The sequence below is a fragment of the Nicotiana tabacum genome, chromosome 1 (genome assembly GCF_000715075.1).
Source record: "Nicotiana tabacum cultivar K326 chromosome 1, ASM71507v2, whole genome shotgun sequence".
In the NCBI taxonomy this organism is placed as follows: domain Eukaryota; kingdom Viridiplantae; phylum Streptophyta; class Magnoliopsida; order Solanales; family Solanaceae; genus Nicotiana; species Nicotiana tabacum.
The window spans coordinates 204001572-204073660 of NC_134080.1; the positions used below are offsets into that span (position 1 = coordinate 204001572).

A 72089-nucleotide genomic window follows, 5' to 3' on the forward strand; every position below is an offset into this window, starting at 1 on the left:
AAGAACAGTATTGTATAAGGCCGAAATATACATGCCCCTACTGACAAACAACTACAGAGTTAAAATACAACAGGGTAAACTCAGTCAAATATCAATACATACTTTCGAACTGTTGAATCATAAACTAAATCAATTTTCACAGGCCTGTTAATGTACTATGAATATTACAACAAATACTTGAACTTCTTCAACCTTTTTTCATTTCATGCTTTCCAACTGTTTTAATTACATCAATATGGGACTTGAAATGTGTACCTGGAAATGCTGAAAATGCAAAGGAGAAGAAGAAGAAGATGTGGAAATCAGCAGCAGAAAGAAGCAGGACTAGTAATAGCAGCAGGACAAGGCAGCAACAATAGTGAGCAGAATAGCAACAGCAATCAGAACAGCACAAAAGAAAAGGATTCTGATGCGAGGTGGAACTAGAGTTGAAGGAAAAAACAGCCAAACGAAATAGCACACAGTGTGATGGCAACAATGCTCCAGACAATCCAATTCCGGAATATACCAAATGCCACAAAACACTAACAATAATCTCGATTGAATTTTAGGAGGAGCAACACTGCCTAATGTATTGACAATAGATGAAGTTCAGACAAACGAAACCAAATTTCTGATTTCCTAATCTATTTTATCTCTTTCTTGCTCTCTTTCTATTTCTGTCAACTCTCTCTTTTTCTTTTCTATCCTCACAGTGTATGTATCTCCCAATTCTGTCTCTCCCCTCAATTCTGTCTCTCCCCTCAATTATGTCTGTCTTTATCTCCCAGGTCCTCCTCTTTTTATAAGCCTCAACACCATCTCTTTTAACAGCCTGTTTTTCAAAATGTCACAGTATCCCTCCCATGTGTCTTTTACCTTTTCAGATCCCAATTAGTTATTTAAGTATATAACTTCCATCAACATTCCCTGGCAGACTTACTTTTAAAGGGTTTAATACTTTTTAAACTTAAAGCAGGGTATGGGCAGTAGAATATGTTGACAGCATATGCTGTCAAACCATTTTAAAATTAAACAAAGGACCTTTATGCAGGCCACAGGCTGTGCACAAAGCACATGAGATGCACCAATGCACATGCTGTGCACGAGTGCACATGCCTTCCAATTCAGAATCTAAACACAAACAATCCAACAGCTATAAGTGAACTAAACTGGCTCTTAATTGATTCAGGCAAATGTTCAATAGAAGCAAATCGATTTAACTTTGTTCAGACAGTTGAAACTAATTGACGACACATGTCGACTCGACTATATTAGCATTAACATACACAAACGTAGCCAAATCAGACATTCAAAAGCATGGGACACATGACTCGACTTATACTGATTAAGCAGGATTATACTTTGAGGAATCAGTTAGTCAGTACAAATTTGGAATACAACCAATACACATGTCTTATCAGAATAGGAGGGGTTCAAACAAAACACAGTGGTTCAGGCAAAGTGGTCAATCAGAAGGTGGTAAAATTTAAAGACACAAATTGAAACAAAACATGACCAGATATTTAAAACAAATCACACGGACTAAAACAAATAAAGGAAAGAAAACAAACTCACCTTAAAGCTTGCAAAGTTAAAAGTTTGAACTCGGATTTGGACAGACCTTTCTTAAGGCTGAACGGACTTTAATCGAAGTGTTTCTCAGATGAGAAACACTTCGATTAAGGTCCATTAGACCTTAATCTCTTTGGCTCGGACTGGCATGGGCCAGTGATGAAGGACACAAAACTTTCAAACTTAGATCTGGGATTCAGGCTTCCCTGATCAGATTCGGACCAAACCAAGTATGGTTTGGTCACGAGGGGGTCTGGGGAGTGTCTGGTATGAATTTGAAGCAGATCGGTGTAGATTAGGTTCCGACTCGAATCTTCAAATGAAGATTCGAGAAGGTGGGATAAGATTCGAAGCATGCGGTTGGTAGATTTGGGTTCAGGATGGCATGGGGGTTCTATGGTGTTCAGGGGAAGGTCACCGGCATCCATGCCGCCGGCTTTCATGGCGAAAGTACGCAGGGGCGGCTAGGGTTTTAGGGCTGTTTGTTTGGAGACGAAGGCTGGGGTTCAGATAGGGGGGCAGGGTAGGATTATGGCCTTATATAGTTAATAGATGGATTGTTCTTGACCGTTAGATCAATCTAGATCTACGGTCTGGATCTGATAGCTTAAGTGGAACGGTGTCGTTTCAAGGGTAAAGGGTTGGGGTCGGTCCGGGTGAGACGGGTCGGGTTTATTGGTGGGTTATGGGGAATTGATCTTGGCCGTTGATCAATCTGAGATCAACGGCCCAGATCACACTGGACCAAAACGTCGTCGTTTGGACGTCCTGGGCATCAGGTGGCCTGGACCGGGCAGGCCTGAGTCTTGGGCTGTTTGTTTGGGCCAATTTTGTTAAAATTGGCCCAAGTCCGGAAGGGATCCTTATATTATTTTTTTTATTATTATTTCTTTTTATTTATTTCCTTTTTCTTATTTATTTTAAAACAAAACTAAAAAAATCAAATTAAAATTAAATACACACTCAATACAATTATTTGCACACGCACTAAAATATTTCAAAACAAGTAAAATTAAACAAAACAAAATCACGGACAAAGGTGCCTGTTTTATGCTTTTCTATTTAAACCATGTTACGGTTCAGATTATGCATGACACGTCACACATTTTTTTTTTGAATTTTGTTTTAATAAAGTAAATAAATAAAAATGGGCCGAAGTCACAAATAAATCAACAAGGTGCCGCACAAAAATCCAAAAATTGTACAGTATGACCAATTTTATTCTTTTGGAGCGACTGTCGCGCAAAACAAAAATCACGTGCTCACAGCTGCCCCTCTTTGTTCGGAAACACGAAGGGTTTTGGTGCAAAGATAAAGTGAGCGTGTATGAGCGATTTTTGCCTATAGACCACTCTGTATGAAGCATGTTTTTTTTTTGAAAGATCTGACCGAATCTTGCTTCAAAGATTTCCTACATATCCTGGGCTAAACAGGAATCAGGTCAATGTAGTTCGGGAAGTTTTGGTAGCTGGGACTACCATGGGATTGCAATGCTTGCTGCTACTGCTGCTGCTGTTGTCACTGCTACGTTACTGACCGCCTTATTACAACCAAATGGAAATTGGAAACTGAGCTAACTACTTATGTGTATGTCAACTGCTAGTTACAAGATTCCTATCTATGATTCTTTTACGACTTGATCTTGGGTCTTAGCTGATTCTGCTTGTAGACTCCGATCTGAATCTTGATGCTTGCGAGTTGCGGTGACCTGTTTAATCTCTGGGATACTGAGTGAGGCGCGATTGCCAGGGTTCAAGACCTCAATTAAATGCTGGAGTCAATCCACCTTCCATTTACTCCGAATCTTGGGACATCTCTTTTTCTTCTTTGATTCTGAGTTGAGACTCATCTCGTGGGTCATTTCGATCCGTGTGGATCGAGGTTAGACCTACGGGGGAAAAAAAAACAAACAAACGAACGAAATTTTCTGCCCCAGTTTCACTAGGAAAATTTCGTTAATTATTCACCAGGAAGTTCATAAAATTGATGAAAGAGGATATGCATGCTCAGTTCAGGGTTGGAGCCCTAACACCGGCTAGCTGGGGAGAGGTTCGGTTTGGGGTTTAAAACCCTAACGCCGAACAAAAGAAGAATTCAGTTTAGGGTTTAAAACCCTAATGCTGATTGCATGGAAAAGCTCAGTTTAGGGTTTAAAACCCTAATGCTGGCTGGAAGGAAAAGTTCAGTTTAGGGTTTAAAACCCTAATGCTGACTAAAAGGAAAATTCAGTTTAGGGTTTAAAACCCTAATGCTGACTAAAAGGAAAATTCAGTTTAGGGTTTAAAACCCTAATGCTGATTGCATGGAAAAGCTCAGTTTAGAGTTTAAAACTCTAATGCTGGCTGAAAGGACAAAGTTCAGTTTAGGGTTTAAAACCCTAATGCTGACTAAAAGGAAAATTCAGTTTAGGGTTTAAAACCCTAATGCTGATTGCATGGAAAAGCTCAGTTTAGAGTTTAAAACTCTAATGCTGGCTGAAAAGGAAAAAGTTCAGTTTAGGGTTTAAAACCCTAATGCTGACTAAAAGGAAAATTCAGTTTAGGGTTTAAAACCCTAATGCTGATTGCATGGAAAAGCTCAGTTTAGAGTTTAAAACTCTAATGCTGGCTGGAAGGAAAAGTTCAGTTTAGGGTTTAAAACCCTAATGCTGACTAAAAGGAAAATTCAGTTTAGGGTTTAAAACCCTAATGCTGATTGCATGGAAAAGCTCAGTTTAGAGTTTAAAACTCTAATGCTGGCTGAAAGGACAAAGTTCAGTTTAGGGTTTAAAACCCTAATGCTGACTAAAAGGAAAATTCAGTTTAGGGTTTAAAACCCTAATGCTGATTGCATGGAAAAGCTCAGTTTAGAGTTTAAAACTCTAATGCTGGCTGAAAAGGAAAAAGTTCAGTTTAGGGTTTAAAACCCTAATGCTGACTAAAAGGAAAATTCAGTTTAGGGTTTAAAACCCTAATGCTGATTGCATGGAAAAGCTCAGTTTAGAGTTTAAAACTCTAATGCTGGCTGGAAGGAAAAGTTCAGTTTAGGGTTTAAAACCCTAATGCTGACTAAAAGGAAAATTCAATTTAGGGTTTAAAACCCTAATGCTGATTGCATGGAAAAGCTCAGTTTAGAGTTTAAAATTCTAATGCCGGCTAAAAGGAAAAAGTTCAGTTTAGGGTTTAAAACCCTAATGCTGACTAAAAGGAAAATTCAGTTTAGGGTTTAAAACCCTAATGCTGATTGGATGGAAGAGCTCAGTTTAGAGTTTAAAACTCTAATGCTGGCTGAAAGGAAAAAGTTCAGTTTAGGGTTTAAAACCCTAATGCTGACTAAAAGGAAAATTCAGTTTAGGGTTTAAAACCCTAATGCTGATTGCACGGGAAAAAGCTCAGTTTAGAGTTTAAAACTCTAATGCTGGCTGAAAGGTAAAAGTTCAGTTTAGGGTTTAAAACCCTAATGCTGACTAAAAGGAAAATTCAGTTTAGGGTTTAAAACCCTAATGCTGATTGCATGGAAAAGCTCAGTTTAGAGTTTAAAACTCTAATGCTGGCTGAAAAGGAAAAAGTTCAGTTTAGGGTTTAAAACCCTAATGCTGACTAAAAGGAAAATTCAGTTTAGGGTTTAAAACCCTAATGCTGATTGCATGGAAAAGCTCAGTTTAGAGTTTAAAACTCTAATGCTGGCTGGAAGGAAAAGTTCAGTTTAGGGTTTAAAACCCTAATGCTGACTAAAAGGAAAATTTAGTTTAGGGTTTAAAACCCTAATGCTGATTGGATGGAAGAGCTCAGTTTAGAGTTTAAAACTCTAATGCTGGCTGAAAGGAAAAAGTTCAGTTTAGGGTTTAAAACCCTAATGCTGACTAAAAGGAAAATTCAGTTTAGGGTTTAAAACCCTAATGCTGATTGCATGGAAGAGCTCAGTTTAGAGTTTAAAACTCTAATGCTGGCTGAAAGGACAAAGTTCAGTTTAGAGTTTAAAACCCTAATGCTGACTAAAAGGAAAATTCAGTTTAGGGTTTAAAACCCTAATGCTGATTGCATGGAAGAGCTCAGATTAGAGTTTAAAACTCTAATGCTGGCTGAAAGGAAAAAGTTCAGTTTAGGGTTTAAAACCCTAATGCTGACTAAAAGGAAAATTCAGTTTAAGGTTTAAAACCCTAATGCTGATTGGCTGGAGATAAAGCTCGAGAATACTACACGATCTATTTTTGAGTTTTCTTGTTTCAATAGAAGATAAAAGAGAGTTTTGCGGGAACTTACCTTTTGAGTGAATTCCTTATTGCCAAAATGTTTCTTGTACCCGTGTACCTTCTTCTTTGGGCGACACCCGCTTCTTGCATGGTTGTCTTGGATCATTCCTGTTTCAACTTTTCAGACAAAGAAAAAAAAATTGTTAGTTCGGAAACGATGGTTTGTTCGGTGACCTTGATCGTTCCCAATTGCTTTGTTGCGTCTCTATTTCTGTTGCGAAGTCCCGCCATTGATTTGATTCGAATGGCGAAACCTTTAGACTGCTCAGGCTTGTATTTCCGGATTCTGTGATGATTTGCCTCGTAAGGCCTCTTTTTTTTTTTGGTTGTGTCCCGTTTTGATTGAAGGTTCTCAACGGGGATTTTATTGGAGGTGTTCTGTGGGAACTTGTACAAAAGGAAGCTATGTGGGGGGAATATTTACAAAGTGGATTCTTTGTGCGGATTCTATACAATGGGGTGTGCTGGGTTTTTGTTTCAAAACGGGTTTCCCAGGGTTTGTTGGGGTAAGCTTGTTGGGGAATATTTACAAAAGGACTCGCTGGGGATGTGCTGATGAAATTCCAACGGGGATTTTTTTTTTATACTGGGGAGACTTTGTGGGAGATTGTACAAAAGAGAAACTCTGTGGGGTTCTATACAGGGGGAGACTCTGTGGGGATTTGTCCGAAGGTGGACTTGCTGGGGGAAGATTTCAAGATTCCTCTCTTTCTTCTTTACTCCGGAACACCATCAAACGTCATGATTCATCATGCTTGGGTAATCATATCAACGAGATGAGGTGCTTTCCTTCATGAGACGGGATTCCGTGCAAACAAACCTGCCACCTGTCCTTTCCGGTGTGTCCTGAACTCGGGGTTAAAATGCAAAAGGGATTCGAAAAGAAACAAAGAAAGGGGAAAACAAATCAGAAAAGAAATACCCTTTTCGGGATGAGAAAGACTTATCTGAGGAAGATAACGCTGGCTTTAAATGACATGACATGCTTTTTGGACTGGATGTCTGACCTTCTAAGAGCTTGCGTTTTCCTGAACCAGAACGGATCTGTGATTCCAAACTGGCGGCACTCTGCCGAAACTTTCTTGGGATGGCGTCATTCTTTTTCGGTCAAACAGCGCCCTTTGCGAGTTTTCGCTGGCTGACCTCTCTCATTTCTCTTCCTGTCATCGCTTGATAGCACTCTTTGCGAGTTTTTACTAAACAAGCTCTCTCATTTTGGTTTCTCTTCTCCCGTCGCCTCGTGGTGCCCGAAGGTTTTCACCGCCGAGACTCTCTCATTTTATCTCTCTCAATTCAGAGTGTGATGGTCTTCGTTTGTGACGCTTATTGATTCCCCACCATATTTGGTAATTGATTTGAAGGCTTGTGCTTGGTAAAGAGAGGTAGTGATACTAACTTCTCAACTGCTCGACGTGCCCCGGTTTTCAATTTCAGGGTGGATGGGATTTTATTGTTGGTGTGACTGAACCTCAGGGAGAGGCTGCCTACGTATCCTTTCGGAATCAAGTCAAACGTAGTTCAGGCCTCAATCAATGTTTTTTTTTTCTTTTCGTTTTGTTTTCTTCTTTTTTTTTTGTTTTGTAAGCGGCTCAAAAGTTGGTAGAGAGAATTGGGTAGTTTTTTGGGGAGTAGTGGGGAATAAACACCTTCGCCATTTTCAACGTGTCAGGACCACTGGAGTATGATTTAGACGTAATACCTCTTGACTGCATCTGCATTTACTGCTGTGTCGGGGTCATTTCCTTCGATATCACCTAAATACAATGCTCCTCTTGGCAATATTTTCCTTACGATGTATGGGCCTTTCCAATTTGGGGCAAACTTTCCTTTTGCTTCTTCATGATGCGGCAGAATACGCCTCAGTACCAGCTGACCTACTTCGAAATTCCGGGGTCGGACTTTCTTGTTGTAAGCACAGGCCATCCTTCGTTGGTATAACTGTCCGTGACAAACTGCAGTCATCCGCTTTTCATCAATCAACGTCAATTGCTCTAACCGAGTCATAACCCACTCGCTGTCCTCGATTTCTGCTTCGACAATGATTCGAAGCGAAGGAATTTCTACCTCTACCGGTATTACAGCCTCGGTCCCATAAACCAAAAGATAAGGAGTCGCTCCCACCGATGTGCGTACCGTAGTGCGGTACCCCAATAATGCAAAAGGTAACTGCTCATGCCATTGTCGGGAACTTTGTATTATCTTCCTCAAAATCTTTTTGATGTTTTTATTTGCAGCTTCCATAGCACCATTGGCTTTTGGCCGATAAGGAGTGGAATTCCTGTGTGTTATCTTGAATTGCTCGCACACATCTCCCATCAAGTGACTATTCAAGTTTGCCGCATTATCTGTAATGATAGTCGCAGGAATACCGAAGCGACAGATAATATTTGAGTGTACAAAATCCACTACAGCTTTCTTGGTGACCGACTTGAGAGTGACAGCCTCTACCCATTTCGTAAAGTAGTCTATGGCAACTAGTATAAACCTGTGTCCGTTTGAGGCCTTTGGTTCAATTGGTCCAATGACGTCCATGCCCCAGGCGACAAATGGCCATGGTGCGGACATGGGATGCAGTTCCGTGGGAGGTGTATGAATCAAATCACCGTGCACCTGACACTGATGACACTTCCGAACGAAACTAAAGCAATCCTTTTCCATGGTCATCCAGTAATAACCTGCTCGGAGGATTTTCTTCGCTAAGACATAACCGTTCATGTGAGGTCCGCACACACCTGCGTGTACTTCGTGCATGATCTTTCTCGATTCCTCGATATCGACACATCTTAGGAGATTGAGGTCCGGGGTCCTCTTATATAACAATTCACCGCTTAGAAAGAAACCACTTGCATGTCGCCTAATGGTCCTCTTCTGATCTCCAGTAGCATGCTCTAGGTATTCTTGCGTCTTCAGGAATTTCCTGATGTCATGGTACCAAGGCTGCGTACTTGATCCTGCCTCGATTACACTGCAGTAACCGTGTCTTTCCTTGATTTGGATTTCCAAAGGATCGACGTGGGCGTTGCCCGGGTAGGGCAGCATTGAAGCCAAAGTAGCAAGTGCATCTGCCAGTTCATTGTGACACCTCGGAATGTACCTGAATTCTATTGATGTAAAGCGCTTGCTGAGGTCTTCCACATGTTGTCGGTACGGGATAAGTTTGACATCCCGAGTTTCCCATTCGCCTTGAGCCTGCCGGATGATCAGGTCAGAATCTCCCATAATCAGTAAGTCTTCGTCATCCAGATCGATTGCCATATGCATGCCCATAATGCAGGCTTCATACTCAGCTGTATTATTTGTGCAAAAGATAAGGAGTCGCTTCGACAATGATTCGAAGCGAAGGAATTTCTACCTCTACCGGTATTACAGCCTCGGTCCCATAAACCAAAAGATAAGGAGTCGCTCCCACCGATGTGCGTACCGTAGTGCGGTACCCCAATAATGCAAAAGGTAACTGCTCATGCCATTGTCGGGAACTTTGTATTATCTTCCTCAAAATCTTTTTGATGTTTTTATTTGCAGCTTCCATAGCACCATTGGCTTTTGGCCGATAAGGAGTGGAATTCCTGTGTGTTATCTTGAATTGCTCGCACACATCTCCCATCAAGTGACTATTCAAGTTTGCCGCATTATCTGTAATGATAGTCGCAGGAATACCGAAGCGACAGATAATATTTGAGTGTACAAAATCCACTACAGCTTTCTTGGTGACCGACTTGAGAGTGACAGCCTCTACCCATTTCGTAAAGTAGTCTATGGCAACTAGTATAAACCTGTGTCCGTTTGAGGCCTTTGGTTCAATTGGTCCAATGACGTCCATGCCCCAGGCGACAAATGGCCATGGTGCGGACATGGGATGCAGTTCCGTGGGAGGTGTATGAATCAAATCACCGTGCACCTGACACTGATGACACTTCCGAACGAAACTAAAGCAATCCTTTTCCATGGTCATCCAGTAATAACCTGCTCGGAGGATTTTCTTCGCTAAGACATAACCGTTCATGTGAGGTCCGCACACACCTGCGTGTACTTCGTGCATGATCTTTCTCGATTCCTCGATATCGACACATCTTAGGAGATTGAGGTCCGGGGTCCTCTTATATAACAATTCACCGCTTAGAAAGAAACCACTTGCATGTCGCCTAATGGTCCTCTTCTGATCTCCAGTAGCATGCTCTAGGTATTCTTGCGTCTTCAGGAATTTCCTGATGTCATGGTACCAAGGCTGCGTACTTGATCCTGCCTCGATTACACTGCAGTAACCGTGTCTTTCCTTGATTTGGATTTCCAAAGGATCGACGTGGGCGTTGCCCGGGTAGGGCAGCATTGAAGCCAAAGTAGCAAGTGCATCTGCCAGTTCATTGTGACACCTCGGAATGTACCTGAATTCTATTGATGTAAAGCGCTTGCTGAGGTCTTCCACATGTTGTCGGTACGGGATAAGTTTGACATCCCGAGTTTCCCATTCGCCTTGAGCCTGCCGGATGATCAGGTCAGAATCTCCCATAATCAGTAAGTCTTCGTCATCCAGATCGATTGCCATATGCATGCCCATAATGCAGGCTTCATACTCAGCTGTATTATTTGTGCAAAAGAAACGAAGTCTAGCTGTGGCGGGATAATGCTGACCGGAATGCGAGATCAATATTGCCCCAATCCCTACACCCTTGGTGTTCACGGCTCCGTCAAAGAACATCTTCCAAACATGAACTTCTTCCGAGATTACTTCTACGGTGTTTACCTCTTCATCTGGAAAGTAAGTATCCAATGGCTGGTATTCCTCATCAACCGGATTTTCGGCCAAATGATCTGCTAACGCCTGGGCTTTCATGGCCGTGCGAGTGACATAAACTATGTCGAATTCCGTAAGCAAGATTTGCCATTTAGCCAGTCTCCCAGTAGGCATTGGTTTCTGAAATATATACTTCAAAGGATCCAACCTGCTTATGAGGAATGTAGTGTGGGCTTGGAGATAATGTCTCAGCTTTTGAGCAACCCATGTGAGAGCGCAGCATGTCCTTTCCAGCAGAGTGTATTTGGCCTCGTAGCCGGTGAATTTCTTGCTCAAGTAGTAGATTGCTTGCTCCTTCTTTCCGGTTATGTCGTGTTGCCCGAGGATGCAACCGAAAGAGTTCTCCAAGACTGTTAGATACAAGAAAAGTGGCCTTCCCGGTTCTGGAGGGACCAAGACCGGGGGATTCGAAAGGTACTCTTTGACTTTATCAAAGGCTTCTTGACATTCGACTGTCCATTTGATCGCCGCGTCTTTCCTTAACAGCTTGAAGATGGGCTCGCACGTGCTCGTCAGCTGGGCAATGAACCGACTGATGTAATTCAACCTGCCCAACAAACTCATCACGTCCTTCTTTGTTCTTGGGGGAGGTAAATCTCTGATGGATTTTATCTTAGTTGGATCTAGCTCGATTCCTCTCCTGCTTACGATGAAGCCCAAAAGTTTGCCCGACGGAACTCCGAAAGCGCATTTGGCTGGGTTTAGCTTCAAGTCATACTTCCTTAGCCTCTCGAAGAACTTCCTCGAGTCTTGGATGTGATTATCCTGCGTCCTAGACTTGACTATCACGTCATCCACGTACACCTCTATTTCCTGGTGCATCATGTCATGGAAAATGGCAGTCATGGCCCTCATGTAAGTAGCCCCAGCATTCTTCAGACCAAATGGCATGACCCGGTAACAGTAGGTGCCCCAAGGCGTGGTGAAGGCAGTTTTCTCGGCGTCCTCTTCATCCATCAGTACCTGATGATACCCAGCATAACAATCTACAAAAGACTGTATCTCGTGTTTGGCACAATTGTCAACGAGGATGTGGATGCTGGGCAGCGGGAAGTTATCTTTGGGACTTGCTCTGTTCAGATCTCGGTAATCTACACATACCCAAGTTTTCCCGTCCTTTTTTGGTACTGGAACCACATTTGCCAACCATGTTGTATATTGGACTACCCGGATCACTCCCGTTTTCAGTTGTTTGGTGATCTCCTCTTTAATCTTGTCGCTGACCTCAGTTTTGAACTTTCGTTGCTTTTGTTGAACCGGAGGACAATCAGGATGAATCGGCAATTTATGAACCACCAGATCAACACCTAGTCCCGGCATGTCATCATATGACCAAGCAAACACATCTTTGAATTCAAAAAGAAGTTGAATTATCGCCTCTCGCGTTTTCTTGTCCGTGTGAATGCTTATCTTGGTCTCCCGGATTTCTTCCGGGGTTCCCAAATTTACCGGTTCAGTGTCATTCAGATTTGGCTTAGGTTTATTCTCGAAATATTCCAACTCTCGGTTTATCTCCCTAAAAGCCTCTTCCGCATCGTATTCTGGTTCTGGGTTCATTAATTCGCAGTTAAATAGCTCATTGTGATCTGGGCGTGAAGTCCGCAAGCATGTCATATTTAAAGCCGCATTATTAGGACTGAAAAGGAAGATGAAAGGAAAACTAATAAAAATCAGAACAAAGAAAGAATAGGAAAGCAATGATGATTTTTTTGTATATTTTCTTTGGAAAGTTGGAAGACAACAATGTTTACAACTAGGAATTCAAAACAACAATTGAAAAGAAGAAAACGTTCAAGTTATGTCCCGGAGACAACTTGTGATACAGGAAAGGTGGCAGGACAGGTCTACCCGGACTTCTGTCTAGTTGGGAATGGCGTGATCTCCCAGTTTTGGAGTTTGGCGTTTGGCCCCATGTACATCATCTCAGCAGTGCTCGTGCCTTCGCCTGGTTGAACCATGTGGACCTCGTAGAGCATTTCCCTCATTGCCCCACATATTTCCTCGATTTCCTCAGCTGTGAAGACCTCATCATCTTCTTCTTCAGCGTACCTTGGCCTGACGAAAGTCGCATATAAATCCAGCAATGGTTGAGGCAACTTCCAGCCCTCATTTCTCCTTTTCTTTGCCCATTTTTCGTCTGCTGGAGTAGGTTTGAAACCTAGTCCAAAAGGTTTCTTGATGACTGGCAAAGTAATGGGTTCTGTTATTCCCTGAAGGGTTCGTCCAAGTCCCTTCCCTGGCCTAAATCCGTGCCGGATCATCTCTTTGGCCACCATGACCGAGGCGTTAGACAAGAAAGGCTGGGGGCAAGGCATTCCCTCTTCGTGCTGCTCTGCCAGCACAACCTCGAAAGCTTGATAGACCGTATGTTCGCTCCCTTCTCTTGGTTCAAGATACGGGATGGATGGGTCCCGATAAATGGCATGTTCGTCTTCCCCATGGACCACGATCTCTTGGTCTTCGTACTCGAACTTCACCATCTGGTGAAGAGTGGAAGGCACGGCTCCTGCCGCATGGATCCAAGGTCTGCCGAGGAGAAAATTGTAGGATGTGTCCATGTTGATCACCTGGAAGGTTACTCGAAATTCGACTGGTCCTATGACCAACAATAGGTCTATTTCTCCCATGGTATCTCTCTTGATGCCGTCGAAAGCTCTCACACAGACATTGTTGGGTCGGATTCTTCCTGCCCCAATTTCCATTCTTTGTAGCGTGGAGAGCGGGCAAATGTCAACACCTGATCCCCCATCCAACATTACCCGCTTGACATAGTAGTCCTCGCATTTAACTGTTAAGTGCAAGGCCTTGTTGTGTGCTGCTCCTTCCGGGGGTAAATCATTCTTGCTGAAAGAGATTTGGTTGACGGCGAAGAATCTTTCTGTCATCTGCTCTAGTTGCTCCGCCGAGGTTTCGACCGGTACATATGCTTCATTCAGGGTTTTCAGCAGGATCTTTTGATGCTCGGTTGACCTCATTAATAATGACAGCATGGATACTTGCTCAGGGTGCTTGCGCAGCTGATCTATCACTTCGTAATCCGGCATCTTCATTTGTTGGAAGAACACTTCCGCTTCTTCAACACTCACGGGCTTCTTTGGAGGGAAGCGCCTTTGCGTGGTGTTGTTCAGTTCTTGGGTATTTGAGTACCCTCCAACGAAAGTATTTTCTGGAAGTTCTTCCATGACCTCCTTACCTTTGTACATTACCAAAGTCTTTTGATAATTCCACGGCACTGTGGACGGGTTGGTCATTGGCTTTTGTGGCACGCGTCCGATAACCACTGGCTCATTCAGCCGAGGTGGTTGAATCGTCCCCCGGACCACATAGGCCCCTTTTGGTACGTACATAGGTTTTGTCTTTTTGATCCCGAAGTTCTGTGTCTTCTCAGCTCGACCTCGTGGTATGTAAAGAACTTCATTTTTTACAGGTACCACTTTCTTCTCTACCTTCTTTTCAGGCTTGTTCTTTATAGCCTTGACCCCTTCCCCTTTTTCTGGTTTCTGGTCCATTTCGGGCCTCTTCCCCGTGTCGACAATGGCGATTATAGCTTTCAAAGCAGGATCGAACTCTTTGTCTTCACAAATCATGCCGATCAACGGCCCATTATTGTGAGCGGGCAATGAATTGTTAGTCACATTCGGGATCTCTTCGTCCCTTAGCACTATTTTCCCCTGCTCTATCAAATTTTCGACCACTCTTTTCAATGACCAGCAGTCGTTTGTATCATGTCCCTCGGCCCCTGAATGATAGGCGCATCTGACTCCGACTTTGTAAGAAGGAGATGTCGGGTTTTGCCTCGTTTGGGGAATTGGTTGCAAGAAACCCAACTGGACTAGCTTAGGGAACAATGTAGAGTATTGTTCACCGATGGGCGTGAAAGTCCGCCGTCGAGGTGGCTCCTGGGGGCGGTAGTTATTCTGCGGGGGTTGTGGGTTATAGTAGTTGCGGTAAGGAGGCTGATTTCTGGGAGGTGGAGCTGGGCCTCGGTTGGTTTGTTGTGGTGGATGGTTATAAGGTTGGGCATTCATGACCATGTAAGGTTGATGAGCATATGCCAAATTTGAGTGGGGGTAGTAGTGGCGTGGGGCTCTTTCCGGAAAATGGGTCCTGGGATGACGATACTCCCTTGCTTCAGAGGCTGCCATAGTCGTTTCTTCTTTCTTCTTCCCCCTTGTTGTTCCTCCAGACCCGCTTTGGACGGCCTGAGAGGTTGCCCTTATGGCTGCTTGACTCAAAATCATTCCCGTCTTCAAACTATTTTCCACCATCTCTCCAATCTTGATCGCTTCCGCGAATGGCTTACCCATGGCCGACATCATGTTTTGGAAATAGTCAGACTCTTGAGCCTGGAGAAAGGTAGTGACCATTTCCACTTCATCCATGGGAGGTTTTACTCTCGACGCCTGTTCACGCCACTTAATAGCATACTCTCTAAAGCTTTCTGAAGGCTTCTTCTTCAAATTTGACAGAGAGTTTCGGTCTGGCGCAATGTCGATGTTATACTGGAATTATTTTACAAAATCTCTGGCGAGATCATCCCATATATGCCATCAGGACATTTCCTGATCCATATACCATTCCGAAGCTATTCCTACCAGACTTTCCCCAAAATACGCCATCAGCAGTTCTTCTTTTCCGCCGGCTCCCCGTAATTGGTTGCAGTATTTCTTAAGATGTGCAATGGGGTCGCCGTGCCCATCGTATTTCTCGAACTTGGGGGTCTTGAAACCCGTTGGCAGGTGCACGTGAGGGAACATGCACAGGTCGGCGTAAGAGACGCTCTTTTGTCCGCTCAATCCTTGCATATTCTTCAAACTTTGTTCAAGGCTTCTCATTCTCTTGGCAATCTCATTTTGTTCTACAACTCTGGGGTTCTGATCCTGTCCTGGTGCGAGCTCGCATAGAGGCGGTAGAGGATTAGTACTGGTAGCGAACCTAGTTGGTTCCATTGAGAACGATGGTGCTTGGAATGTAAAAGAGGATGAGTCAAAGCTTGGCTTGTACGTGGCAGGCTGCACCGTAACTGGGCAAGGCGATGCAGTAAAGATGTTCATGCTTGCGTCAGTGGCCGAAATTCGGGGATGAGGCTCAGAAGGCGATCCAGCAGAGAAGGCTGAGGTGGCTGGGTACCCGAATGGGGTAGCAGGATAATTTATGGGGACATTAGAGGTCCCACTTGACCTGGAGAATAATTCAGGGAATCCAGGGACGACACTTGGCGGCTCTTTCCCATTGTTCCAGTCGTCCAGCATTTCCAACATGCGGAGCCGTAGGATTCTATTTTCCTCCGCAGTTGCGGATTCAGGTGTGAGGACGGCTGAGATTGAGCTTTCCTCAGAAACAGGGATCGTTTGTAATGGAATTTCTGAAGACATTTCCACACTTCCTTTTGACCTGGTGAAGTAAGTGTGAGTACTGCTTCTGGCTCTAACAACAGGTAGTTGAACACTTCTCCTTGACCTCGTGAAATATGAGTGCGAGGCCAGACTTTCACCAAACCAACCGTCTTTTCAAAAAACCCTGGAAATGCTCAATGACAAACGCACGGTTAATTTGCAGCAAATAACAGATAGTTAATCTCACGTTGGGCATGATGCACCTATACAGTTAAGTGGATTACTATATGTTTGCTACGAGAGCATGCGTCATTCCGGCATTTTTTCCTCTTATTAGTTTTTCCCCTTTTTTCTTTTCTTTTCTTTTCTCTTTTGTTTTCCTTTTATTATTATTATTATTATTTTTTATTTATTTTCGTAGTAAAAGAAATGCGACCGGATCCGATGAGGATTGCCTACGTATCACGATGCCTACGTGAATCAGATCATTACGTAGTTCGAAAAACACAAATGAGCGTAAAAGAAACAACCTCTTTATTGTTGAAACGTTCTATTACAAGCTAGATTTTGCAAAAGAAAGAGCAAACTTCGAAAATAAACCTAGACTCAAAATAGACTGAAAATCACCTTGATGAAAAAACAGGCAGAAGATGCTAAAATACAGATTTGACCTACGAATGCGTTATGGTTTTAAAAATTGGTTTCCGCGGGGCATCGTTCGGCCTCGCCGCGGTCCTAGGCGTGAGATCCCTCTCAAGTTGCTCCAGTTCGTGCATAGTCTGCTTGACATAAACCATTACTGCCGAGGGGAAGGTAACACTGGACATGTTCTCACATCGCAGACATCGTCTGGTGATGGCATGGGCAATGGCTTTGATCCTATCTCTGGTTTGCTTCTTTTTTATGAGTAGGCGTTTTATCTGATCGCTGCATATCTCGAATACTTGAATATCCTGTATATGCTGATGCTCCAATCGCCGTACTTCCAACTTCATCTGGGCTATTGAGTCATACCAGTATCTGCTCTCAATTTGGAAATCCTTGGCCTGACTAGCTGCTTTGATCTCGAGTGCTGCCATCTCTCTCTTTATCTTAGCAACAGTCTTCTCGTGGTCGCCTTCCAATTGATACAGGTATCTGCGATGCTTATCTGTTCTTGTATCCCACTGTGCTTTGAGCTCTGCTATGACGTTTTCAGATTTCTCCAAACCATCTCGCCACTCTCTGATCTCGCTTTTTAGCCTTTTTATCAGGTGCTCGTCTGATCGACGCCTTGGCTGTTTATCTGCATCCAACCTTATCTGTTTGATCTGGGCTCTGAGCTTTTCATTTTCTTGAATCAACCTGTTCCGCTCTCCCAGATCGGTAGCAACTTACACGTTGTGTTCATATTTCAAGTTTTCCACTTGTTGCTTTAACCTGCTGATTTCGGCGCAATAGCCTCTTTCTTTCGCTAACCAATCCCACTGCTTTTGTGATGATTCGGTAAAATTCCGGATGTGGGGTCTCTTAGCTGGCCTTTCATGCTCGAGTTCCCTTCTGTACCATGCAAGGTAACCTGGCGCCGTTTCTCCTTTGGCTTGATCCCTCACACAAGTATCTGATTTCAAATATTGACCCTCATTCCAGATTTGGCGAATCTTTGCTTCTGGGAACTGTCCGTTAGGACTTATCTCAACTGCTTGAGTGCTTAGATCTTCCTCATGAGGTACTGTCTGGCATCTTCCGAACTGTCTTAAAACTCGGCAGGGTGCGTAAGGTTGAATGCTCTTAAGCCCCATCAGTAAGAAATGAGTTTTAGCTGCAGACATATATAAGATCTCATCAACAGGCAACCATCCCAACGTCCATTGTATTTGGCTGGCAGTAAGAGTTTGCAAGAACGAGGTCCATGCCAGAACTCCTTTGGGCCAAATGATCTCTTTGGTTCTCGTGTAAGATTCTTCTATGCGGGTCTTTTCCGGGGAACCATGGCTCAAAATCTCGGAATGATGGCAGAGGTGCTCGGTCATCCATATCTGTAAGAGCAAATTACAACCTTCGAAGAAACTTCCCCCAGCTTTACAAGCTGTGAGAGCTCGACAGATGTCGGATACCACCATAGGCGCGAGAGTACTGTCACTTTGCGTGAGTAAAGTGCTGACGACCCCAGATATCTTCAAATCAATGTTTCCATCTTTCCTCGGAAATACCAGAAGACCCAGGAACATTATCATGAACGCTACCCGTCTGTGCTTGTCCCACTTCTGACGAACTCCTTTGCTGCACAGTTTGTTGATTGGATTATTGAATCCCCCCTCGTGACCGTACCTATCATATATGAAGCATGGAGTACAGAATCCGGCTGCTAGATCCGGGTTGTGGACTGTTCTAGGTATTTTTAATGAATCCAGGAACCGATGTACCGTGACGACTCTTGGGGCGACCAAGTATTTTTCCCTCAAGGGAAACTCAGTATTCCCGATGTATCCGGCCATTTCTTCCAAAGTCGGGGTGAGTTCAAAATCAGAGAAATGGAAAACATTGTGCGCCGATTCCCAATAGGTAATCAAAGCTCTTATGATATCTCCCCGGGGCTGGACTTCCAACAGACCCACAAGACCTTTCAGATATTTCTTAACCTCATTTTGTCCTTCCACACCTAGATCATTCCACCATAGCCGTAACTTGACAGGGATTTTGGTCATTATTGAAAAATGTTCATTTTGCATCGTGCTCATCCTGCACATTTATTAAGGTGATTTTAACAAAACGACTTGACTCAAAATATTTTAAACAGAGGGGATCAAGTTTTGAACACGGCCTTTAAACACTTCGGGGATGAAGAGTTTATGGCTGTGCGGGTCAACTGGACAAAAATGCTAAACAAGACCCAAAGGTGGCTATTTATGCAAAGTCAGCCTTCCGGCGTCCCTTTCGGGAACATTCGGCTATTTATGATAAAACAACGTCACCTGACTTATTTACGACTCTTTTAAAAATTTGACACATCTTTTATTTATTTATTTACTGATTTTTGGCTATTTAGAAAAATGGGGTTGAACCCGACGAGGGTTGCCTATGTATCTCACATCCGGTGAGAATCAAACCGGCGTAGTTCGGGATATCGTAAAATAGGAAAAAAATAGAATAAACCTAGAAATCAGGAATGTGTATTTTTTTACATTTTTTTTGAAAAGAGATAAAGATTAAAGAAACTATTTATTTATTTTTTTAGGAAAAATTTGGACTATTAGTCTGAATTCATAAAAGGGGTACTACGAAAGAAACAACACATTTTTTTTTATGAATTTTCGATTTTTTTTTAAATAAATACCCCTTTTTTTTGAAAGTGATAAAAGAAAATTTTTATATATATTTTTTAATAACTCTCAATAAATAAGACAGTTTTGTTTTTTTAGAAAAATTCCGGCGAGGTTTTGACACTACTTGGACATCGGTTTTATTTTCCAAAAATAAGTAATTATCTCCCCTACGCTGTTATTTTCCCCTTTTTTTAGGAACCGGTCGACATGCGGAACCGAAGCAAATAAATGCACAAAACAGATAGGAATGCAGCATGATGGTCTTTTCCATTTCAGGTTGCCTGTCCTAGACGGACCCAACCCCTGTGTTGAGTCCCCTAAGTCAAATGCAATATGATGCAAATAAGCGTTCCTACTAGGGATCCGACATGAAGTTTCGTTATACTAGGTTTAAACCCTGGTATTTGTTCTAGACTGTGTACCCGAGCGGACAGCTCGAGTCGAGGAGGGGGCTACGTACCGGGGACCCGCGAGATCGTCCGGCTTTGTAACTTGTCCGACCTCTTTCTTATTTCAGGTATTGACACTAACAGAAAAGGGAGTCTCGACCAGCGAGCTTCTCCCCGGAGGTAAGAAGAGAAGGGTTTCGGCACAGTTTATATACAGTTCAGATAATATCATAGCGGTAAAAGACAACATTTAGCACGTTATGCAAAAACATGTAATAAAGATCAGATAATAAAGCCAAATATAACAATTATTCTAAGCTCGAATTCTTGAACCCTGAACCCGTGGTTCTGGGTCTTACCTCCCCAGCAGAGTCGCCAGAGCTGTCACACCTCCTTTTTGCGCGCCCCGCCTCGAAGGGTTAGATGCGCGGGTGGAGTTTTTCCAATTTAAGTGACAATATTCGAAATGGGATTATTTATTTAATTCAGAGTCGCCACTTGGGAAAGGTTTGGCTTTTGGTGTCCCAAGTCACCGGTTTATCTTGAATCCCAAATCGAGGAAATTTGCGACTTTTCCAAATGAAGTCTGCGAACCAGAAATTCTAAGTAAGGAATTCTGTTGACCCGAGGGAAGGTGTTAGGCACCCTCGAATCCCGTGGTTCTAGCACGGTCACTTAAATTGTTATAATGGCTAAATATCTGATTTAAATACAGGTTGTGACTTATGTGCTTTTATTAAGTTTAAACCGCTTTTATTATTATCATTTATTTTATAGAATTACAACGTCGTGAAAATGCATCTCGAACCACGTCACAATCAATGCACCCGTAGTTGTTAACACATTTTGACTCCGTTGGGACTTGGACTTGGGTCACATCAATGTGCACCTGATTTTTAAGAATATAATTTACTAAAGTCGCGCCTAAAGAATCTAAACGCGTTATTATCTTTGTAGAAGGCCATGAAATTTATTAAATGGCCTATCTTGAATTCTAAATAATTATCATGGTTATTTATTGAGGGCCCCGCAATTTTGCATCTTTATTTGGCGAGGCTCATCTCTATTTTAGAAAAGGATATCCTAAAATGGCTACATTTCTAATGCATTTGTCTCTAAAACTAGAAGAAAAGGTACATGCTAATTCAATTATAGGCTTTTGCCTAATCCGGATTTTTGTCAGTTTCTGATTAACTACTTATAAAGTAAAAACGTCATGCCTTGCGAGGATGTTTCAGTCGAACAAAAAGACTACATATGAGATTGATGAAATGCAATACCTAATCCGAACATTTCTTGAGTTGAACTTAACTGAACTTATTTGGCCTAGATTAAAGGATAACTGGCAAAGTAAAATACTTTAGTTTGGCAAGGAATCATGTACGAGCTAAACGAAATACAACACTTAATCTGAACACTTCTCGAGTTGAACTTAACTAAACTTGTGTGGACTAGTCTTAACTAAACAAAAACTAAATGAAACAAGAACAGTATTGTATAAGGCCGAAATATACATGCCCCTACTGACAAACAACTACAGAGTTAAAATACAACAGGGTAAACTCAGTCAAATATCAATACATACTTTCGAACTGTTGAATCATAAACTAAATCAATTTTCACAGGCCTGTTAATGTACTATGAATATTACAACAAATACTTGAACTTCTTCAACCTTTTTTTCATTTCATGCTTTCCAACTGTTTTAATTACATCAATATGGGACTTGAAATGTGTACCTGGAAATGCTGAAAATGCAAAGGAGAAGAAGAAGAAGATGTGGAAATCAGCAGCAGAAAGAAGCAGGACTAGTAATAGCAGCAGGACAGGGCAGCAACAATAGTGAGCAGAATAGCAACAGCAATCAGAACAGCACAAAAGAAAAGGATTCTGATGCGAGGTGGAACTAGAGTTGAAGGAAAAAACAGCCAAACGAAATAGCACACAGTGTGATGGCAACAATGCTCCAGACAATCCAATTCCGGAATATACCAAATGCCACAAAACACTAACAATAATCTCGATTGAATTTTAGGAGGAGCAACACTGCCTAATGTATTGACAATAGATGAAGTTCAGACAAACGAAACCAAATTTCTGATTTCCTAATCTGTTTTATCTCTTTTTTGCTCTCTTTCTATTTCTGTCAACTCTCTCTTTTTCTTTTCTATCCTCACAGTGTATGTATCTCCCAATTCTGTCTCTCCCCTCAATTCTGTCTCTCCCCTCAATTCTGTCTGTCTTTATCTCCCAAGTCCTCCTCTTTTTATAAGCCTCAACACCATCTCTTTTAACAGCCTGTTTTTCAAAATGTCACAGTACCCCTCCCATGTGTCTTTTACCTTTTCAGATCCCAATTAGTTATTTAAGTATATAACTTCCATCAACATTCCCTAGCAGACTTACTTTTAAAGGGTTTAATACTTTTTAAACTTAAAGCAGGGTATGGGCAGTAGAATATGTTGACAGCATATGCTGTCAAACCATTTTAAAATTAAACAAAGGACCTTTATGCAGGCCACAGGCTGTGCACAAAGCACATGAGATGCACCAATGCACATGTTGTGCACGAGTGCACATGCCTTCCAATTCAGAATCTAAACACAAACAATCCAACAGCTATAAGTGAACTAAACTGGCTCTTAATTGATTCAGGCAAATGTTCAATAGAAGCAAATCGATTTAACTTTGTTCAGACAGTTGAAACTAATTGACGACACATGTCGACTCGACTATATTAGCATTAACATACACAAACGTAGCCAAATCAGACATTCAAAAGCATGGGACACATGACTCGACTTATACTGATTAAGCAGGATTATACTTTGAGGAATCAGTTAGTCAGTACAAATTTGGAATACAACCAATACACATGTCTTATCAGAATAGGAGGGGTTCAAACAAAACACAGTGGTTCAGGCAAAGTGGTCAATCAGAAGGTGGTAAAATTTAAAAACACAAATTGAAACAAAACATGACCAGATATTTAAAACAAATCACACGGACTAAAACAAATAAAGGAAAGAAAACAAACTCACCTTAAAGCTTGCAAAGTTAAAAGTTTGAACTCGGATTTGGACAGACCTTTCTTAAGGCTGAACGGACTTTAATCGAAGTGTTTCTCAGATGAGAAACACTTCGATTAAGGTCCATTAGACCTTAATCTCTTTGGCTCGGACTAGCATGGGCCAGTGATGAAGGACACAAAACTTTCAAACTTAGATCTGGGATTCAGGCTTCCCTGATCAGATTCGGACCAAACCAAGTATGGTTTGGTCACGAGGGGGGTCTAGGGAGTGTTTGGTATGAATTTGAAGCAGATCGGTGTAGATTAGGTTCCGACTCGAATCTTCAAATGAAGATTCGAGAAGGTGGGATAAGATTCGAAGCATGGGGTTGGTAGATTTGGGTTCAGGATGGCATGGGGGTTCTATGGTGTTCAGGGGAAGGTCACCGGCATCCATGCCGCCGGCTTTCATGGCGAAAGTACGCAGGGGCGGCTAGGGTTTTAGGGCTGTTTGTTTGGAGACGAAGGCTGGGGTTCAGATAGGGGGGCAGGGTAGGATTATGGCCTTATATAGTTAATAGATGGATTGTTCTTGACCGTTAGATCAATCTAGATCTACGGTCTGGATCTGATAGCTTAAGTGGAACGGTGTCGTTTCAAAGGTAAAGGGTTGGGGTCGGTCCGGGTGAGACGGGTCGGGTTTATTGGTGGGTTATGGGGAATTGATCTTGGCCGTTGATCAATCTGAGATCAACGGCCCAGATCACACTGGACCAAAACGTCGTCGTTTGGACGTCCTGGGCATCAGGTGGCCTGGACCGGGCAGGCCTGGGTCTTGGGCTGTTTGTTTGGGCCAATTTTGTTAAAATTGGCCCAAGTCCGGAAGGGATCCTTATATTATTTTTTTTATTATTATTTCTTTTTATTTATTTCCTTTTTCTTATTTATTTTAAAACAAAACTAAAAAAAATCAAATTAAAATTAAATACACACTCAATACAATTATTTGCACACGCACTAAAATATTTCAAAACAAGTAAAATTAAACAAAACAAAATCACGGACAAAGGTGCCTGTTTTATGCTTTTCTATTTAAACCATGTTACGGTTCAGATTATGCATGACACGTCACACATTTTTTTTTTTGAATTTTGTTTTAATAAAGTAAATAAATAGAAATGGGCCGAAGTCACAAATAAATCAACAAGGTGCCGCACAGAAATCCAAAAATTGTACAGCATGACCAATTTTATTCTTTTGGAGCGACTGTCGCGCAAAACAAAAATCACGTGCTCACATTAGTGACAAATTAATGTTAGATATAATTTTATAAAAAAGTAAGGATGATTCATTTCTTACGTCAAATTAACATGAACCTTGACACATTTTAAGAAGAAATTAGGTTGTATTCAAAGAAAAAAATATAACAACAACAACAATAACCACCATCCTGTATAATCCCACAAGTAAGATTTGGGGAGGGTATGATGTACGCAACCTTATCCCTACCCTAGAAAGGCAGAGAATCTGTTTCCGATAGACTCTCGACTAAAGAAGGTGAAGAAAGCCCTAATAGCAAGTAAAAAAAAAAATATAATATCTTAAAAATTTAAAACGTAAATACAAAAGGGTTAAGAAAAGACTCATAAGTTTTTGTTTGATTATAAGGAGCAATGTTCTCACAAATTCCCATAACAAAAGTAGTTAATTAGAATTTCTTTTTTAATAAATTATTTTACTCTTTATTTACAATTCGATTACTTGTCAAAAACATATATATATTTCTTTATTTAGCTTCAATTTTAGGAATTGAACAAAATCTAATTATTTTTTGAAAACATATTTTTCTCATTTATTTATGTATGAATTTTTGGAATGCATGTTTTTATTTTTCTTTTATTTACGTTAGTAATTTAGGAGCGTGTTATTTTTCTTTTACCTTGTTTGGATTTTTTTTACTCGGAGTAGGTATATTTCATATTATACAAAATTATAATTACACTCAGTATATGTTTTTTTATTTAAATTAAAAATTGCTAAATACTTTGAGGATAATTCATTCCCTTCTTGAAAAGATAAATTTTTATTTATGTTTAGGATATTTTTATTTTTGCCATCTTTTGGTAAGCAGAAAGGAAGAGAAGTTTTAAAGGATCTTTTTTTCTTTTATTGCTTGATAAGCAACCAAATTAAAGTTTCTCACAACAAAAATAGATATTTTCCTTCTTAAGCAAATTTGAGAATTAAAGTTGGAATACAAATGCCTAACTATTAGTTTAGTCTAAGATACAATTTTCTTCGTTAAAAGATGTAGAAAAAGTCAAAGTTGGATAATTATAGTAAACCTCAAATGTTCTAAATATATTAGGACATCTTAAATCAAATAATTCAAATAAGAAAATATTTAACAACTTAAATTTTAGTTGATTTCAAATCAAATGACTAATTTATTTAACGTGAACTCTACTTTAAAAGGGTAAAAAAGGCGGATGACAGTTCGCTAAGGGCCTTCATGCTTTTAATAAGGACAATTGTTTACCTGAACCAATGAAAATTGTCAAAACTTTGGGTAGATTCAACGACGCCAATTGTCAAGGGCTATTCTTTAAGAACACAATTTTAAAATTGTGATATGTATACTATAGTCAATTAGAAGAGGTAATAAATTTAATTTTGTGAGAAAATATGAGCAACTTCAGTTGGCATAACAATTAGTAATTAAAATTATATATCAACCATAGAATGTGACATAATAATTAGTAAGTAAAATTTCAATTAGACGAGGTAATAAATTTGATTTTGTGAGATAATATGAGCAACTTCAGCTAGCAAAACAATTAGTAATTAAAATTATATATCGACCATAGAGTGTGGCATAATAATTAGTAATTAAAATTATATATCAACTATAGAGTGATAAAAAATTTAAATTAATAAAATATTAAGTTGATATAAGTTAGAATAAATAACCAAATTTATGTGATGAATACAACAATCCAAACAACCTGTACAACATTTATAAGTGACTTTAAACCAATGATCATACATGAGACATAAACCAATGTCATATATGAGACATATAGTTGAATTATTACATAACTTCAAGAATATAGTACAAGATAGAAATTTACCGAAGTGACAAGCAAATACACAATGGGGACGTCAGTTTATGACAAAGAATGTAGAATAATATTTTCTATTATAGTTGTAAAATTCTAGAAACCTAAATTGATTCTAAAACAAAGAGTAAAAACGGAAAGGATAATCGTAATACGATATTGATTCCAATCTGAAGAACGAAAGGAGAAGCCTAATTCGGTCAGTAAGCTTTGAAGAATTTGAGTCCTAAACTAAGACCAAATAAACAATGGAATTTGAATCCCAAATTGATCCAAAGGGACGTGTCCTAAACTAAGACCAAATAGATAATGGGATTTGAATTAGCCGATAATTAGTTTTTTTTTTTTATTTATTTTGAAAGAAACGAAAGGATAAGCCTAATTCGATCAGTAAACATTGAAGAATTTGAGTCCTAAACTAAGATGGATTTGAATCCCAAATTGATCAAAAGGGGCGTGTCCTAAACTAAGACCAAATAGATAATGGAATTTGAATTAGCCGATAATTAGTTTTTTTATTTATTTTGAAGAAAATAGTTATTACATTTACAATTATATCCAACATATAATACACTTACGAAGGGTAAAAAAGGTGAACGACATTTCGATAGGGCCTTCGTGCTTTTAATATATACTGATCTTAGGATACGCGCGTTGCGCGTGTACCCATATTCATGTATGTGAAAAATTATATAACTATTATAAAATATATACTTGAGTTATAAAATAAAAAAATGAAAGAAAAAAGTGTAAGTTTCTGAAAGTGAAAAATGTTGATCCTTCAGTTAAACGGATAAAAATCTCGTGTATCTATCTAGCACAATATTTGCTTTGTCATGAAATGAGAAACTCAAATTTATTGATTATCTTAGTTGCTTAATTTGGTATAAAAAATTATTGTACTTTTTAATTTTGTCTGAAGACAATTAAGAGAATGTTGAGCCTATATTTTCTAATGATTTTTCTATATAAAAAAAGTTGTTTAATTTGGCTTACTACATTTTTGGAAAGAATTATAGTTATGTTACCGCTAATTCATTAAATGAATGATTTATATAAGCTAAAACCTTAGATTTTAAAATCCTACTCTCTCTCTCATGAATTTATGTGTCATACTTTCTTTTCTAATATGTCCCAAAAATAAAATTCATACTTCTTTATTTAAAAATAATTTAATGTTAGACTTTTTAATTTACTCTTAAAAAGATGATTTATGCCTGCATAAATATTTGTGGCTTGTTTAGATAATAAATTTTAAAAAAATTCGTCTTTTTTAAACTTCGTGCTCAGTTAAATACTGCCAATAATTTAGGTTAAAAAGAGTAAATATTAGTGTTTCCTACATAGCTAAAATAAAAAAAAGATTTAATAAGCAAAAGTTTAGTTGATATCAAAGTAATTAAATGATAATTTTGTCTAAGGTAAAATATATGTTTAGAGGATAAAAAAATCGATCAATATTTTGTATTGAATTTTCATTCAAAATTAATTTCACACAATTTTAATCGACTTTTTTACTCTTTAAAAATAAATTTTATACTGGATAAAATTCTATCAATATTCTAAAGAGTAACATATAAGGTATTATAATTATATTAATTAATTCTAAAATTTTAAATATTAAGACATCCTACATTATTAAATAAGGAAATCTGTAGGAAGATTTACTTAAAACTAACTTAAAATTTCTTATAAATTACAGTATAATTTATTGCTGTTAATTTCAATTTATAAATTAGAGTATCATATATATGCTTTACTTATCCAATATTGTAATTGAGCTTTTGATTTGATATAACTATATATTACAACATGTAAAAAAACTTAAAGTATATTGTAATATTTATTATTACAATAAATTATTATTATTTTCAAATGTAGGCATGTTGTTTGATACTTACTTAAAGATACTTTTTTACTAATGTGTCTCTATATGTTTCGTTTAGATTGTATATATAGTCAACTTCAATATTTAAAGACTTAAAATAGATCTATTATGATAAGTAAATATATAATGTACATGTAAGGAGAAGCTATTAATTTACACGAGTAAAATAAGAAAAAGATTTATGTAATCTAAATGTTAGGAATTTATTCAAAGTTCAAATAAGGAAAATTTACAACAACAACAACCCAGTATAATCCCACTTAGTGGGATCTGGGGAGGGTAGTGTGTACGCAGATCTTACCCCTACCCTAGGGTAGAGAGACTGTTTCCAAATAGACCCCCGACATCCTTCCCTCCAAGAACTTCCCACCTTGCTCTTAGGGAGACTCGAACTCACAACCTCTCGGTTGGAAGTGGGGGTTGCTTACCATCAGAGCAACCCCTGCTTACCATCAGAGCAACCCCTCTTGTCTAAAATAAGGAAAATTTAATAATAAAAATTTTAGTTGATTTTGAAGTCCTAAATAATAGGAAATTAACTTAAATTACAGTATTGTCCAATATAAAATCTATTCTTGAAGGGTAAAAAAGGCGAACGATATTTCGCTAAGAGCCTTCGTGCTTTTAATATAGTATAGATATAGATTCATAATTTTGAATTGAAAAAAGTACAAAGACCCTCTTCAAAAGCTTATTGTATCATTGCTACCAAAACTTTTTTTAATATATTGTGCTAATGACCTTTTAGACTATAAAGATTTTTTTTTTGGCAAATAAAATTTTTTATAAGAAAAGGTTAAATAAAAATATAAATATTTTCTTCTCTCTTTGGGCTGTACTAACCAGTTTTGGTAATAAAATTAATTACTTACAGGGAAAAAAATCTATTTTTTTTTATAAATTATTGCAAACATCAGATCACAATTTATTATTTCGTGAACAAACTGAAAATTATATTAGCAAACACTATACCCAAGTCTCACATTGCTCAAAAAAGATAATCTTATATTTACACAAATTTTTAAAAGGGGAGGCAAAATTTAAACGGTAACCTAAAAAGATGACATTTGAGTAAATCCAACCTTTCTTTCGGGTGAAATACACGATTAGCCTTCAAAGTGAATAGTCTTGAATTTTTATTTCCACTTATCCCATGGGCAGAACTTCAAGTTTAACAAGTGTTGCCCCTCGCTTACTCCATGGGCAACACTTTTAATTTTTGACTTTAAAATTCTGTCCATGGGACACGCGGGGTTAAAAGTTAAAAATCACCCCATATTTTTTGTAATTTTTTATTGGAATTTTTACACCCTATAGAAAACCTTAGTACCCTATTTATTTTAAATAAATACCATTTTAAAATATTACATCCTATAATACCTTTTATCCTTTATTGCAAAAAATCTAAATATAGTTACATCCTACAATTAAGGCACCATATATGCTAAATATTATTTTTCTCTCTCCCTTTTTGTATTTTCTCTCACATAATTACCGCGTATCTGCAAACCCCAATACAATCTCTCTCTATTTGCATACAACCAGATTCTCTTCTCCCACAAACCCTAGTTTCTTAATTCTTCTCCCACCCAAATTCTCAATTTTCTGCTCCGCGTCACCAACGTTATCTATGTGCATATTCGATAAGAAATACAGATTGGAATTACTAACCGTATTTGTGGAGGTTTTGAGCGGAGACCCAATTCACTGCTGGAGTCAAGAAAGAACGTAACCAAAACCCCATTTGTAATTGGAGTAGCTATTGATTTATTCTTCTCACCATAGCTTCTGTTGGCTTCGTTCCACTTCTTGACTGGAATTGGCAGCAACTTTCTCGTTGAGTTCAAGCTTGAGGATTGAGTTTTTACTTGTAAGTGTAATATGAAAAGGAAAAAAAATAAGGAATTTGCCTCATGGCTGACCAGCCGGAATTAATGGCTGGCCGCCGGCCGGCGAAGCCATAGGGCTGTTTCTCTATCTAGATCGCCCAAATCGCCTATTTGTATTCAGTGTATTCGAATGTATTCTTCAGCTGTATTCACTTGTATTCAGGTTTAACCAGTTGTATTTAACTATTTTATTCAGCAGAAGTTAGTTGTATTTTGTTGCATTCAAGAGTTTATTCAGCTGTATTCAATTGTATTTTTGTTGTATTCAAGTGTTTTATTCAGATGAATTAAGGTGTATTTTGTTGTATTCAACTGTATTATTCATATGTATTTCTCTTTATTCAGCTATAATCTTTATTATGTATCTTTCAAATACAGATTAATGAGGGATCGTTTTAGTTCGTTGAGTTAAATTACGAGAATATCATGTGATTTTATTTTCTTCCGTTCTTAGCGCAGATAGGTTACTGTATTTAATGTTAATGTCGCTTGAATACAGCTAAATACATGTCAAACTTAGCTGGAATTCCAGATTTTACGCCTATATTTTTGATTGTATTAATGAATACAACAGCTTAAATACATGAAATACATTGTATAAAAATATAAAAGGTATTTATAACATATAATATAGCAAAGGGTATCTATAAATGGCTAATTAGACCAAAAAGATGGTGTTTTATGAAAAATTCCCTTTTTTATTTCTTTTTCTCGTTTCGTTTCACGAAAAATGGCTAACCGGCTAATTTAGCCCGTGTTTTGGACTGAGAGATGATTGGGTATCCGCTTCCTCTTGAAATGAGAGTGTTGTATCCGTTAAAATTAAGGAATATTTTTACCATACATGTAAAATGATCAACTTAATTACCTTATTAATTATGTCCTCATTTAATTACTTGACATAACTATATTTACCAATTACACTCAAAGTAATATATTAAGCTCCAATCTTTTTTTTTCTCTCCCTTTCTCTTTCTTACCAAGCACAACCGTATATTACTAGTGATAAATTTTTAGTACTCAAAATCATACTTGAGCGCAAAAAAGTTCCGATCCTAAGCCTTTAAATTTGAAGCAAGACCAAAACGATTGGCTACACATGCACATGATATGTATAATCGAACTTTTATAGTAGATTCAAAGAAATTCTTATTTAGTTAAGCAATTACAATTTTTTCATTTTTTATAAATGGCTCTAAAACTATAATAAAGATGTAAACTCCACTAAAACTTTATTTGCAGTCATTAAAAGCTTTGAAGCTTTAAATTCGAAAATTGGGTTATGTGAAATTGTTATTTGCATGTACTTTGGATTGGGTGGTGTTGTTGCGAACGATTAGAAATATCATTTGGAGTTTATATCTCGTTTTTTAAGGAGTTAGATGAAAATTAAAGTTAGTTTTGGTTGAAATTTCATATTAAAACTCGAAGAGGAAAAGGAATAATGTTATTTTTTAAGATCCAAATGTATAAATAAATTGTATGTATTTTATCGGGTATATGCCATTTGTATGTCCAAAATGTATCACTAGACATACTGTCACGTATACACGACATATATAAATACATATGAATGATATGCAAAATATTGGCTCGCTTCTAATTCTCCTACAAATACTAATATTTGGATGATTTTTAGTTATTTGTGCATTTTTATTTACATTCCTTTATTAAAAATACCAAAAATATTTTTTTACCTTTTATTTGTGTATTTTAGTTTGCATCTTTAAATTATATATCCCAAAAAGATTTTCTTTCTACTTATATATTTTCCTTAGGACTAAATAAGATAGTTAGGGGTTAAGGGATTGAGCAGTGTATTTTAATTGAAATTGAGCCAAAATTAGAAGCCCAAAGATCCCAGATCCGGTCCAAATGGGGCTGCCATAGGAGGGTCGAAACGATGTAGTTTTATATCGAAACAACGTCCTTTTGGTTAAGTATTCAAGATTAAACCTCAGCCTTCTATTATCCATGATCCAATGGCCTGCAATCAATTTTATCTGTCATATAAAAGGCCCAATAATCAAATTTTTGGCTTCATTTCACTCTCCCACCCCTTCTCCTCTCTTCTTCTTCCTCCACCGCAGCTGCCCGTCCCCCACGGCGGTGCCGCCGTCCTCCGGTGGCCAAACATCCTCCAACCAACGCCAATCTCTTCTTCTCCTCTTCCTCTTCATGAATCCACGAACCAAATCCCTTGAATCCCTCCCAAACTCTACAAATAAACCAAAATCCGAAACCTAGCTCACTTTATTTTGAAAATTCGTCGAGTTTTAGACCTCTCCTTCATAAAATACTTACATAGGCGTGTAGAGCTCCACATGATCTATCATCCTATGCTGGTTTTTACCCCAAAACTCCAACAGAAACCCGACGCCGTCGTCCACCGTCGCCACTACCGGCTACCACCACCAAGCTGCCACGCCTTCCTCCAGTTTTCCTCCCCGACTCTTAAGCGTTCTTTTCTTTGTGATACGATGATGGCGCTAAGGCTGTGATTTCAAGGATGGCCGAACCATCATCTATCATCAAGAAAAGGGTGCTCAAAGATGGGAATCGTCGCCTCGAGCAGTGGTAAATACCAAATCTCATCCTTTTGTTTTAGTTTTTTTTCTTACTCTCGGCCAGTATACCATGCTTTGGTTTTCAATTCATCTTTTGTAATTTTGTCATTCAATTATTAGTCTTTACTGATTATTAGTGCTCGAATGTGATCGTTCTATGTGTTAGTATAGTTATATATGGAATTCTTGTTGTTCGAACTAGCCGGTTGAGTGGTTCGTTATTGTCTATTAGTCCCGATTTTTGGTCCTTCGACCTAGCCGGTCGACTATTTTGTGTGAATTTGTTAAGTTTGAATTTTCAGTTTTCCGACCTAGCCGGTTGATAGTTAAGTGTTTTATGCTAGTTTCATGAAAAAATCAAAAAGATTAGTTGAATCGTTTATTTAGTTAGTCGTTTGTTAAGTTGTTATTAGTCATGTTTGATAATTTATTAATGCTCGTTTAGTTTCTGTTCCGCACGATAGTTTGTAATCTCAATCGCTTCATGTTAGTTTGCACAAATCAAATTGATTTGAATCTAGTTTGTTTGAATACTTAGTTCGGTTACCTTTTAAGTCTTGTTTTTGCTGTATCAATCCATAGTTTGGTTAGTTTGAAGGTTTGAGTGTTAAATTCAGCTATTTGTTGATAAAGATAGAGAGTACTTGAGTGTAGGACCTTTATCTGTTTGCTTTTCAATGTTGCGAACTGTTTTGGAGTACAATACTCCAAAATTCTATCCACAGTTGGTAAAGCAAACTGATCATCGGACAGATTTCTGGTTTTGGACAGATTTTTGGTCAAAAATCTATCATTTAGGACAGATTTTTGGCTAAAATAAAATCTGTCCCAAAAGTCCTCTCCTATAAAGGGAGGTCTTTCCATATCATCTGGGAGTAGTCTGGACATCCTGGACACTCAAAAGAAGAACAAAAAATAATAGAGAGTTTGAGAGCCTTTTTGAGTATCTAGGAGAAAGGAATATCTTAAAAATACAAAGGTCTGTGACGCGAGTCTCTTGTTTCTTCTTTCCTTGAAAGTCTGTTTGAGTTTTTCTGTTGAAATTTTTGCATAGGCTCGGTTTCATTTGCTGGATACTGCTGCTGCTGCTTAAAGTGTGTTGCCGTTGGTTTGCTCGTGAGTTTATTCTGCTCCTAGTAGGTATTCCTTTCACCTTTTAGTGTAGCTATGGTTGTTACAAGAAATAAAATATAATCTTGGGATGTTTATGATCATTTAGTGCTTTATGAGTATGAGTTCATGCTTACAAAAGGAATATGAATAGCTTATTCCATGTATCAATATTTAAAGCTGTAATATCTTAGCTTTCAATGACCATGCTGCTAGTTTATCTTGAATCCTTTTAATTGTGTGTTTGTGTATAATTGTGATCTTGTTTGGATATCTTTATGTTGTTGGTATAAATAGTGATTTAAAATCTGGAATTCATGGCAATACATCAAGAATTAAAACAAGTAGTGAAGTCTTGTAGCATGATTTTTTTTCTGTTTAGTTTATTAAAGTAGAAGCTATGTTGGTGGATTAATTTTGTCTTAATATGGTTTGTGATTCGCTAATGTTATACTTTTCTAGTTAAGTTCATTTTCTGACAAGTGATATTATTCAAAAGATATCTTTGTAGAATCCATTGAATTAATGTCAACAATAATGTGAACAATGGAAAAGTTCTAGTAATATTTTATTGACTGTTTGGCCTCACGTACATTAGTGCAGTGTTTGAATATTTATGTTAAGTTAATAAGTATAATTGATAGTTTTGGGGCTGAGAAATAAGATTGGAATTGAATAAATGGGCCCAATTAAATATTTTCTGCTAGGCCCATTTAGTGTTAAGCATGCCAGCAGGCCCGTTTTTAAGTAGTTTCAGCTGGCCCATTTTTCTTTCTTCTAAAAAATAAAATAAAATAATGATAATGATAAAAGGCAGCTGGCCACTCTTTGTAGATATTTTCCGTTGGGCCCATTTCATGATAAATCAACAAAGGAGCCCAATACCATTAAAGTTTTAGGAGTTAGCCTTATTTATCCATAACCAAGAGATAGCCCAAGTTTTTAATTGTTGATTTCTTAAACCAACACCAACCACAACCCGATTCTGCTCCATAATTAAAATAATTTAATAATTTAGTCGCTTTCTTCATTAATTGATTTAAACGCTAGGCAATTCGTAGGCGCGCTTTAACTCACGGAATCGCTTGCGTAGCGTGATGTTTAACATTCAATCAATTAATTCAATAATCTCATACCATACCCACTAAATTTAGTTAATTTTTAACTTAGTTAATCCTTTGCTAAAACTCGCGGATTCGCTTGCATAGCGCAATAGTTGACTTTCAATAATTAATTTTCTCTAATGTAGTAAATTCTCAAAAGTACCACAAATAAATTGATTGTCATGATTTCGGATTCGCTTGCGAGGCGCAATTACGACAAGTTAATTAATTTTGTTTTCGATCACGCATTCGCTTGCATAACGTGGTTATGACAGTGTAATACTATTCAAATTACTTTTTTTATTCTAGTAATTAAAAAATAAAAGCGGATAGATAAAACATGAAAAATCATGTAAATCACAGTTTGTCCATAATTAATTAAAGCCAAGTTTAAGCCAATAAAGCGACCGTGCTAAAACCACGGGACTTGGGGAGTGCCTTACACCTTCTCCCGGTCAATAAAATTCCTTACCCGAACTTTATTTTTGCGGACCAATAAAATAGAGTCAAACCTTCCTTTGACTAGGGATTCAAATAAATGGTGACTTGGAACACCGAAAAATTAACTCCAAAATAAAATAATCCCTACTCAAATTTGTCACTTTAATTGGAAAAACTCTTTAACCCACAAATACATATACATATCTTTTGAGGGGTAAAAAGGGGTGTGACAACTCTGACGACTACGCTGGGGACTCAAGAATTCGAGCTTGTACATTGACTTTATTTGGCTTCATTAAGTTTTTGTATATAACTGTGATCTATTTGGGCCTAATATGCTACTTGCCTGTTCTTTACTGCTTTGATATTGTTGAACTGTATTATAAATTGTCTTCTTGTGCATCCCTCTGAGTCTTCTGAATACAACCTCGGGAATCGCGGATACACACCCCATTCTTTTCTTGAGATAAAGCCGGTGGGCTTGGGCTCACGGTGAAGGATTATTAGTCACCCATATTTAAGAGTGGGGAGGGTACAGTAGTTAAGCCGGAGAAGTATTGCTCCTGGTACGCTACCCCTTCCTAACTCGAGTTGTCCTCTCGTTTTATGGCTAGTCTAGATACACCTCATCCCCTAGGATTTTTTAAAAAACCTAGAAGAACAAGCCACATGTCTGGTTATCCCTAGTAGGATCGTTTCGTTACATCATGCGCATTTGACTTAGCGAAGCTCGACACAGGGGTCGTCCGTATAAGACAGGTATCCTTTTTGTGACCATCATGTTCACTTATGTGCTACTTGTTGCATCATTTGGAAGCTTGCTTGCATTTGTTGACCGGCTTTAGAAAATTAGTTGAGCGAAATAAAAAAAAATCATTCCCCTAGTTTTATACAGATAATTCAAATTTACTAAATAAAAAAATAAAATAAGGCATAGGACCAAGGTAACACAAACTGGGCTAAACCTTACCTTACTATTCCTATTGAGGCTTTAAATAGCCTCACCTACTAACATGCATGTAAAAAATAAGAACTGGAAAGTACCAAATATTCAATGATCATCACAAAGTTTATAACATACTCTGTGATGATATTACAAATGAGAATGCTAATATAATGGTAGAATAAAATGATGAAGGAATTAAAATGTTGTCCCTTCTTGTCCGAACTTGTAATTTCTTCAATTTGTAACTCTTTTTAATCACAATCCCAATTCTTCAAAATGTATTCAAAATTCATGATTTCTTTTTTGAACTATTGGACTTTGTAGATGTAGTTGGGGCGGCCTTCTTTTGTTTGACAACTCTCATTGGAGGTCGCCTAACATTTAAAAAATCACTAACCTTTTCGTCCCAACTATTTTTCCTTGTATGAGTCTTCTTACCTTTGCCGCTATGCATTGGTGATAGATCCCCTTTTCTTGCTTCCTCTGCTCTACACTGTTGTAACATTGCTTCTTCCTCTCCGTCTTCATACAAGTCTCTCCCCAGGTGCACTTGTTGTGGAACATTTTGGTCGATAACAATTGTCTCCAATGCAGGTTGACCTTGTGTATTAGTCACCATTGTCTTGCTTTGATGATGTTCTATTTTTTGCAATTTGTTCCTGCTCTTACTCAACATTCCAGTGCTAGAAACAGTAGGATTTACAGAATTAGAACTCACCATTGCATCCAAGAGTTTTCTTTCCTCCTCTGAAATATCTGGGATGGTTGTACCAATTTGGTTCTTTCCTTATTTTTTTGTTGTGACTTCTCGATCACCTAGATGAGTAGCAACTGATATCCATTGTCACCATGGCAACTGTTGGTTATGGGTAATTCATGCAGTCAATACCAAGGAAATGATATTTGTAATGATTTATGTCTCTTTTGACATGATTCTTGGTGCCTACCTACTTGGTAACATGGCAGCATTAATTGTAAAAGGATCCAAAACTGAAAAGTTCAAGGATAAAATGGCAGATCTTATAAAGTATATGAACAGAAACAGGCTGGGGAAGTGCATAAGCAAAGAGATCAAAGATTATGTCAGATTACAGTGTGAGAGCCGATATAATGAGTCTTCTGTTCTTCAGGATATTCCTGCTTCAATTCGAGCTAAGATTTCGCAAAAGTTGTATGAGCCCTACATCAGAGGAGTCCCACTTTTCAGAGGTTGCTCGCATGAATTTATCAAACAGATTGCAATCAAAGTACATGAAGAATTTTTCCTTCCAGGGGAAGTGATTATGGAACAGGGTAGCATGGCAGATCAACTGTATTTTGTCTGTCATGGTAAAGTGGAAGAAGTTAGAAAACCAGAAGAAAATGAAACTGAAGAATCTCTCCTGGATCTTCACACTTACAACTCTGTTGGTGAAATTTCTGTTCTTTGTAACATCCCAGTCCCTTATACCGTTCAAGTTTATGAGTTATCTAGACTGCTACGAATTGATAAACAAGCTCTGGTGGAGATTCTGGGGATATACTTCTCTGGCGGGCGTGTAATCATCAATAATCTACTTGAGGGAAGAGAGTCAAGCCTTCAAAGCAAGATATTGGATTCAGACATAACACTGAATATTGCGAAACATGAATCTGAGCTCACGATGAGGTTGAACTGTGCAGCTCACGATGGAGATTTGTATCGTCTAAGTCGTATAATTGGTGCAGGAGCAGACCCCAGCCGAACTGATTATGATGGAAGATCACCCCTGCATCTAGCTGCATCCAAGGGACATGGAGATATTACCGTTTTCCTTATCCAAAGAGGAGTGGAGATTAATGCTAGAGATAAGTTTGGCTCCACTGCATTGCTTGAAGCGGTTAAGAATGGCCATGATCAAGTGGCTTCTTTGCTTATGGAAGCAGGGGCACTACTAGGTATAGATAATGATGGGACTTGCCTTTGTGAGGCAGTCGCGAAAAGAGATCTAGATTATTTGAGAAGACTGTTGGACAGCGGCATCAATCCTAATTCCAAAAATTATGACTTTCGAACACCACTTCACCTAGCTGCATCAGAAGGGCTGTTTCCAATTTCAGTGTTACTGTTAAAAGCTGGGGCTAGTGTCTTTGCAGTGGACAGGTGGGGAAGAACTCCACTTGATGAAGCTCGAGTAGGTGGAAACAAGAATCTTATTAAGCTACTGGAAGATGCACATGGTAGTCAACTGTCAGAATTTTCTACGAGCTTTGGAAAACAAGATGAAGGGCAGCGGGTTAGATGCAGAGTGTTCACTTCAGACCCCAGGAGTCTCAAAAACGAGAGAAGAAGAGTAGTTCTATGGGTACCACAAAGCATTGATGAGCTCATTAACACAGCTAAGGCGCAGTTGAGAGTTTCATCAGCAAATTGTGTAGTCTCAGAAGATGGAGCCAAGATCCTGGACACAGACATGATATCTGATGGTCAAAAACTGTTTTTAGTTAGGGAAATCACACTAAGTCTCTAAGATATTACGCAACAGTCAACATATATGTTGTAATTTCCTGGTGAGCTCTTAGAAGAAGAGAAGAAACTAACATAGTAATAATATGTAATAACTGAATAGATTATGCAATATTGAAACGTAATGCTGGAGCTTTCCGGTATCGCCAAGACTATAAGCTTCATGCTTGTGGTTAGTTAAGCAACAGTCAACATCTCATGTATATATTTGCTGATTAATGGTGGTTAAACTCGAACTTGGGATAAAAAAAAAAAAAACTACATAGGTCCGATTCTCACAATTCCAGTGGGGTACGTAGACAACTTTCATCGGGTTTGGTCCCCATTTTTTGGCAAGAGTTTTCGAAATCGGTGTGTCCATAATATTTTTCAATTTTTTTTTAAAAATAATAATAATAAAATAGTTTGCTGTTTTTTGTCTTTTTCATTTTTTTGTCTTTGCGTCCGATCATATTTTTTACAATCTCAAAACCTTCTTCGGAACCGCCGAATGGCTGTTTTCATAAATTTAGCTAATATTTTACCATTTTCCCCAATGTTGAACCTTTTTTGCCGAAATAGCCTTAAAACCTTTCTCGGAAGCGCCGAAGGGCTATTTCCGTACAAAATGATTACTTTGCTTCTTTTTAACATCTTTTACCATTTCGTCTTTATTTTTGTCCATTTTTACCGGGACAGCCTTTCAACCTCCCTCGGAAGTGTCAAAGGGCTATTTTCGTAAAAATAGTCATTTTGTTTTTGTCATGCCGTCCTTTGTTATCGGCCATTTTTGCCAAGTCAACCTTACATTTTTTTTGAAATGGGTGTTTTCATAAAACATAAGCTTTATTTATTTTTAACTCACTTATCCATGTGTTCAATTGTTTTTACCGGGACTGCCTTAGTACTTTTTTTGGAGGTACTGAAGAGCCATTTTCATAAAAATAACCATCTTGTCCTCTTCGTCACTTTTATCGTTTTGTCCTTTGTCCGGCCATTTTTGTTTCCTCGGCGAGATACCTGAGTAATCCTTCTAGAGTCTAGCCCTCCTCCCATAAGAAGTTTGTCCGTTGTCTTATCCAAAAGTCTGCTTGGTGTCATTTCTTTGAGTTTAGATTAGGACTTGACCTCATAAATTTATTTATATAGGTACAATATGGCCGAGAGATGAAGAGCACTCACCGTTTAAGATTGTCAATAAAGTGCCCAGTTTATTAAAGCGATGGTGGAACAACATGGATGGGTTTGAGCAAGGAAAGATCAAAGATTATTTGAAAAACTTGGTAAACATTATGGAGATTGAGCCCAAACGAGAACTCATCGAGGCTTTGGTTTATTTTTGGGACCCGAAGAATAATGTGTTTCGTCTCAATGGGTTTGAAATAACTCTTACCTTGGAGGAATTCGCTGAATATATAGATCTGGGGCATAAGAGTCGAACAAAGAGACTTTTGGCCCCTAGAGATGTCACTGCTACCAAGTTCCTTGATCAGATGTGGATCAGCCACACTGAGATAGCACATGTGGCGCAAGGGCAAGTCTGCCTAGATTTCTTGTATGACAGGTACTTGCATGAAGGGGGGTTCTCAGAATATAGGAAGAAACTGATTAACAAACAGAACCAACGCACATTGCGAGGCCATGGATGGAAAGCATTCATTGTAGCTTTCTTGGGGTGCATGGTCTTCCCGAGAGAGGATTGGAAGATCAACATTCGGTTATCTGGGATAGTCACTGCCATGATGAAAATAAATGATTCCTTTATTCTTTCTATGGTGTTAGCAGATATCTTTCATGCATTGACCAGGTGCTGGGAAGGGAAAGGTTTCTTTGAAGGTTGCAACCTCCTGCTCCAGATGTGGTTCATGGACCATCTTTTCTGTCGTCCTTATCAGGTAGACCACCGTACTTGTTGGGGTAATCAAGTTCGCCAGTATAATGCTAGATTGAAGAGTGAGCTGGAGATTCGTAGTTTTCTAGAAAGTGTCAAAGATGGGAAGGAGTATACTCCTTAACAGATGATCAGATTACATGGAACTATCCTTGGTTCACCGCAAAATATGTCATCTATAAGTCATCTTGCCATCCGTTTCTGATCTTGATGGGGCTTCGAGGTTATCAGCCATATGCTCCCATGAGAGTTCTACGTCAGTTGGGTCACAAACAAATAGTGCTCCCAGTAGAGACTATGGAAAACTTTATCTGGGAAGCAGCATCAGAGGATCCCATTCGTGAAGCGTATGCTCAATGTGTTTGGAATGGCACTAAGATACTCGAGCGTGGCGTCATGGTGGCAGATCGAGAACGGGGTGAGCTAAATCCTTCTTATCTTGAGTGGTTCTATAATCAAGATGCTCTTGCAGATAGACCAGGGACATTCGTGAAGAGCACCGCAGAGTGGGAGGTTGAGATTCGAAACAAAGTTGGGCTGGCTATGGAAGAGATGAAAAGGGGTTATGAATCTGACTTTGAAGCACTGCAAGAAGAGCTCGACATCGTTAAAGTAGACAGGGATCTGCTGTATGATGCTCTTGAGAAAAATAAAGCTCAGTGGGTACGAGAGAAGCAAGCACTCAAAGCCCATATTCGAAAGAAGAACATAGTCACAACCGCTCAGCAACAAGAAGAGAGAGAATCCCAGTTCAGGGTAGTCCGTGATCATGAGCGCATGAGTTACGCTCCACTAATCAAAGGTTTAAAGGATCAGTTAGAGGGAGTTGAATCAAGTAAGGAGCGCTAGATCGGTAAGTTTGAAATAGAAAGACACCACTACCAAAAGGTGATCAATCGGTTAGAAGCAGAGTCACTAGAAGTTCGGCGCCTGAGAGATATGGCCTTGGACTGCGAGCGTGATGCACTGGATCTAGCTGAGACCCTTAGTTAGCAAAATCAAGAGTTGCATGTGGCTTAGGAATACATTAAGGGAAAGATCCTCGAGATAGCCACATATACCTCAAGAGCATACAGGAGTTTCCAGGGAATGACGCCCGAGCGGTTTGCAGAAGTATCATTAAACGTTGCTCGTCATATATCTGCGGACTTGGAGAGGATATACCGCAATGTTAGGGGGTCAGCCGCAAGAACAAACGCCTTGATTACAGTGATGCTAGTGTATTCTACTACAAAGATCAAAGTCTTCTCTTAGTTACCAGTCATTTTTCATTATTCTTTTGTTGTTTCTGAGTCTATAAGAGTCTTTTGGTGTTTTGAGTCTTGTTGTTTTGCCTTTTATCCGAAAAAATCTATTTAATTCAGGTCTGGTCTTGTTTATCTTTATGTAATTATTGCTTTTTGAGTCTTGTATCAAAAAAATATATTGAAAATCAATGAATAAGATTTGTTTAGAAAAATTCAAAAATGAACCAAAAAGATATTTGTTTTGTAATTAAAAAAAACAAATAAAAAACATATGGTCATGTCCCTGAACTATGTAATGATCTGATTGATGCGACGACATGATACGTAGGCAACCCATAAAAGGTTCGATCAAATATTTTTTAATAACTCTAAAGTTAGGGATCAAAATAAGGCGAGTGAAAGGAAAAGCGAAAAAAGAGAGAAGGAAATAAGAGTGTCAATAAGAGACAACCTGATAAGCCGGAATGAAACATGAAACCTTCCAAAAGCATGTTAGAGATGGTGATATTTTAGGAGCATAGCATATTTACGTGTGCTTCCTATCTGTAAAATGCTTAACCTTAACACGTTTGTTGCCTCTTATATAGTAAGCTTAAGGTGGTTGGTTTGTGGTGAAACTGACAACACATCATTACTTCACAAGATCTAAGGGAGCAGTGGTAATGGATAATAGTGATGAAATCGTTGGTCAGTGACAATCCGCAGGGTCAGTCAGTTGAGCAAGAGTCGGAGGAAATAAGAAAATTGAGACAATAACTGTCAGATGTATATCAAGCTTGGGTTTCCGGCCGACCTCCACCCTAGGGTCCCTCAAAGGGAATTTCCACCATACCTCATGCTACTTAACCACCGCTCCATGCAACGAGCGATCATATTCTACCACCAGGGTATGTGCCAAACTACAGCCTCCATGCTGCCCCTGGTACCTCTTGTGAGCATGTGATTTTTGCTCTACATGAATTACTCCCATAAATTCAAAACAAAATAATTTCTTTCATTATTTACAGTTTTGTGGATTTTGTGGCATTTTCTGTTAAATGTTTGCATTTGCCTGTGCATATTTATTTTATTTAATTAATGAAAAATACAAAAATATGTTGCATTCACATTTAGGATTTAATTCCACATTTTAGGGTTAATTAACAAATTAGCTGTTTTATAAAAATGGAAAAATCAAAAAAATATAGTTGATTTTGTACTTTTTATTTTTAATTTCGGATTTTGGTAATTTTCTTTAATTTGGTATTTAATTAGTTATGGTAATTATTTTTAGAGTTTAATTAGTTTAATTTGATAGGATAATATTAGTTTTAATAATTAATTTAGGTTTTATTTCTAATTTTGAAAATAAAAGAAATTTGGAAATTGAAAAAGAAAAGATTCAAAAACAAAGGGAAATTCGGATTTGGGCCATTTAATTAAGCCTCCTTCAGCCCAATTGACCCCCTCAGACCTGTACAATTCCAGCTCAAACCCGCCTCTACCCGGTCCAAGCCCCACTATAACCCAAACGACGTCGTTTAGGGTCTATTGTTTTAATTTAATCCCAACCTTTCGTTCGTCAGATCTGATGGCTCAGATTAATCCTCCCATTCCCAATTTTTATGTCTGAACCCCTCAGTTTAACTAAACCAAAGCCCTTGTCTCTCACCCTCTCCAAACTCTGAGAGTTCGAACCCTAATGCCGCCTCTAAGCGAACCTCCATTATCATCGGCGAAACGGCTCCGACCACCACCTAAATTTCATCCATGCAACCATCGCCCTTCCCTCAACCCCAATACACCACTATTTTTCCCCAAGTCCTCACCAAATCAGTCCAGTTTCGAATCTGAAAAAAAGAAGAAAAGAATCTGTCAATCCTTCAAATTCCCTTGAACGATAGGGCTTGAAACGGACATTAACAGTTTGTTTTCCTTGAGAACACATGGTTAATGCTTGTTTCGAGTCAAATCGAAGCCGTAGAGTTCATTGAGCTTTGTTCGGACGACTTTAGAGGTATTCTTTACGCCTTTTATCTGTCGTCTTCCTCGTTAGTTTCGTTATTTAACTCTTTTGCTGTTGTTTCTCCTCCATCTTCATTTTGCCATTTTCTTTTCATTGTTTTTCTCTTGTTTCTGTGTGAATTCGTACCAGCAATAAACATGAATTAATTTTAATTAATTCTGTTAAAGGGAAAGAATTAATTCAGTTTGTTAGTGTTAAAATTGTTTGGACTCTTTTGGGGCCATTGTTTGCGATAATATGTTTGAGTCAGAGTTTTGGGGCTTAGAGTATTCATGGGCAGGTTGAATTTCTTGGGCCCTCGATTTATTGTGACCCGTCCCAAACAACAGCTTTAGAGTTCTGGTTGTTCGATTTGGGCTGACCCATAGTTGGTTTGGGTTCAGGGGTAATAACAAGGCAACTAAGGGTTAGTTTGGGTAAAAGACATGGAGAATCTCTGAGTTAACTGCTAAGAAGTTGCCTAGAAGCTGTAGAATGTACTAACTTGTTCCACAAGTTAGTAACTCAGGGGCCTTTTAAGCAAAAGAAAAAGTTGAAAAGGACAAAAATGAAATAAACTAAACTCCAAAGCTGCCCTAGTGACTTGCCTATAAAGGCATAGTTACTTGCAGCTCAATTCAGATTTTTTTGGGGGGTGCTGGAAATCCAAAAGAGAGCAGCTGTAGGAATTCACTATTTTCGAGGGATTAAAAAACAAAAATACTGAAAACCAAAAAGAGCTGAAAATTACTGTTGCATTGAAATTCTGATTAGAACTCTTGAAACTTGTTTTCTTTTATTGCTGAAGAACACCTGATCCTACGTGAGGTTCAAATGGTTTGAGTTTGGGTAATGAGAGCCTTGCTTTGGGTTGGGGAATTGATTCTTCTCTTCTGGACTGATTTCATCGTTGGTTTTGTTGAATCTGGGTGAATTCCTGTTACTGCTGACTGCTGACTTTGCATTTCCGCTGTCCTTCTTTTATTTCCAGGTATATTCATAGCCCAAAAGCACTGACTGAATGCTGGTCATGTAAATCGAGTGAAAATTCCATGGAATACAAGCTGTGTTTAATCTAATTTTCTCTGATTTTTACTGTCTAATACTATGTAGTATATCTGTGATATTGGTTGAGCTGTCATTGGTATAGTATAAATTGGGATTTGTGCTTGGAACTAAAGGTTCAATTTCAATATTAAAGAGTGTGTTTGGAATGTGTATGAATAGATTTTGTAGGTGCTGTTCAGTATAACAGGTAAATCATGGATTTAATTGCGCAGCTTCACGTTTGCTTTGTATTCTGGGTCATAGTTTGCTGAAATGCAGCAGGTCTTAGTGTTTGGAAGGGATAGAATATAGATGCTGGGCTTAATATGAATATGGTCGATTGAACACGGTTCTGTTGATAAGTTTCGTTAAAGTTTTGAAATCCTTACGTTCCAAATCTGTTCTTGTTCGTAAATTTGTCATGTGTATCTATTCGTGTAAGTTGTAGCATCTGAGTTGATTAATTGGTTAGAAATGAAGGCTAAAATTGGCTATCCTTGTAAAATGGCTATTGCTGCAATGTCCAAAGAGGAGTCGTTCCTGTGAGTTTAGTTCACTCTAGTTGGTCTTTTTTTTCCCAGATTCCTCATTACTCATTATTGATAATTTCTACTTATTTGTTGTGTACATGAGTGACCACTCATTGTTCGTAGTGGCTTAAAAGATTAGCAAATTGCTACAATTAATTATTTGAACTCACTATATCATGAGTTTAAAAGTGACATAAGTTTTAAATTCATTATAAGTTATAACGACATACCTCACTAAATTATCCAATAAATCATGGTTTCATGTTTTTATTATATACTAATACCCCATAAATTTTTATAAATTGTTCTTCGATTTTTTTTTCCTATAAGCAGTAGTCTTTCTTTCTTGTGATGATGCATGAACCAGTGTAAGGCTATTAACGAATTTTGCTGATAGTGTGCTGGAATTGGTACTATTGTCTCGGAATATTGGACTGAGTTAAACATATATCATTGAGTTTAACAGGTTCTATAGCCAACCCGTATAGGATATGGCCTTTACAGTAACCTTAAAGTATTCTAGAAAAAGAATTCATGAATATCCGTGGTCTGCTGCGGTTGAGTAAAACCTTTTGGAATAAATCGAGATGTGCCATTTAGCAAATTTTCATGGCCCTCGCAAAGTTAACAACACATTAGTTGCTTTTAGGCACGTTATTTAATAATTTTACCTTCTTAAACTTGGGTGCACATTTCATGTGACCCAAATCCAAATCCTAAAACGTTGTATAAAATGTGTTCCGGATTGCGGGTGCATTTCATGTGGCGCGATCTAAAGACATGTTTTAAACGACGTTCAATCTTTCCTTAAAAATTGAATAAAAGCGGTTGAAAGTTAAAAATTGCACATAGATTCATAATTGTTTAAATTGGATAATCAAGCCAAATATAACAGTTGAGCGACCGTGCTAGAACCACGGAATTCGGGAATGCCTAACACCTTCTCCCGGGTTAACAGAATTCCTTACCCAGATTTCTGGTTCGCGGACTGTTAAACAAAGTCAATATTTTCCTCGATTCGGGATTCAACCGGTGACTTGGGACACCATAAATCTCCCAAGTGGCGACTCTGAATCTTTAAAATAAATCCCGTTTTGGTTGTCCTTTAATTGGAAAAACTCCCTTTACTTGTACCCTCTTCCGGGGGTGTAAGGTAAAAAGGAGGTGTGATACCTCTAATATGCGACCTCCAGTCGCACCGGTCAGGAACACCCCTCTCGTCATATCTGTCACACCGGTATATACAATCCCGCCACCACCTCCTGTGACGAGGCCAAACAATGAGTCACCATCTCATGCTTATGATGGCCAATACTATTCTCCAAATATGGCTTTCAGGGTCTCGGCTCCATACAATCAGACTCCTCAGTACGAGTCACCAGTGGAAAATGAAAAGCCTGCCACGACGGTTGAGCCAGATGAGATGACCAAGAAAATGAAAAGTCTTGAACAAAATATAAAGAACATACAGGTACTATGTGGTCACAAAAGTGTTTCATTTAGTGATTTATGCATGTTCCCTCACATCCATTTGCCACAAGGGTTCAAGACCCCAAAATTCGAGAAATATGATGGATACAACGACCCTATCGCCCACTTGAAAAGGCACTGCAACTAGCTGAGGGGTGCAGGAGGAAAAGAAGAGCCGTTGATGGCTTATTTTGGGGAAAGCCTTGTGGGGGTAGCTTCTGAATAGTTCATTGATCAAGATATCTCTGTTTAGTAACCAGGGTACTTTTGACTTAGGCTTCAGGCCAACACAAGCAGACGAAAACAAAGCCAAATACCACAAAAAGCATGGATGGGTGTTGCAATAGTCTATCCCTCACATTTTCTACACTTTTGTCAAGCAACGACTCCAAGAGGGTCAAAATTCCTCGGCACATGCAAACATTGATGAAATTTGCCATGGCCTCAGCCAGATGTTTTCTGAAGTGATATGATCCAGGCTGGTGAAGGCACTAGTCGTGCCGATATGCAACTAATTGACCCAAACACCATGCTCAACAAATAAGAAGCAACTCCTCTCCCCACAAGGAAGGAGTCTTGGTAATTTGCTTTGCAGCTTCTTTTTGTATTTTGGGTTACTTTCAGGATTGTAATCCAAACATCTCAGTATAATTGTTTTGTTTTGATGTTAACCCTTCTATCCTTTCGAATTCAATGAAATGCAGTTCAGTTTCCTATTAAGTTTTTTATCTTTTCCTTTTCCTAATTCCTGTCATTTTATTTCCATTTCAGTTTTGTTATTGCCGGCTTTAATAACATGACATGCATGCAAAATTCATGCCCAGATCTTAAAAAGCTGTCTAATATCGAAATAATACATCAAGAGGTTGAATATGATGAAGATGAGGTTGTTGAGGAAATAAAAAGAGAGTCGGAACAATTTGAAAACAAGCCTAAGCCCAACCTCAATGAAACTGAGCTGATTAATATCGAAAGTCATGAAGAAGTTAGGGAAACGAAGATAAGCATTCACACTGAACAAAAAACCAGAGATGCCTTGATTCAACTTTTATTTGAATACAAAGATGTGTTTTCTTGGTCTTACGATGATATGCCGGGTTTAAGTGCTGATCTAGTGGTTCATAAGCTTCCTACGTATCCTGATTTTCCACCAGTCCAGCAAAAGCAACAAAAATTTAAAACAGACATGAGTGACAAAATCAAAGAGGAAATAATGAAGCAATTGAGCGCCAATGTGGTCAGAGGTGTCCAATACACCACCTGGGTGGCAAATGTTGTGCCTGTGTCAAAGAATAATGGAAAAACCAGAGTCTGTGTTGACTATAAGGACCCGAACAAAGCAAGTCCAAAGGATAATTTTCCTTTGCCAAATATCCACATTCTTGTAGATAATTGCGCAAAGCATGAGATACAATCGTTCGTGGATTGCTACGCTGGGTACCACCAAATTCTAATGGATGAGGATGATGCAGAAAAGACCACTTTCACCACTCCATGGGGTACTTATTGTTATAGGGTCATGCCATTTGGTTTAAAGAATGCAGGGGCAACTTATATGAGGGCCATGACCACCATTTTTCACGACATGATGCACAAAGAGATTGAAGTATATATTGATGATGTCATCATAAAATCAAAGACACAAGCTGATCACATGTGCGATTTGAAAAAGTTCTTCGAACGGCTTCGAAGGTATGACCTTAAGCTTAATCTAGCCAAGTATGCATTTGCGGTTCCATCTGGGAAACTCCTCGGTTTTATAGTTAGCTGGATAGGCATCGAATTGGATCCAGCTAAGATAAAGTCCATTCGAAATCTGCCACCCCCCAAGAACAAAAGGAAGTCATGAGTTTGCTTGAGGGGTTGAACTACATCGTAGGTTCATTGCTCAGCTCACAACCACGTGCGAGCCCATCTTTAAGTTACTGAAAAAGGATGTCGCTATCAAGTGGATGGGCGATTGCCAAAAATCTTTTGACAGGATCAAAGATTATCTATCAAAACCCCCTGTACTGGTCCCGCCTGAACATAGTAGGCCTTTGTTTTTATATTTATCGGTGATGGATAATTCCTTTGGATGCGTTCTGGGGCAACATGATGCAACCGGCAAAAAGAAACATGCAATCTATTATTTGAGCAAGAAGTTCATCAATTATGAGGTTAAGTACACCCTCTAAGAAAGGACATGTTATGCCTTGACTTGGGTCGCTCAGAAGCTGAGATATTATCTTTTAGCCTATACTACTTACCTCATATCCAGAATGGATCCTTTGAAGTACATCTTCCAAAAGCCAATGCCCACTGGCAGGCTTGCAAAATGGCAAATACTTCTCATAGAGTTCGACATCGTCAATGTCACTCGCACTGCGATGAAAGCACAAGCTTTGACAGATCATTTGGCAGAGAATCCAGTTGATGATGAGTACATGCCACTTAGTACATACTTCCCAGACGAAGAGGTCAACTCAATAGAGGAAGTAGTTCCAGACGATCACCCTGTATGGAAAATGTATTTTGATGGGGCTGTCAATATCAAAGGAGTTGGGATCGGGACAATCCTCATCTCACCTATTGGACATCATTACCCTGCAACGAGCTGACTTCAGTTCTTATGTACCAATAATACAGCAGAATATGAAGCTTGTATCATGGGCCTGAAAATGGCCATCGATCTGGATGTGCATGAACTATTGGTTATGGGAGATTCCGACTTGCTTATCCGGCAAGCCCAGGGCGAATGGGAGACTCGAGACATCAAGCTTATTCCATACACCCCGATTCTGCTCTATGATTAAAATAATTTGATAATTTAGTCGCTTTCTTCATTAACTAATTTAAATGCTAGGCAATTAGTAGGCGCGCTTTAACTCACGGAATCGCTTGCGTAGTGTAATGTTTAACATTCAATCAATTAATTCAATAGTCTCATATCATACCCACTAAATTTAATTAATTTTTAACTTAGTTAATCCTTTGTTAAAACTCGCGGATTCGCTTGCGTAGCGCGATAGTTGACTTTCAATTATTAATTTTCTCTAATGTAGTAATTCTCAAAAGTACCACAAATAAATTGTTTGCCATAAATTCGGATTCGCTTGTGAGGCGCAATTACGACAAGTTAATTAATTTTGATTTCGATCACGCATTCACTTGCGTAACATGGTTATGACAGTGTAATATTATTCAAATTATTTTTTTATTCTAATAATTAAGAAATAAAAGCGGATAGATAAAACATGAAAATCATGTAAATCACAGTTTGTCCATAATTAATTAAAGCCAAGTTTAAGCCAATAAAGTGACCGTGCTAGAACCACGAGACTCGGGAAGTGCCTTACACATTCTCCCCGGTCAATAAAATTCCTTACCCGAACATTATTTTTGTGTACCAATAAAATAGAGTCAAACCTTCCTTTGACTAGGGATTCAAATAAATGGTGACTTGGAACACCGAAAAATTAATTCCAAGTGGTGACTCTGTAAATAAAATAATCCTTACTCAAATTTGCCACTTCAATTGAAAAAACTCTTTAACCCACAAATCCTTATACATATTTTTTGAGGGGTAAAAAGGGGTGTGACAGGTATGAATATGAAACGGAGGAAAAAATAATGGAGGGAAATAAACTTTTAAATTGGTTACTTTTTACAAAGAAACCTTGTCTCTCGTTGAATAAAAAGAGGAAAAATATTATGCTTAACTATAGAAGCACTTCTTTTAGCTCTTAAAAAGTTGAGAAGAGGGCAAGCTTGTGCCGCACGGCTTTGGCTTTAGATTTAGATCTGGCAAAATGATTAATTAATATATTCTTTGGATCAAAATTATATTTTTTTTTTATTTTTTTATTTTTGATAATTTTTGTGCGATATTTTTTATTTAAATTTCGCGGTCATAAAAATATTCTTTCCAAATGGTCCTAAACAAAAAATTTAAAAAATAATTTCCGAATAGATACTGCCTATTATTTTCGAAGATGTACTTTTACACCTGTTGATTTTTTGTAACGACTTTTGAGTTTCAACTATAAAAAATGAAAAATGATGGAAAAACTTGAGAAGCGAGAGCATACACTAGACGATGTTAACTTATTATCATTAAAAAATAAATTATGCTAGTAATATATATTAGTTAAATGATGAAATGATAACCTTATGCGAATGACAAGTCTCATGCAGTTTTGCTTTAATTGGTGCATACACAAAATGCAAATAAGTTTTTGCTGCATTGTAACAATTGAATTTATTATCATTCCTTGTCAATTATTTAAACTATGAAAAATTAGGCATTAAAAGCATTGCATTTTCCAATCATTCTAAATTTCTATTGTAATAATTGTATAACTAGAAAAAACCAGTGCGAGGGCGTTGTCTAGCTACTTCTATCTTCTGGAATTTCATAACTCTTTTGCAATTAGCTTAGAAGGAACGTAACATATTAAAGCCTTTAGGTAATCAATTACACTACTTATATATATATGGACAATTCATAAGTAAGTACTTAATTTGACTGACTACGAATTTAAAAACGAAAGACATTTAAAATTTGTAATCTAAATTAAGTCATAGACATTTGTAATTGTATAAATACTAGTATTTATGAACGTGCGTTGCATGTTATAATGGCACGTGCTGATTTAGTGTGATGACCCGATAGGTCATCTTATGTGCTAGAACCTAAATCTGCGCTTTGAAGTCTTAAATACTTTATTTTAGCTCTTTCTCGATTTGCGCGTGCAATCCGGGCATGTTTCCGAAAAGCTTTTATGTTAGAAATTGAGAAATATGAAATTTATGCCTTAAAATCTATTTGAGTTGACTTCGGTCAACGTTTTGAGCAAACAGACCAGGATTTGTATTTTGACGGTCCTTGTGGGTCGTATCATGATTTGGGACTTGGGCGTATGCCCGAAATTAAATTTGGAAGTCCGTAATTCGAGTTATCGAACTTTGTTGAAATTTGAAAGTTAAAGGCTTAATGAATTTGAGATGTTTGACCAATGGTTGACTTTTTGTATATCAGGTCCGTATTTTGGTTCTAGAATCTGATATAGGTCCAATACCATAATTATGACTTGCATTTCGAATTTGATGAGAAACGGAGTTGGTTTGACGTGATTCGGACGTCCAGTTGTGAAAATAGAAGTTTCAAAGTTTTCTTGAAAATTGCGTTTAATTTGGTGTTCAATTCAGTGTTCTAGGAGTTATTTTAGCGATTTAATCGCGCGAGCAAGTTTGCATGACGTTTTTAGACTTATGTGCATCTTTGGTTTAGAGCCCGAGGGCTCGGGTGAGTTTCGGATAGGTTACGGAGTGAAATTTGGACATAGAACATTGCTGGTGTGTTTTAGGTCTGGTGCGGGCCTCAGACCTCGCAATTGCGAGGTTAGGCTTCGCATTTGCGACCTCTGATAGGTTCGCATTTGCGAGCAACTCATCACAATTACGAAGAGTAGATGGGGCACCATATGTTCACATTTGCGAATAATTCTTCGCATTCGCGAAGTGGGACAGGGGAGGCAGTGATCGCAAGTGCGATCAAATGGTCGCATTTTCGGAGATCATGGTTCGCATTTGTGAACAATTCTTCGCATTTGCGAAGAAAGCAGAGATGGGAATTCGCATTTGTGATGGTTTCTTCGCATTTGCAGGGTTCGCATTTGCAACCCTAGTTCGCAAATGCGACATCTACAACTGATCATATATGAGTTAGACGGGATTTTTGGTTCATTCTTCAAATTTTAAAACTTAGAAACCCTAGAGGCGATTTTTCAAAGAACGTTTCTTCCCCAAACCATTGGTAAGTTATTCTAAATTAGTTTCTTTTAATCTTTCACTACATTTTCTAAGATTTCAACGAAAAATCTTGTGTTTTCATGGTAGAAATTGGGGGTTTGGGTAGAAATAGGGATTTTTGTAAAATAGGGATTTAGACCTCAAATTGAGGTCGGATTCCAAAACAAATTACATAACCGGGCTCAGGATGAATGGATAATTGGTTTTTGGTCCGAATTCCGAGTTTGGACCAAGCGAGCCCGGGTGTTGACTTTTGTTGACTTTTTCAATAATGACCTAAATTGAATTCTTTGCAATCGTGGGTAGTTCCTGAGGCTTAATTTGAATCGTTTGATTGGTAATTCGCTAGATTTTATTGGTTCGGAGGCTTGTTTGAAAGGCAAAGCTGTGGTTGAGCTTTGAGTTTGGTCTTTGGTGCGAGTTAAGTGTCGTGGTCAACCTTGACTAGAGGTATTAGGGCTTATTTGTCTATTTGCTACGTGTTTAGATGTTGGGTACAATATATATGTGAGGTGACAAGTACTTATGCGTTGTTGTCGGGTTATAGCATGCGAGTGGAACTTGTTCTTTGCAAATGTTGTTTTCCTTGATCATGTTAGCCATGCTTAGACTAGATAATTGTTAAATTGATCATTCTTATCATGTTTATGAGCTTTGGTGATAATTGATTATTGATTCCGAGTTGAGATTAGTATTGTGGAACCGTTGTTGAAGTAAGGATTATACTTATTGATCCTATCTTCCCATTTTTACGTGTTCATTGTTATGTGGTAAGGGAGAGTGTTAATGCACGAAGGGTGATGCCGTGCCGTATGTGTGTGTTAATATACGAAGGGCGGTGCCGTGCCATATTGTGAGCGTTAATGCACGAAGAGTGATGCTGTGCCATATTATGAGAGTTAATGCACGAAGGGTGATGCCATGCCATTTCTATTGATTTATACTGTGAGTGAGAGTAAAAGCACGAAGGGTGATACCGTGTAGTATCATTGTTTCATTGTGAGGTTGAGAGTAAAAGCACGAAGGGTGATGCCGTGCAATTTTCTTCATTATGCTTAATTGTTTTTACTGGTTAAAGGTGTATTGACTGTTCTGGTTATCATTCCGCTGTAGTGACGAGAGATACTGCGTATCTGGTAAGTGCGAGCCTAATCTCGACAGGTAATGATGAGGCTACGGCGGGGCAATTACAATATAGCCTGCATACAATGTATTATAAAAGCAGAAAGAAGAACAGAACAAAATAAAGCAGTAGCTTGCAAGGAATGAATACAGAACTCAAGTATCTTATCAGTAGCCATTTATATCGAATCCTTAAGTGAAATGTAAAACTACAAAAAACTTATACAGTAGAAGAAAGATACATAAACACATAAACTGATACGGCGCGCATCCCGATCCCACCATATAATCAATATCAATATGAATATTCACCCTTATTACTCCATATCAATCCACCCTTATTCCTCCTGTTGCAGGCGTGTAACCCGATCCCACCGTATAATAGCAATTCACCCTTATTCTTCTTTAATATTTCACCCTTATTCTTCCTGTTGCAGCATGCAACCCGATCCCACCATATCAATATCAATTACTCAATAAGAATAGAAATTTCACAATTTAACTCAAATCTCTCCCCAATATTTAAACTTCAAACCAAAGCAAACAGAAAGCTTGTACATTATGAAACTTCACACAAATAATACTACTCAGCGAAAACAATCCAATACATATAATAAAACATTAATAAACCAGCTTAAGTCAATAATATGAGACAATGAAACTACGAGATATCTAACACCTTCAATATCGAAAAACAATATCTGACAAGTAGCAATTAAACATGGAATTACTAGTAAAGCATGTAACAGTTAAGGCAGGGAAGACAATATAATAAGAACGGAAAGAAAACAAGCAATACAAATAAATTGGCGGCGCATAGATACTCGTCACCTCACCTATACGTCACTCACATGGATTTTTCACATAGCAATTAAGTCAAGAGTTTCTAATCCCTCGAGTCAAAGTTAGACACGTCACTTACCTCGATCCACATGCCACCCACTGCTCAATAACCGCTTTTCCTCTAGATTCCACCTCCAATCCACTCGTATTTAGCCATAATTAACTTAATAACATCAAATATTGCTAAAGGAATCCATTTCAATACATAAATTTAGGTTTCACAACATTTTCCCCAAAAAGTCAAAAACCGAACCCGGACCCGCTTGGTCAAAACTTGAGGTTCAGACCAAAATCTATTCACCCATTCACCCTCGAGCCCAAATATGTAATTAGCTCCGGAATCCGACCCCAAATCGAGGTCTAAATTTTCAATTTGCAAAAACCCCCAATTCTTTCAAAAACCCCTAATTCTACCATGAAAGTGCAAGATTTAAGACTAGAAATCTAATGGGTGATGATGCAAATCAAAGGAAATGAGTCAAAGAGTACAAACCTATAATTTAGTGTTGAATTCCCCCTCCAAAAATTGCCCTAGGCCGAGTTCTAGTGAAAGAGATATGAAATTGTGAAGAAATTCCTATTTTTGGTCTGTTTTAAAATCACTGGACATGCCTTCTTCGTATTCGTGAGGGGCCTATCGCGATCATGATACACAGCGACCAAAGGACTACACGTTAGCGAGTCTCTCTATGCATTCGTGAAAGGCTGCTCCACCATGGCCTTCGCGACCCAATGGTCGCATTCGCGTAGAAGAACACTGATCCCTGCCCCAGGCCCCTAAGCCATCACGTTCGCGTCGAGCTGGTCGCGTTCGCGGAGGGTAAGACCCCCATTGCTCCGCGTTCGCGACCAAGTCTCCGTGTTCGCGAATGGAAAATTCCTCCCCAGCCCCGTTTCCCCTTCGTGATCGCGTGACTGGCTTCGCGATCGCGAAGCACAAGGTATCAGTACACCAGAAGCAACAACATATACCAGATTTTCTAAATTTCAAACTACCCGTAGCCCATCTGAAACTCACCCGAACCCTCGAGGCTCCAAACCAAACATGCACACAAGTCTTAAAACATCATACGAACTTGCTCGTGCGATCAAATCGCCAAAATAACACGTAGAACTACGAATTTAGCACCAAATTACATGAAATTCTCAAGAACACTTTGAAATTCCTATTTTCACAACTGGACGTCCGAATCACGTCAAATCAGTTCCGTTTCCCATCAAATTTCATAGATAAGGCATAAATATTATTTTGGACCTGTACCGGCTCTAGAACCAAAATGTGGCCCGATACCAACAAGATCAAACATTAACCAAATTCTTAAAGCCATTTGATATTTTCAGTCTATCAATTTTCATCAAAAATTCATTTCTCGGGGTAAGGACCTTGGAATTCGATTCCGGGCATACGCCCAGGCCCCATATTTTGTTCCCACCGGGACTGTCAAAACACCAGTCCGCGTACGTTTACTCGAAACGTTGACCGAAGTCAACTAAATTAACTTTTAAAGGCAAAAATTATTATTTTTATTAACTTTCAACATAAAAGCTTTTCGAAAACACACCGGACTACGCACGCAAATCGAGGAAGGATAAAATGAGGTTTTGAAGGTCTCGAAACACGAAATCGAGTTCCAAAATATAAGATGACCTTTTGGGTCATCACATTCTCTACCTCTAAAACAACCGTTCTTCCTCGAACGGACATAGAAAAGTACCCGAGCTGGTGAAAAGGTGGTGATATCTGCTCCGCATATTGGACTCGGACTCCTAGGTAGCTGCCTCAACAGGCTGACCTCTCCACTGCACTCGAACCGAATGATAACTCTTCGATCTCAACTGACGAACCTACCGATCTAGAATATCTACCGGCTCCTTCTCGTAGGTCAAATCCTTGTCCAACTGGACAGTGCTGAAATCTAACATGTGGGATGGATTGCCGTGATACTTCCGAAGCATGAACACATGAAACAGTGGATGTACCGCTGATAAACCTTGTGGCAATGCAAGTCTGCAGGCCACCTATCCCACTCGCTCAGGGATCTCAAAAGGCCCGATATACCTAGGGCTTAACTTGCCCTTCTTCCTAAACCTCATTACGCCCTTCATGGTGATACCTGAAGAAACACTCTCTCTCCGACCATGAATGCCATATCATGGACCTTATGGTCGACATAACTCTTCTACCTGGACTGAGCTATACGAAATCTATCCTGAATGATCTTGATTTTATCCAAGGCATCCTTTACCAAATCTGTACCCAATAGCTGAGCCTCCCCTGGCTCAAACCATCCAACCGGAGATCGACCCCGTCTCCCATATAACACCTCATAGGGAGCCATCTGGATGCTCGACTGATAACTATTGTTGTAGGCAAACTCTGCTAACGGCAAGCACTGATCCCAAGAATTTCCAAAGTCAATAACATAGACATGGAGCATATCCTCCAAGATCTGAATAGTATGCTCGAACTGTCCGTCCGTATGAGGATGAAATGCTATGCTCAACACGACCCGCGTACCCAGATCACGCTGTACTGCCCTCCAGAAATGCGAGGTAAACTGCGTACCTCGATCAGAGATGATAGGAACGGGCACACCATGATGATGAACAATCTCATGGATATAAATATCTGCTAACCGCTCTGAAGAATAGGAAACTGCCACATGAATGAAATGCATTAACTTGGTCAGTCTATCCACAATAACCCAAACTACATCGAACTTCCTCTGAGTCCGTGGGAGTCCAACAACGAAATCTATAGTGATACGCTTCTGCTTCCACTTAGGAATCTCTATCTTCTGAAGCAACCCACCAGGTCTCTAATGCTCATACTTTACTTGTTGACAATTTAGACACCGAGCTACATATGCAACTATATCCTTCTTCATCCTCCTCCACCAATAATTCTGCCGCAAGTCCTGATACATTTTAGTGGTGCACGGATGAATAGAATACCGGGAAATATGGGCCTCCTCTAGAATCAACTCACGAAGTCCATCCATATTAGGTACACAAACACGACCCTGCATCCTCAACACTCCATCATCTCCAACCGTAACCTGCTTGGCATCACCGTGCCGCACTGTGTACCTAAGGACAACCAAATAAGGGTTATCATACTGCCGCTCCCTGTTACACTCAAACAAGGAAGACCGAGCGACTGTAAAAAAGCTTAAACACGACTGGGCTCAGAAACATCCAACCTCACGAACTGATTAGTTAAGGCCTGAACATCTAATGCAAGCGGTCTCTCACTGACTGGAATATATGCAAGGTTGCCCATACTAGTTGACTTCCTACTTAAAGCATCGACCACCGCATTGACTTTCCCGGGATGATACAAGATGGTGATGTCATAGTCTTTCAATAGCTTTAACCACCTCCTCTGCCTCAAATTGAGCTCCTTTTGTTTGAACAAATACTTCAAACTCTTATGATCCGTGAACACCTCACACGACATGCCATATAGGTAGTGCCTCCAAATCTTCAGCGCGTGAAAAATGGCTGCTAGCTCCAAGTCATGAATTGGATAATTCTTCTTGTGAACCTTTAGTTGTCGTGAAGCATATGTAATAACCTTTCCACCCTGCATCAATACCATACCAAGTCCAATACGAGATGCATCACAATATACTATATAGGTCCCTGAACCTGTGGGCAATACCAACACCGGTGCCGTAGTCAAATCTATCTTGAGCTTCTGAAAGCTCGCCTCACACTCGTCTGACCATCTGAATGGGCATCCTTCTGGGTAAACTTGGTCAATAGGGCTGCTATAGATGAAAACTCCTTCACAAACCGACGGTAATAACCCGCCAAACCCAAGAAACTACAGATCTCCGTGGCTGAAGTAGGTCTAGGCCAATTTTGAATGGCCTCAATATTCTTAGGATCCACTTGAATACCCTCTGCTGATACAACGTGACCCAAGAAAGCAACCTAACTCAACCAAAACTTGTTTTTCAAAAAGTTAGCATATAATTGACTATCTCTCAGAGTCTGAAGTACGATCCGAAGATGCTGCTCGTGCTCCTCTCGGCTGCAGGAGTAGATCAGGATATCATCAATAAACAGAATCACAAAGGAATCCAGGTAAGGCTTAAACACCCGGCTTATCAAATCCATAAATGCTACTGGGGAATTTGTCAACCCGAATGAGAAGCTCACAATGCCCATACCGAGTCCGAAAAGCTGTCTTATGTACATTGGATGCCCTAATCATCAACTGATGGTAGCCAGACCTCAAATCGATCTTTGAAAACACATTGGCACCCTGAAGCTGATCAAATATGTCATCAATCCCCGACAATGGATACTTGTTCTTGATAGTGACTTTGTTCAACTGTCGATAATCTATTTACATCCTCATCGATCCATCCTTCTTCTTTACAAACAATATGGACGCACCCCAAGGCGAGACACTGGGTCTAATAAAGTCCTTATCAAGCAAATCTTGTAACTGCTCCTTCAACTCTTTCAACTCTAGCGGTGCCATGCAGTAAGGCGGAATAGAAATAAGCTGAGTGCCCAGAACCAAATCAATACAGAAATCAATATCCCTATCAGGTGGCATCCCCAGCAGGTCTGCAGAAAATACCTCTGGAAACTCTCGAACAACTGGTACTGAATCCATGGAAGGAACCTATGCACTAGAATCAAGAACATAAGCCAAGTAAGCCAAACATCGCTTCTCGACCATATGCCGAGCCTTCATATAAGAGATAACCCTACTGGTAGAATGACCAGGAGTCTCTCTCCACTCTAATCAAGGTAACCCCGACAAGGATAAAGTCACTGTCTTGGCATGACAGTCCAATATAGCATGATAATGTGACAACCAATCCATCCCCAAAATGACATCGAAATCGACGATATCAAGAAGTAGGAGATCTTCACGAGTCTCAAGACCCCCAATAATAACCACACACGAACAATAGAAATGATTTAATATAATAGAATCCCCCACCGGTGTGGACACATACATGGGAGCACTCAAAGAATCACGAGGCCCAACCAAATATGACGTAAAGTAAGATGACACATAGGAGTATGTAGACCCTGGATCAAATAGAACTGAAGCATCTCTACTGCAAACTGAAATAGTACCTGTGATAACAACATCAGATGACTCAGCCTCAAGCCTAGATGGGAAAGCATAACATCGGGGCTGGGTCCTACCACTCCGAACCATATCTTTGGGATGACCTCCTATTGGCTGGCCTCCACCTCTAACGGCCTGACCTCCACCTCTAGCGGCCTGACCTCTACCTCTGGCTCATTGACCCCTACCTCTAGCTTGCTGAACAGGTAGTATAGCAACTGGTGCCAGAACCATGGCACGAGAACCTTGATACTATGACTGAACACCCAATAATCTCGGACAGGTCCTTCAAATTTGACCATACTCACCACACTCGAAACATCCATCCTAATACTGCGGCTGTGGAAACTGAGACTAACCCTAGCGAGCCAACTGACCGTGATAATAACTCTGGAGAGGAGGTGCTCTAATAGGAGCTGGTGGTGCACTATAAACTGGCTGCCTTGAAGAAGGTACATAAGGACCACGACTTCCTAAAGCTCCATGGGATGTCTGAAGTGCTGAATGAAACGGCCTGGGAGGATGGACCCTACCAAAAGTACCCTGACCTCCAGATGAGGCCCCACTGAATCCACCAGAGTGATGCAGCCTCTTGTAAGACCCCTGACCACTCCCCTGAGCTAGAACAATATTAACTCGTCTACCAACATTGGATGCATTATGGAAAGAAATCTCACTCCCAGTCTCTTTAGCAATTTGCAATCTAATAGGCTAAGCAAGTCCCTCAATAAACCTCTTCACCCTCTCTCTCTCTCTCTCGGTAGGAAGTATAAGAAGAGCATGACTGGCCAAATCAATAAAGCGAGTCTCGTACTGAGTGACAGACATACTGCCTTGCTGGAGATGCTCGAGCTGCCTGCGATAGTCCTCTCTCAGTATAACTGGAAGGAACTTCTCAAGAAATATCTGAGAGAACTGGTACCAAGTCAAAGCAGGCGACCTAGCTGGTCTAGTCAACACAAAATCATTCCACCATCTCTTGGCAGAACCTGACAGATGAAATACAGTAAAGTCGACCCCATTGGTCTCCACTATCTCCATGTTCCGTAACACCTCATGATAACTTTCTAGATAGTCCTGGGGATCCTCTAAAGATGTACCGCCATAGTGAACTGGGAAAAGCTTGGTAAACCTATCCAATCTCCACAAAGCCTCAGAAGACATAGCTGACCCATCACTGGTCTATACTGCAACACTTGTCGGAACTACCCCAATGGGCTGAACTATTGGAGTCTAAACTGAGGAGCCATCTGCTCCAGAGTGTGGGTAGTAGGAGTCTGTGTTCCTCTTCCAGCCTGAGAGACGGCTGGTGCTACAGGGAATGTGTCGGCCTGTGCCATACTCTCCATGAGGCCCACTAGACGGACCAAAACATCCTGAAGTACCGGGGTAGCAATGAACCCCTCTGGAACCTGAGCTAGCCCTATTGGAACGGTCTGGGCTGGAGCCTCCTCATCAAACTCTACCTGAGGCTCCGCCGCAGGTGCTGCTGCTCGAGCTCTAGGCTGAGCCCTGCCCCTGCCTCTAACACAACCTTGTCCTCGTCTTCTGCCCCTCATAGGAGCTACCACTAGGGGATCTGGCTACTGCTCAGCTGACAAAGCGGTACGTGTTCTCGCCATCTGCGAAGGAACAAGAGTAGAGAGTTCAATTAGCATTGAGAAATCAAATCGCACGACAAAGAATAATAGAATTGAAATTGTTCATAAACTCTGTAGCCTCTGGGGATAAGCACGAACGTCTCCGTATCGATACCTCAGACTCTACTAAGCTTGTTCGTGAATTGTGAGACCTAGGCAACCTAGTGCGCTGATACCAACTTGCCACAACCTGAAATTCCTACCATCGGGACCGTGATGGCGCCTAACATCACACTTACAAGGCAAGCCAATGTTAGAGTATTATTAGCCAATTTCCTTTACGTTTCAATGATTAAAATTAAACAAACTAAAACAAGTATAAATAATTGCGGAAGTAAGTAAACAACCTCTTTATTTATATATTATTACCAACATTATTGCTATTACTACCCAGAAACTGGTGTCACAATCCGCGAACACACTATGATTTTCTAAAAATATTGTTCTGAAAGAAATTACATCTGTTTTGGAAATAAATAAAACAGTAATATAGAGATGTAGAAGGGGACGCCAGGGCCTGCGGACGCTAGCAGGACTACCTTGGGTCTCCAAACTGTGTAACTTGAAGCCAATCTCTCAATCAGCCACTACCTACTCCAAAATCTACACAAAAAGTGCAAAGTTCAGTATCAGTACAACCGACCCCATGTATTGGTAAGTGCCGAGCCTAACCTTGATGAGGTAATGACGAGGCTACGGCGGGGCAATTAAAATATAACCTGCATACAATGTATAATAAAAGCAGAAAGAACAACGGAACAAAATAAAGCAGTAGCTTGCAAGGAATGAATACAGAACTCTAGTATCTAACAGTAGCCAGCTATATCCAATCCTTAAGTCACATGTAAAACTACAGAATAACTTATACAGTAGAAGAAAGATACATAAACACATAAACTGATGTGGCGCGCATCCCAATCCCACCATATAATCAATATCAATAAGAATATTCACCCTTATTACTCTATATCAATCCACCCTTATTCCTCCTGTTGCAGCGTGCAACCCGATCTTACCCTATAATAACAATTCACCCTTATTCCTCCTGTTGCAGCACACAACCCGATCCCACCATATCAGTATAAATTACTCAATAAGAATAGAAATTTCACAATTTAACTCAAATCTCTCCCCAATATTTAAACCTCAAACCAAAGCAAATAGAAAGATTGTACATTATGAAACTTCACACAAATAATACTACTCAGTGAAACCAATCCAATATATATAATAAAACACTAATAAACCAGCTTAAGTCAATAATATGAGACAATGAAACTACGGGATATCTAACACCTTCAATATCGAAAAACAATATCTGACAAGTAGCAATTTAACATGGAATTACCAGTAAAGCATGTAACAGTTAAGGCAGGGAAGACAATATAATAAGAACGGGAAGAAAACACGCAATATAGATAAATTAGCGGCGCATAGGTACTCATCACCTCACCTATACGCCACTCACATGGATTTTTCACATAGCAATTAAGTCAAGGGTTCCTAATCCCTCGAGTCAAAGTTAGATACGTCACTTACCTCGATCCACAGGTCACCCACTGCTCAATAACCACTTTTCCTCTAGATTCCACCTCCAAGCCACTCGTATATAGCCATAATTAACTTAATAACATCAAATATTGCTAAAGGAATCCATTTCAATACATAAATTTAGGTTTTCCAACATTTTCCCCAAAAAGTCAAAAATTGAACTCAGGCCCGTTTGGTCAAAAATCGAGGTTCTGATCAAAATGTATTCACCCATTCACCCCGAGCCCGAATATGTAATTAGCTCCTAAATCCGACCCCAAATCGAGGTCTAAATTTTCAATTTGCAAAAACTCCCAATTCTTCAAAACCCCCCTAATTCTACCATGAATGAACAAGATTTAATACTAGAAACCTAATGGGTGATGTTGGAAATCGAAGGCAATGAGTTAAAGAGTAAAAACTTATGATTTGGTGTTGAATTCCCCCTTTAAAAATTGCCCTAGGCCGAGTTCTAATGAAAGAGATATGAAATTTTGAAGAAATTCCCTTTTTGGTCTGTTTTAAAATCACTGGACAGGCCTTCTTTGCGTTCGCGAAGGGCCTGTTGCGATCACTATACATAGCGGCCAAAGGCCTATGCGTTCGCTAGTCTCTCTACACGTTCGCGAAAGGCTGATCCCCATGGCCTTCACGTTCGCGACCCAATGGTCGCGTTCGCGTAGAAGAACACTGACCCCTCCCCCAGGTCCCTAAGCCATCGCGTTCAAATCAAGTTAGCATAGGAAAGTACAAGAGGGGTGAATTATTTATTTTTAAAATTAATCACTACCAGTTGACTAGTTTTCTAATTAGTCGACTAGATAATAATGCGATAACAATAAGGGCAGAATTTAAGATGCAGGAATTAAATGCAGGAATTAAAGATAGTGGAATTTTTATATGGGTTCAGATTCAATGTGAATCCTAGTCCAGTCCCCTTAGGTTGCAAGTGACTTCCCTTTCAGTGAATGAGTTTCTTGAGTACATAGTGAAATGGTGTGATCTATACTGATAGCTCAGTTTCTATATCACTCGTTTCTTTTGATACAATGCCTCACTAGTATTGTTCTCTCTTTCTTCTCTAACTTGTTACACATCAGGTCTAGAAGAGCTACAATATTTGTTTGCAGTAGAACAAAGAGAAGGTATTTGGTTCGATCAAAGTATATGTGCTAAGGTATATATACAAGTTTAAATACTTTGAGAGAGGCTTGAATTCTGGAGTGATTTGCCAACCCAATAGATTTGATCCTTGGAAAGAGATTGATTCTTTCCAAGAATAAGGTTATTCAGCAACGACTCTGTCTTGATGAGAGGCTTTGATGACTTCCCTTATGCGCGATCCTTGAATCTTGATCCTTCCAGATTTAGATACTTGATTAATTATCTTGAAATATCTTCGACATTCTTGATTGATTTGATTCCTTCAGTTTAGCCTTAATTAATTCCGTCAGTATCAACGATTCCTTTAATCTCGTCTGCTTTCCTTGATTTTTTCTGATTGATTCCTTCAATCTTGTATGCCATCCATGAGTTCTTTGATCTTTGCTGATTGATTTCTTCAATCTTGAATACTATCCATGAGTTCGTGTACAAAGAACAAATATATTATTTTCATCATTAAAATCAGATCTAACAATATCTCCCTTTTTGATGATGACAAAATAATATATATGTATAAACATCAGTTAACTTCCTTGTATGATACTCACCCTTAATGAGAGCAGTAGTTGTTGAGGCACATGTAGTCTAGTTCTTCAGGTTCTATGACTCCCCCTCAAAAAGTGTCAAGCTGACTTACCCTTCAGTCGACTAAGTCTTGTATCTACCTGTACAAATACATATATCCTTTCTCCCCCTTTTTGACATCAGCAAAGAGGGAATAAAAAAACATATGACATATGAAAATAGGATTTATAACAGGATGTGTTGGTAGAGTTATAGCAAAACAAAAGAAGAGAAAAAAAAAATTACCCACCGACTGATTTTTCAGTCCAAAAACACCACAACAAAAAAATATTGTCTTAAACTTCCACATTAACGACGCAGAAAATAGGTAAGGGTATTGTAGATCGCCTCCTTCAGTCGATCAAAGCTAGCATTGGCTAAAACACTCATTCCATCAAGCCTATCATGAACCTCCTTGAATGGTCTAACATCATTTTCCTGTACTCTGAGAACTGCAACTCTTATCTTAGAGACATCGGACCCTGTTTCTTTAGAGATAACATGAATGGTACCAATAGCCAACTGAGTGGCAATGAGAAGATCTTTGATTGCAGAGAGCTGATTGTTAATGGCACTAAGCTTTTTAGCAAGTTCAGGGTCACTATGGATAGGATGGGAAGCAGAAGATTTTAGTTTGGAGTCTGTTTGAGCATTCTTGACATCTCCTTCTTGTTTCTTAACCCATGAACCCTTCACACACATACCCCGTACTTGCAAAAGCTTGGGAGTTGTAAGATTTTGAAACAAAGGTAAAGAGATATACAAATATGGAAATATTGTGAGCTTTCAGAATGTGAGTGATGGCCATACCATAGGGTAAACTAGTGGGATCATTTGCACTTTCAATCATAAAATTAATGACCAAGGAGGACATCTTGATTTTAAGTTTGGTCTCAAGGCAATAGACCAGAAAGGTGTCTCTTAGAGAGAAGGTGGAGAAAGAGCAAGTACGAGGAAGCAGAGTGGTTGCAACAATGTGGGCCAGAACATGAGTTTCGAAACTAACATTACTAGGGCCTAACTGGTTTGGAAGAGATTCAGATGGACACTCAGCAATACACTTTTTAGCTTGATCAAAAGAAATTTCAAAATCATCGGGCCAGGAATTTTTAAAAAGATTGGGGAAACCATAACACTTACACTGAGAGATTGAATCAAACATGGCACAAATAAGAACAATACGCTTTCCTAACACTAAGGACTCCAACTTATCAGACTTACTAGAGCGAAAATTGGCATAAAACATTCTCACTAGGGGTTCATAGACTTTAGGCGGAGGAACAGAAAAGAACTTTGACCACTCTTGATAAATGATGAGATCTTTTACCTTACAATTTAGGGCTTCCATGTCATCTAGGTCAACTACCCTCCCATGAGCAATAGACTTGTCTTTTAGGGCGATGAAAAAGACCCTATTTGGAAAATCCCAGAAATTGACGTCCGACTCTAGAGAACTAGAAAAGTCTATTTTTGATTTCTTTGGAGTGGAGGAAACAGGGGGTTCTTCCATAGGTCGTTTTTCCAAAGCTTTTTCTCCTAAGGGGTGAGAATGATCAGAAAAATCCGCCTGAGAAGAGGCAAGCCCCTCAGAATGATCGGACCCTAGGTCTACCTGTTCAGGGGGCTGAGAAAAGGGTTTTGCTCTGGCGCGAGTGCTCTTCCTAGTGGAGGCAGAGGGATTTTTGGATTGTTTGCCATTGAAGAGATTTTTGTTTGGGCAAGGCTTCGGAGAAGGGTTTTTAGGCGATAGAGACGATGGATATTGAAAAAAGGTTCAGCCTTAAAAAGAGGGTTTCTGACGGTTGAGTACAAAAAAGAAAAAGGCGTCAGTTGATTAGACGTGATGATTGGCCTTCCTTATTTGAACTCTGCGACTGATGTGAAAAGAGAGGAAAAGAGAGGGAAATCAGAGGCGTAATTAATGCTTAAGAAAGGATATAGAACTAGTAATGCCATACAAAATAATGGCATATAGGTCCTAATATTAACTAGTAATGTAAATAATGCCAAGTAATTCTCTTAGTGAACAAAATCTTTCTTCTAATAAAGGCTTGGTAAAGATATTCGCTAATTGGTCAATTGTTCCAACAAAAGATATTTCTATATTTCCCTTAAGAACATGATCTCTAATAAAATGATGCTTGATATCTATATGCTTTGCCCTAGAATGATGCACATGATTTTTAGAAAGACATATAACACTAGAATTATCACAGAAAATTGGTATAGGCTTAAACGATAGTTCATAGTCACCAAGTTGATGAGACATCCATAATAGTTGTGCACAACATTGTCCAATAGTAATGTATTCAGCTTCACTAATAGATAGTGCAACTGATGCTTTTTTTTACTGTTCCAGGATATCAATGCCTTGCCAAGTAATTGACATGTTTCACTTGTGCTTTTTCTGTATTCAGCTTCACTAATAGATAGTGCAACTGATGCTTTTTTTTTACTGTTCCAGGATATCAATGCCTTGCCAAGTAATTGACATGTTTCACTTGTGCTTTTTCTGTCTTCCTTATCACCTGCAAGATCAGCATATGAAAAACCTTCTAATTTAAACATGTTAGAGCGAGGATACCATAGTCCATGAGAGACAGTTCCAATGAGATATCGAATAATTCTTTTTACTGCAGTCAGATATGATTTCTTAAGAGCTGACTGAAACCTGGCACATTTACAAACACTAAACATAATATCCGGTCGACTAGCAATTAAATAAAGAAGTGAGCCAATTATTCCACGATACTTAGTTTCATCAATAGGGATTCCTTGTTCGTCTTTATCGAGGCTTGTTGAAGGACTCATTGGTGTTCCAATAGCTTTAGCACTGCTCATGCCAAATTTTTGGATCAACTCCTTTGTATATTTGGTTTGACATATGAACGTTCCTTCTTCAGATTGTTGGATTTGAAGTCCAAGGGAAAACGTTAGTTCTCCCATCATGCTCATTTCGAACTCACTCTGCATAAGATTTGAAAATTCCTTGCACATAAGAGGATTAGCACTACCAAATATAATATCATCAACATAAATCTGAATAATGAAATTACCTTCTGATGATATTTTAATAAATAGAGTAGTGTCTACTTTACCTCTTGTAAAACCATGATCAATAAGAAATGAACTGAGTCTTTTGTACCATGCTCGTGGAGCTTGCTTCAGCCCCTACAATGCTTTGATTAGCTTATATACATGATAGGGAAACTTTGAATCTACAAACCCAGGAGGTTGTTTCACGTACACTTCCTCTTCAATGAAACCATTCAAGAAGGCACTCTTAACATCCATCTGAAATAGCCTGAATCCCTTAAAGGATGCATATGCTAGAAGAATTCGTATAGATTTCAGTCGAGCTACTGGGGAAAAAGTTTTGTTGCAGTCAACTCCTTCTTGTTGTGAATATCCTTGAGCAACTAATCCGGCTTTATTTCTTACAACTTTTCCATCATCATTCAATTTATTTCTGAAAGCCCATTTTGTTCTAATTACAGGAACATTTTCAAGTTTGGGTATCAGTTTCTATACTTGATTTTTATCGAATTGATCTAGCTCTTCCTGCATCACTTGCATCCAACTTGAGTCTTTAGTTCTTCCTCTGTCTTCTTTGGCTCAATCTGAGAAATTAGTAGTATGTTTGCTTTCTTTTTGAGAGCTCCCCTGGTTTTCATTCCTTCGTTTGGATCCGCTATGATGAATATTTTAGGACATTCAGGTTCACTTCTCCATTCATTTGGATGAACTATATGAGTAGTTGACTCCTTCGGAGGTTCTAGTGGATTGTTGCTGGTTTCACTAGTTGATTCTATCACAACATCAGATCCGTCAATCGACTTTTGTGATTTACTTGTCTCCTGAATTTCTTGAGCTTGATCTTCATCACATGCAATAATTTCTTTCTCGGTCGAGGAGTTACTTTCATCAAATATAACATGTACAGATTCTTTCACACATAATGTGCATTTATTATAGACTCTAAAAGATCTAATATTTAATGAATAGCCTAGAAAAATACCTTCATCACTTCTTGAATCGAATTTTCCAAGATTGTCCTTACTGTTATAGTGAATGAAACACTTACTTCTAAAGGGTGAAAATAACTAATATTAGGATGTTTACCTTTCCATAGTTCATAGGGGGTTTTCTTCAGAATAGGCCTTATGAGACATCGGTTGAGAATGTGACATGTTGTACTTACTCCTTCTGCCCAGAAATAGTTTGGCAGTGAATGATCTAGTAACATAGTTCTTGTCATATCTTGTAAGGTTCTATTTTTCCTTTCAATGACTCCATTCTGTTGGGGTGATCTTGGTGCAGAGAAATTATGAGTATATCCTTGATCATTACAGAAGTCTTTAAATGCTCTGTTTTCAAATTCTCCTCCATGATCACTTTGGATTGTTGTAATCAGATACCCCTTTTCTCTTTCAAATTTCTTACAGAAGATCTCAAAAATTTTCAACGCTTAATCTTTATGAGATAAAAAAATCACCCAAGTGAAACGTGAGTAATCATCAACAATAACAAAAGCATATCGTTTTCCTCCTATGCTAGCAGTTCTAGTAGGCCCAAATAACTCTATGTGAAGCAGTTGCAAAAGCTTAGAAGTAGATACAATATCCTTGTTTTTGAAAGAGTTTCTAGTTTGTTTTCTAATTTGACAAGCGTCATATATGTGATTTCTAGACAAATTCAGTTTGGGTAAACCAATAACTAACTCATGCTTAGAGAGTTTTTCTATCAAATGCATGCTTGCATGACCAAGTTTCCTATGCCATAACCAGGGTTCATCAGATATGGATGTTAAACATATATGACCATCTATATTTTCAAAACCATCAAGAATGTAAACGTTTCCATACCTTTTTCCTTGGAGGATTATTTTACCTGTCTCATCTTCAATAGCACAACCTGTTTTCTTAAAATTTACCTCATACCCTGAGTCACATAGCTGACTTATACTCAGAAGATTGTAGTTAAGTCCATCAACAAGATAAACCTCAGTGATATTGCAGTTGTTATGAAAGGAATTGTTCCCGTACCGATTATTTTTCCTTTTGAGTCATTGCCAAACTTAACGCTTCCTCCATATATTTTTGTAACTTCTTTGAACAGGTTTTTATGACCTGTCATATGGCTGGAATGCGCACTATCTAAGTAGTATTTTTCTTTGTGACTTCTCCTGTGGTGTTCCTCGCTTGTTTCACCTCGTGCCATGAAATAGTTTTCATCGTTATCTTTGCATTTGTCGTCTGAAGTGTCCTCATCTGTCCAACATCCTAAAAGTTTGTTCATATCATTTTTTGGAATTGTCATGAAGCAAATATTTGCTATTTCTTTATGTTCTGAACTATCTTCATCACTCCAGCTTCCAAATGATTTGTTCTTGTTGAAACCTCTAGAGATTTTTCTTTTTAGATTTGGACATTCAGCTTGAATTTGTCCAAATCTTCCACACTCATAGAATTTTCCATTATTCTTATCTTGTTCGTTATATTGCCTAGATCTGCCTAGGTGGAATCCTTCCTCTTCTCGTATTCCTGAGTCTTCTCATTAAACCATCCATGTTTCTTGGCATCATAGCAATTGCTTCTTGAAGGGCTTTAGGATCATCATTGATATCATTTTTAGCTATTTCAGTTGTGGCCTTGAATGCAACTGTTTTCTTCTTGGTTCGTTTTCTTATGATGTGTCTTTTCGAAGGCTATGAGCTCTCCTCTAAGTTCATCATAAGATAACTTATTCAGATCTTGTGATTCAAGTGTGACTACTTTGGTCTGCCAAGTAGTTGGTATGCTTCTAAGAATCTTTCTAACTTGATCACCACTTGAATATGGTTTGCCAAAAGCTTTTAGATCGCTAATGATTTTACTGAATCTGGCAAACATCTCTTCAATAGATTCTCCTTCTTTCATATGAAAGAGTTCATAATCATGAACCAACATGTTGATATGTGTTTCCTTTACTTTGCTGGTTCCTTCATATGTAACTTCAAGCTTATCCCACATCTCTTTGGCTGGATCACAACTGGAGATTTTCTCATACTCTTCACCACTTATAGCATTATATAGCAAATTTCTCGCCTTATTGCTGACTTGTACAACTACCATTTGCTCATATGTATATGAATCTATATCTTTATGATCAACAAGTGGTTGAGCGGTAGTTGGTAGAGGATAGTTCCTCTTTTTGATAACTCTCCAAAGTTTAACATCATACGCCTGTGCATATATTTCCATATGCACTTTCGAGTTGGAGAAATGTTGTCCATTGAAGTATGGTTACCTTACTTGCGAAGTTCCTTCTTGGAAGAGTGCTCCTATGATAACTTGATTTGCCATAACCATTTCTCACAAGCTGTTAAACAAAAGAAAAATGTGATCCTTGCTTTGATACCAATTAAAAGTATAAGAGGGAGGGGGGGGGAGTGAATTGTTTATTTTTAAAATGAATCGCTACCAGTTGACTAGTTTTCTAATTAGTCGACTAAAAATAATAACGAGATAATGGTAAGGGAAAAATTTAAGATGCAGAAATTAAATCCAGGAATTAAAGACACTAAAATTTTTATACTGGTTTGGATTCAATGTGAATCCTAGTCCAGTCCCCTTGGGTTGCAAGGGAGTTCCCTTTCAGTGAATGAGTTTCTCGAGTACATAGTGAATGATGTGATCTACACTGATAGCTCAGCTCCTATATCACTTGTTTCTTTTGATACAATGCCTCACCAGTGTTGTTCTCTCTTTCTTCTCTAACTTGCTACACATCAGGTCTAGAAGAGCTACATTATTTGTTTGCAGTAGAACAAAGAGAAGGTATTTGGTTCGATAAAAGTATATGTTCTAAGGTACAGATAAAAGTTTAAATACTTTGAGAGAGGCTTGAATTCTGGAGGGATTTGCCAACCCAAGAGATTTGATCCTTGGAAAGAGATTGATTCTTTCCAAGAATAAGGTTATTCAACAATAACTCTGTCTTGACGAGAGGCTTCAATGACTTCCCTTATGTATGATCCTTGAATCTTGATCCTTCCAGATTTAGATACTTGATTGATTATCTTGCAAGATCTTCAACATTCTTCATTGATTTGATTCCTTCAGTTTAGCGTTAATTGATTCCGTCATATCAACGATTCCTTTAATCTCGCCTGCTTTCCTTGATTTTCTCTGATTGATTCCTTCAATCTTGTATGCCATCCATGAGTTCTTTGATCTTTTCTGATTGATTTCTTCAATCTTGAATGCTATCCATGAGTTCCTATACAAAGAACAAATATATTATTTTCATCATTAAAATCAGATCTAACACTGGTCGCGTACGCGGAGGGTAAGCCCCCCATTGCTCCGCGTTCGCAAAGTGAAAATTCCTCCCCAGCCCCATTTCCCTTTCGCGATTGCGAAGCACAAGGTATCAGTACACCAGAAGTTGCAACATATACCAGATTTTGTAAGTTTCAAACTACCCATAGCCCATCCGAAACTCACCCGAGCCCTTGGGGCTCCAAACCAAATATGTACACAAGTCTTAAAACATCATAGGAACTTGATCGTGTGATCAAATAGCCAAAATAACACATGGAACTATGAATTTAGCACCAAATTACATGAAATTCTCAAGAACACTTTAAAATTCCTATTTTCAAAACCGGACGTTTGAATCACGTCAAATCATTTTCGTTTCCCACCAAATTTCACAGATAAGTTATAAATATTATTTTGGACCTATACCGGCTCCGGAACCAAAATACAAGCCCGATACCAACAAGATCAAACATAATTAAATTCTTAAAACCATTTAATTTTTCAGTCTTTCAATTTTCATTAAAAATTCATTTCTCATGCTAGGATCTCGAAATTCGATTCCGGTCATACACCCAGGTCCCATATTTTGATACGGAACCGCCGGAACTGTTAAAATACGAGTCCGAGTTCGTTTACTCAAAACATCGACCGAAGTCAACTAAATCAACTTTAAAGGCAAAAATTAATATTTTTATTAACTTTCAACATAAAAGCT

The 72089-nt window shown here is 38.8% G+C and overlaps 1 protein-coding gene across 2 annotated transcripts; it reads left to right on the plus strand.

Moving 5' to 3' along the window:
* Positions 1 to 31548: 31548 nt before the first annotated feature.
* Positions 31549 to 38350, plus strand: LOC107806668 (potassium channel SKOR-like). Of its 2 annotated transcripts, none has more exons than XM_075256049.1 (3): positions 31549 to 32090; positions 33135 to 33220; positions 36698 to 38350. In XM_075256049.1, exons 1-3 carry the CDS (start codon positions 32023 to 32025, stop codon positions 38167 to 38169), a joined length of 1626 nt encoding a protein of 541 aa, XP_075112150.1. In that variant the 5' UTR covers positions 31549 to 32022; the 3' UTR covers positions 38170 to 38350. The 2 variants fall into 2 exon arrangements, with proteins under 2 accessions (XP_075112150.1, XP_075112151.1); XM_075256050.1 differs by having other exon boundaries at positions 33135 to 33216; positions 36811 to 38350.
* Positions 38351 to 72089: the final 33739 nt, after the last annotated feature.

What these genes read in the sequence shown, in the direction of transcription:
- LOC107806668 (XM_075256049.1), top strand. Translation starts at nt 32,023, where the DNA reads ATGGCCGAACCATCATCTATCATCAAGAAAAGGGTGCTCAAAGATGGG. An exon ending in AATCGTCGCCTCGAGCAGTG is followed by an intron (nt 32,091 to 33,134) that starts GTAAATACCAAA and finishes ATTTTTGCATAG; the next exon opens with GCTCGGTTTCATTTGCTGGA. An exon ending in GTTTATTCTGCTCCTAGTAG is followed by an intron (nt 33,221 to 36,697) that starts GTATTCCTTTCA and finishes ATAAAATGGCAG; the next exon opens with ATCTTATAAAGTATATGAAC.